This window comes from Diadema antillarum, unplaced genomic scaffold, assembly GCF_040938485.1.
Source record: "Diadema antillarum isolate AM-2024a unplaced genomic scaffold, OU_Dant_1.0 seq00001354_RagTag, whole genome shotgun sequence".
NCBI classification, from domain to species: Eukaryota; Metazoa; Echinodermata; class Echinoidea; order Diadematoida; family Diadematidae; genus Diadema; species Diadema antillarum.
Genome location: NW_027272118.1, coordinates 459,049 through 531,137, shown reverse-complemented (window position 1 = coordinate 531,137; position 72,089 = coordinate 459,049). Strand labels below are relative to the sequence as shown.

Sequence of the window (72,089 nt, the reverse complement as noted above, 5' to 3'; positions counted from 1 at the left end):
AGCGATAATCTCCTTCTGCGGATATGAAGGAATATTACAACAAATTCCAGGGTTTGTGATTGTCAGTTGGGGCTTTTTATTTTCTTCGACATTGCCGAATATTCAACATATGCGCCGTCGACATACGTTATTGATGTCGCTACAAGGCTGCTGCTGCTGCTGCTGCACTCGCGGAGAAAATCAATGTTACATGTAGGCCCTATGTGGACTTTCGTTGAGGTCGTTGTGAAATAAACATGGCCCATTATTTGTGTGGTTAGCAAAAGCACTCTCGCGATAGATGCATCGCTACCAGACTGGTATTGTCTCACCGGAGGAATTATTTAATGCTACAGGAACACTATAATGAAGCCATACACACTCATGTATGTTTCTATATTTTTTATGAGCAAAATGAAAGACAAAGACCTAAACGTTATGTGCGATAGGAAGGAATAATATCACGAGTGCTTAACCGGGGGAGAGGAGGGGGGCTTTAGGTGAGTTTTTCATAATTTTTATTTTCAGTTCCTGTTCGCAGATATGGCACTTTACTCACGTATAGGCTATCAGATTTGTCAGTGAAAATATAAACGAGTGAATTCTGTTGTCCTTATAAAAAGGAATAGATTGATTGCCCATGTACTTCATGGCTTAATTGGCATCAAGTGAGCTCATTCAATTACATTGTACAAAGTTCATCTGTTATGTCAGTATATGAACCATCCAATAATACCAACAAAATATAAGAATTAACGCGGGAGAGAAAATGGTTTAGTATACTTTCCTCTTCAAAAGTGCCGGATAAGGCCCCTATATAAAAATCTTTATCCAATTTCAGTTACACTCGAAATATATCAATTCGCCTGAAATCTTGTTCTAGGGAGAAGAAAGTACATGTCCTTGTATATAACATTTTGTGAAGAAGTTGGTTCTGCGTTGATATACACCTTTGAGGCCATGCTGCAATATGCTTCTTTGTCCATAATAGACCATGCGAATGTTTCATTTCAAAGCAGTGTGTAAGTTGATATGGATACAGTGTATAGTATACTAGAGAGTAACTGTACAGTATATCAATGAATGAGAAGATACGTAACCTTGTCAAAAGATAAGAACAGGGCAACACAGTCGAAGTTCTAATTGATTATCCGAAATGGCACATTGTCCAGGCTCACATATATTATGCCAGTGTAAGTATAAAAGAGTATTTTCCTTATTAAATCCGAAAATTAAATAAGTTCGTAAATCGCACTGTTTGTTAGCTTACACGCATCTTCTTTTCATCTTCGAATCAACAAACCCTATTTCATTCTTACGTTAACGAAGGCCTTTATGGAACAATGAATATTTGGAATAACGAGAATCTTATATCTCATTTTCGGATTAGGCCTTTCGGAATATTGAACATCACTCCAAAGTACACACACCAAAATCTATATCACTTCAGTATTAATTATGTAAGAAGCGGTAAACAGCATAGCTTTTTATTAGGTCCTAGCAGAAGCACGCCCTATACGTTTCAATTCTTTACTACTAAACTGGTCTCTTTTGTAGTTAATAGGACTGGCCTCTGGTAGAGACTTACAGATACTGGCCTTCAAGTTTAGCAGGGCAAGCTCAATTGATGTCTACCACGCCCTGACACGAAATTTGTTTATACTCCCGGAAGGGGTTAAATGGGTGTTGAAACGGGGAAAAAAACCGAAAAACGTACAATCGTTTAGGGAGCCACTACACGAACGCGACACAATAACTGCATCGCAAAGCCATTTGATATTATTGCTCTACAATGGACTATCGCATTGGACATACTGCTGGATTCAAATAATGATATGGATGAGCGGATTCAGAGCGGGGTAAAGTAGAGGACATCTTTTGTCCATTCGAAAAAAATGATATTCACACACAAAAAAGAAGGAATGAGAAAAATACAACCCAGTCTAAAAACAACAACACAACATACAACACTGAAAAAAAGACTTTCTTTTTGTTCTATTCAAAATGAAGCAAAGTAAAAGACCAAAATAAACTCATAAACATGGTCGTAACCATTTTATTATCATCAAGCCTAACCAAACGGATCAACTCCGACTATGTCCACACTGTAGATACAGTTATATATCCAACTTACTGCAAGAAAAACAAACAAACAAACAAAGGAATGAAGAGGCAAGAACAACAAAAAGTGTAAGTTTTCAGTTACATTGATCTGAATCACCGTCAATATAAGTTGCATGTGTGACCAATCCAGTTTGTTTTCTTCAGTAATCATTCCGCTTTCCAGAAGGATGACAATGGCAGTATTCGTATTTCACGCAAGACCCTTATGGTGGCTCGTATTGACAATAAAGGCCTGCTTTTGTGGCGTGTGTGTAGAAGTATGTCGGTTCAAATTGAGTTACCTAAAAGTTTGAAAAAAAAAGAATACTCAAAAAAAAAAACTCAAGATGAAGCTCTAAAAAGAGCAACAGCTCCTTGGGAATCTGAAGAAAGACACACAACCCTCCACTGATCACCATGTGAGCGATCTAAAGTGACCTGTAACACCACATTTTCAAGCAAGTTAATTATTGGCACAAGTTTCATTGTATAAGTATATAGATAATGATAATGATAGCAGTGATGATAATGAAAATAATAATAATAATAATAATAATAATAATAATAACAAATTCTGGTGTTAATGATATCAATAAGTAACCACAATTATCAGTCACTATTACTATATTGATAATAATACGACGATTACATATAGCGGATATCACTGCATGACATTGCGTCTCTGTAAGCTTCAAGCAATGTTCAGAAAGAAAAAAAAATAGAAGGACCGAAATACGGTTCTAAATACAAATTATATCACATTAAAATGCTTTCTCAATTGATATGTCTTCCGGCTTTAAACTTTGGTGATGTGGTGAGTCGTTCAAATAAAATGAGATAACGTTTCACAGAGAAGAGGTTGCGTGAGCAAAATATTGCTCTTCGTATAACATAAGACTTTGTCTGAACAACACATACAGTGGCGGGGACGAGGGGAGGGGGAGGGGGAGGAGGGTAACGGACCATCGGTGGATCAAGCTTCTCATGGCTGTTGTGGTAGGCATAAAATTGATGTATTATCTATCTCAGCTACATTTAAGTTGCATTCATGTGCGGAATCGAGATAAAAGATGTAAAATCTCGGTTATTGTGATCATTTGAAATGAGACCGTTCAGGATTGACCATCCGCTGCTTGATCTCCTTTACAGAGTGTTCAACTTGGGAGATTGTCTCATATAGGTTACATTGTCTACGGAAACATCCAAGGACAATTACTATTGTGTATCGTCAGCATGACACATCCCTTTATTACATTCCATTCAATTCAATAGTTCGTTTCAATCCTACAAAAGGTAAGATATACTATACAAAGTATACATTCGACAAATTATAATTGAATAAAAACTTGAAAGATGTACAAATCATAGATTTCGACACATAATAATTACGTACAAATGAATGTATAATGAGAGAAACAATAAAAAGAGCGATCGAGGCCTACTGAAAAAGGACCTTGTGAGACGTGGACCACGTAAACTGCATAAACAATGTGTAAATAACATATTTAGTCAAAAATCTTTTATGTACAACTGCAGCTAGAACATTGATTTGTGAGCTGATACATTATAATATACAACCATATTGTAAACAGTAGGCCTTGCTTGTTTTAAAGTTCAGAGGAAACAAAGGTGTAAAAAGAAATTACTGATCGTTTCAATGTTACGGCACAGACACAATTCATGGTGTGTTTTATACCAGGAAAATAATTTTATGGTGACAATAAGGACAATATGTCATAATACATGCAGTAAGTTTGTCACGCAAAAAAGCCCCAAACCAACAACAAAAGCATTACACATATACCTCACCATATCACCTATGGGAGATAGTATTATGGTAAACAATCGGGCCGACCACCGAACCTTGGGCGACACAAATGTTTATTTGTTACATGAACTGACGATCCTGACCCAGCTATGATTACTTTCTGCTTCTAATCGAAATATATTAGCAACCTACAAAATATTGTGAAGCATAGATGCATGATATTTACTCAATAATGTTGAAAGTGTTGAAAATGGAGGAAAAGCTAACAAGCAGAGCTTATAATAGGCCCTATGCATTCCCACTAAACCCAGAAGATCCAGAAAATGTTACCGTGTACAGGCAGAGAAACGTATACATTAGGTGACAACAACACATCGGATATAGATGACAGAACTAAAACAAACAAACAAACAAACAAACTACCAAGCCCTTTACAAGGTCGCCCGCCTTCTTGTAGCAAGGAATGGGGGGGGGGGGTGAGACGGTGTCACGAGTTGAGTTTTAATCGGATCATTTTGGATTGGAAAAGAACATTGCAGATGAAAAGTAACGAATTCTCGCACAACACTCAAAACTTGGAAGAAGATCACCGTGAAACCATGAGGTATGGGGACGAGGAAAGCTGGGCCGACTAGCCAATAATATTCCAGTTCATGGTAAGCATTATAGGGTATGGAAGTACAGCTGTATGCTGTTCCAAGTTATGGGGGGGGGGGGATTCAAATACCCTTGACAGGCGAATGTCCACACGAAATGCATCAAAGTTTACGTTGTGATGTTTCCTGAACTTGATTTCGGTTCTCTGCGGCTCATGAATCCATTTTCTCTTAGAGTTTAACATGCTTCTCATAACAGTGACGACGACTGTATGGGCTTACATACATCTGTACGATATAACATCGCCTTACAATAATCTAAGAAGTTTTTAAAAACAGTAATTTAGACGCCAAAAAAATGTTACATGGTTGATTGCCTAATAATTACAACCTCCTTTGTCTCAAGAAACTCACTTTGTTAACAATTAATGTTTATGTATAATGTACGGCACCAAATTATAACACATGTGTATATATATCTGGATGAGGAATCATATAATGCAGGAACCAAAAAAATCAAATCAAATCAAATCAAATCAAATCAAATCAAATCGAATCGAATCAAATCAAATCAAATCAAAAGACATCAGCATTATGCTGTTGCAACTGATTAATAGAATTGATCAACTTAAGTTGAACAATAACGGCATTCTAATACAAACCAGGCGCGATAATGTACATGGCGCCATTTCATCTCAACATACTTATTGGTCAAGTGATTATTTCCTATGTCTCTCTCTCCGTCTCTCTCTTTCTCTCTTGTCTGGCTCTTTGTACTTGCTTTTCCATTATAAGAATATGTAATCTTCAAATTGTAGGAATACACCTTCTTGTTTAGTATGCAAATGAATGCAAAATTTAGTACAGTATAGGATCGGAGCAATCAACGTCAACATCACGTGACCATCACAAAGATCCTCAGCCAGAGTTTTGAGTGAGATCACAATCATTCAACGGCGTGTTGCAAATAAATTATCATTATTTGTATTTAATTTTCCACCAATCTGACATTTGGGTTTAAGGAGTTTTAAGTGCATTCATTCACCAAAACTAAGTTTTGCACCGTGGAAACACTAAAATATGTGGTGATTCCAGTATTTTTGTTTAATTGGATAGATCTATCCTTAAGACGAATGGAACTTATAGAATGAGCTGTCTGTCATTGATGAAAAGTTACATAGATTTTAAATGATTAGGCTTTTAGTTATTCCTGGTATGAGCATGTGCAGGTTCACTCTTAATTTAGCACTTTTTATTTTTGATACAAAAACGTCATCTTCTAGGAAAGGGGGGACATGAGCTGAATACATTTGAGTTTGTGTTCATGTCATTCTCGGACACGATTTTTTAAAGAGATCTTATCATTTTTGTATCATTTTTGCTAGAGATAAGTCGGAGGTTGTAGTCTTAGAATTATGGCCCGCTTTTTTACTTTTCCGCTTGTCTATCACGTGCATGATAGTGTAGACGTACGGATTTACAGCTGAATTAAGTGGCAGCAAAAACACCACGATCGTGGCGTAGAGTATTCGAGGCATGCTCCAGGCAATGATGAGCACCACCAAAAACATCACGAGGACGGGAAACCAAGCTAAAAAGTCGGTGCCGACAATGACAGCCATTTTAGCCGCCAGTTGGACCTCCCCCGATCGATCCTGCGAGCGTTGAGATCGATTGGCCGACCGTTTGATCGAGATGAATATTGTGACGTAGCAGCCGAAGATTACACAGAGGCACACGAAGTTGAGACCCAAGTAGATGGTTGTTCCCAGGATCCAGACAGGACCCTCGATCTCCAGTTCGGTCCCGGGAGGGGAATATATATAGAGGGCGATGGGGAGACCGACGCACACATCAGAATTGCCGTAGAATCCTCGGAAGGTCGTCGGAGACATGAATGGGATACAGCAGATCAACGTGGCTGCACACCAGAGGGCAAGGATTGCGATAATAGCTGATCGAATGCCTAGGTGACGGTTGCGATCGAAAGGAAACTTGATGGCCAGCAGGCGATCGATGCTGATTAACGTCAGCATCAATACCGATATCTCACCCGATAGAGTAGCGATGAATCCTACTATCGAACACAAAGTACTTCCTAACCATGAGTCGACAAATTGATAGTATTGACCTCGGAATCGCAGATCTGCTCCAGCGATGAAAAGAAGAAAGATGCCATTCAATATGTCAGCGGCAGCCAGGCTAAGAATGATGATAGTATCCACGCGAGCGATACGAGTGTTGAGAGACCGATACTGTCGGCACCGGAAGATGATCACAAATGCATTTCCGACGAACGAGAACACGCCGACCAGCCACACGAGAATCTCGAGGGCTTGGCTGCTGAGCAGACGTTCGCACGACGAAAAGGCGGTCAGCGTTGTGACGTCACACGTGAGGTTTGATCCTTCGCTGCAACATTGCTGCCACTCTGAAAGACTGACAAAGACAACAGCAAAATATTTCGTAAGAGACGGAAGCAAATCTACACATTTTGTATTGAAATGATTTAAAGCAGATTAGGAGCTCATTAAACATTGCATCATCACGGGACAATAGTCATTCGTTCACGTGACCGTGACTTCCTTTCTCTTGACGCCTTTCTCTTGTCACACATTATGATTCTTTTCGAATTTGTACAGAGGAAATCCTCTGTGAATCTCGTGAAACCATTTTTTGTGATTGTAGACATTGACATAGTGATAACCCAAACGTGATTCATTAGTAATGTTCTGAACCTTACCAGTCACTCAGATCATGATATGAACTATCCACGTTTAATTTCAATTTCACTATATTTCGGCCTACATGTAGATGAAAGTGGACAATGACAAGCAGTATCCAGCAAGATCCTCGTCAGTATCGAACAAGAAAGTAAAATCAAGAAAGCTACGGAAATCATGCGAAACTATAGCACTCTTTACTTCTTTGTCCGATTTTTATGACACTTTCACCACTCTATTTGTGTGACCTCTGTTTTTCTTTTTTTTTTTTACCAATGCCAACCTGTCTACCGAGTTGATTCCCCCATAGTGTTACACACTCTAAGAAAAAAAAAAAGATTCAACTCTGCACCTACGTGTGACATATTGTGCATCTTTTACGGGTGCAATCAGCGGTGGGCCTATGCACCTAGAATCCCCACATTCTTTATATAATATCATGTAATATTAATGAAATGATAATAACAATATCTTTGCACCTTTCAGATCAGTGAGCACATTTCAAGGTGCAAAGTTGCACCATTCTGGTCGGAAAGGTGCAAAATTGCACCCTTAAAGTTGGACCCCGTGTGTCACTCGTAAGTGTGCAAAGTTGAAACTATGTTACTTATCACATGGTAAGATATTTCCATGAGATTGAGCCAGACTGACAACAACTCTCAACCCATGGCGTGTTGCATAATCCCCGGTATATTTTGATGTTTCATCCGACTACCTTTTTGATCATGTCTATGTAATAGTCAGACGAGGATGTTTGCAGATTCACCATTCAGAGAGAGAGAGAGAGGGGGGGGGAGGGGGGGAGGGGAGAAAGAGAGAAAGAGAGAAGGAGGGGATGGAGCCATGAACGTGAGGGGCCAGTTTTGGGTGACGCTTGAGCCTGTCATCGCACGAACAGCAATTTCCGTCGCTGGACATCGCGTTGATTACAATCCGCTCTCTTACTTGAATCAGTGTAACATGACATATTCCCCAAAGGCAGGATTTCATTAAAGGATGCGGACAACAATTTTAGTAAAGATGCCAAATACTGCATGCCTGCCCTCGACGATACATTATCGTGATTCCGAGGTCTGCATTATAATAAAATGCTCACCCAACAGCTATTAATGATTACAGAACCATTCTAACACATATGCCGGATATCGCAGAGATATGGTTATGAGCACGATTCTATAAATCTCATTTTCTCTTAATCCTCTTCTCTTTGCTCCAATTCCCATGTCAAATACGTGTTCAGTTCATGCGCTTTGATCATCAACTCTACCTAAGCCTTTTAGACATACTTTTTTTGTCCTTTTTTTTTTCTACATGTTGGTGCTCCTCAGCATTTCTGACCTGCACTGAACGGAACAAGACAATTAGATGCGGCTAGTAATGCTGTAACTTAAATGTGCTTGTTCAATCAATCGGAACCCGACTCTTCTGAATGAGATCAAATAATTAACATGGAATTTTGATAAACAACACACACACATACACACACACACTCACACACACGCACACACACACACACACACACACACACACACACACATAGACACATTCGCACATTGTTTCCCTCTGTGTTTTTCTCTAATTTCTGTTATTCATCTCGTCTGTTGGCGGGGGCGAGAGGTATTATATTACTTTCTTGCCGCGCAGTGATGATGTTGAATTGAGGCGCCAAACTGCACAGTTCAATGAAATCTCCAATTTATGTTTACATACATGCATGGTCTATTTTATCATTGTAATTTCGCTCTTATGTTGCTTTGGCATATGAACAGACAAATATACATGAACCAATTTGAACTGTGTGTGTGTGTGTGTGTGTGTATGTGTGTGTGTGTGTGTGTGTGTATGTGTATGCATTATATATACATATATGTATAATATGAATACATTATTATACATATATATATAAATTATATACATATATATATATATATATACATATATATATATACATTTATATATATATATATATATATATATATATATATATATATATATATATATATACCGTATGTCCAAAAAAAATTACAACGGGACCCTCCGCAATGATAACTTTAAAAATAGTGAGTCAATCCAAATACAATTTCAGGGTACGAAACTATAACTCATTGCCCACATCTTACAGAAAACCCCATTCAATTTGCTTCAGTGGTCAAAGGGAAATGAAGAATTTTGTAGAACATGTCAGGAATCTCTTCCCTCCAAGTTCTGTATGTTGTGTTCACACACAAGATCATCCAAGGGCTAAACTGTGAAGAATCAGACTCATGACATGATCTACAACAATCCACATTATATCTGTGACCGCTTAACCAAATTGAACGGGGTTTTCTGCATTATAGAGCTAAGATGTTTTATTTTAAGACCCTGCAGTAGCATTTAGACATTTTAATAATATTTGGTGTTAACAATGCGAAAAACTGATTGTAATTTTTTGGGACATACTGTATATAATATGCATATGCATAGTCGTATGACACATCATGTACTTATACATCATGTGGAAACGCCATCGAAATGAGAATGATTATCAGTGGTATATTAAGGCGCCCTTCATCTCCTTGCATTCAATGTCGTTTATACTAACAGTACCAAGTACTGTTCAAACACCTTGAGTATTTCATACAACTCCTGCTTCATACAATGGCAGGCTCTCCTTGAAGCTCTGAACAGACTCGCTTGGGCTTAATCCTGTTTATCTGGAGGTGATCTCAATCACAGGAAATCGAACATCATAGACTTCTTCACATTAATTCCCTTTTACGCATTGTCTCTCAAAAATTATTTGTCAGATATAGTCAAATCAAAGTATAAACATGATTTTATTTCATGGGATTCAGGCGACACCGATATGGTGACAAATGTTGAGTGATGTCATTGATCAAAACTTTAATAAATAGTTAATGTTATGCTGACATACATAATTATGTTACATGTATGTATGTAGGAACCTATTTACGTATGCAGTATTCTCTGCAGAGTCATACAATATACTACATAATATTCTTCCTGATAGAGAAACAAAAATTGTGTACCCTGCTTCATTCCACACTCGCACTCTCATATCGGAATTCGTTGGTAGTAATCGTTCAATGCACGCAAGTTTTTCAAGGATAAACTAATAGTAGGTACAGACGAATGAAACACGGCGATGATTTTTTTTTTTAATGTGGAAATTTGATTGCACAACCCCTAAATATATATGTATTTATGTATATATATGTATATATGTACTTATGTATTTCTCAACCAAATTTCATCTAAATCACCAGATATATCTAAAACAGACAAACAAACAAATACTCTGGAACATAAGCACTCTCACCCGACCCACGACCCCTACTCCGAGACCCCGTGACCTGCATCCTTCTACAAAACAACCCCCATGAACAACATCAAATTTACAAAACAATGTACCTCTTGCTGGCCCCAAATGTACATAAAACTAAGTTTTAAATATTTCCATGGGTAATTGCAGGGATACGGGAAAAATGATGAAATAGTTGATGAACGTAATTCACAAAATAAGTATCAATACAGACATTAGAAGGAGCAGAGATAAAGAGGGAGAGAGAGGGAAAGGGGATGTGTATAAATACAGCATATACAAATTTATACATACACAACCATAATGTACATTGGACACTGTCTTATACTGTCCTAGGCCCTATATGTGTTCGTATCATACAACTATACTTTCTATAACCCCTCACCCACCCCGTTCTATTTCATCATACGACAGAAGAAGACTTTCTTACCTTGGCGCTGTTGGCTCCTCAGGTGATTTTGTCGTAGCATTCGACGACATTGCGGCCCTCCTAATCCGATGAAGACCAGTTTCAAAGAACCACAAATGAGACGATTTATTAAACAGGACGTCCACTCGAAAGTATAAGTGTAGATGCACCTGGGTGCAATATGTTTCTGCGATGGTTGAGTGATGATAGTCAGAGGCAAAGTGGCCTCCAGTTAAAATTCAGACCAAGGGTACCACAACGGAGAAAAACAACAACAACAACAACTCAACAGTCACGCCCTTTGCACTGCAATATTTTTGTCGCAGGATTTGTTTTTCTGGATGACGAACTGGTTCTCGGTGCGGATTGGGCGTTCACTATACTGTACTATAGACACTCAGCGTGCCTCGCTGCCCTGTCAGCTCTCAGTGGGTCGTACAATCAGTCAAACATACACCCTCTCCCTTCCCGACCCCCCCCCCCCCCCTCTCTCTCTCTCTCTCTTTCTCTCTCCTAACGTACAGTGAACACACACACACCGTAAATGTATCAAACAACAATATAAAACGGTAAGCTTACCAAATCATCCAAAACGCAATGTCTAAGAGCGCATCCCCCATAAAGCCCCCCTTTTAACGTCTGAATAGGAACAATGACATAATGCCACTTTGAAATCTCCGATAAAACCTGTTCACCTCGGCACTTTTAGGTTTGTCTCTATAAACCTGTTTTTTTTTTTTTCACACCAAATCATATTAAATAGAGTTTCAATTCATCATATCCTGAATAACATGGTCCAATCAAAGCATGCATAGCAGCACGAAGCAAAGTTAATTAAATTTGTATTGCACCCATACCGTAGACATGTTCATACTATTGTACACACACACACACACACACAAATCCATACAGAAAAAAGTTTCTTTCTGTTTCAACAGCTGGTCTCGGAGAGTAGTTCCATTATATCATTGCGTTGGCAAATTTCCATGAATGAAACAAAAATGAATAAATCTAATTGAAGGCTGCCATTGCGATTCTTGTTATCGTTTCTTCATGTCTCTTGATTTTTGTTCCGTGTTTACATTCAACAGTTTCGATAATATTTATGCGGCATGGTAGATGATGTTCGCATAATACAGTTTGAATGAAAAGAAAGTGGTCGTATCGGTAGTTTTAAGCCCCAGTAAAGAACAAAGTTGCTGCATTGACGATCGCCAACGGGCCAGTGACGTCCATGGCAGAGCAGAGAGAGAAAGAACAAAATAAATTCCAGTAGAGATAGTGGGTGAGAGAATAAGCCATTTTGTAATTAGCTCATGTTCACATTTCGGAAAATGATCTTTCTTTTTTTTCTTAGTTCGTTAGGCGCCTAACTCAAGAAGGCGTCACACGAGAGCGTAGGGAGCCAACTAACGCCCAATCAATTCGAAAATTTGAAGATAAAGTACGTTCGCATCCTTTGCTAATACTAATTTTGACTAATTAATGTTAATGACGTTATTTTTATTTATTAGTTATTCGCAGGGCTACAGTAACTCTGGAGCCGATTCTTTTTTATTATTGTTTTGAACATGTCAGAAAAAACGGCTCCAACGTATCCTTGTGAATCCATATGAATAGTAATAGCATAATTTACCTTTTGCAGATGAAACAAAAACCCAGTATTAGTGTTTTAAAATAGTTCTAGAATGTGAATTAGGGATAGAAACAAATACTGTAAAAATTTGAATCCGTATAATCGGTGTTAAGTATTGTTAAATATACAAAATGTGAACAATAGTTATAAAAAAAATGTTTCCAGACTAAACCGTCTCCAGTTACAGTTTAATGAGAAAAATACTGATATCTCCTTATATCTTAGGCTTTATTGCAAAGATTTTATATGGTTGGATGTTTTGTGATACAACAGACCTACACATATGCATCAAATGGGATATCTTGAACATTTTTTAAATCACAGCTCCCAAAGGTAAACAGGACCTTTAATGAATAAAGGACGTCAAACACGTATCTGCAAAATAATTTACGAATTCGTTGGGCATTCGTTTGCTAGATGCGTTCTGTATGACGCGTCCTTCGCATAAGGTTGCCCAACTTAACAATTTATGGAATTCCTGATGAAACGAAGAATGACTTTGCATAGACTAACAGCTGAACAGAGAAGCCTCGAATTCAACGATGAGATCGGGGAAGTGTCCATTTCATATTCACTGTATGCAGTATCAAACTATTTCTATTACTATTGCCAGATACCAGGCCTCAGTGTTCAGTTTGTCGATGTTAGGTGGGTGTTGTGGGTCCGGCCGTTTCATAAAACTTGTTATCAGTGACAAATGTCACATTTCTGTGACAAATTTGCTCTTAGCCAATCAAATGCAAGGATTTCAATAGCTCATAACAACTATGGCACCTAGTCACTGATAACAAGTTTATGAAACGGGGCCCAAGCACTATTTGCACTATTACATGAATAATCATTACATCACATAATACTGCAAATGCAATTTTAAGGAAACCAGAACCCAAAGAGCAATGTGGATTGAGGAAAGCAGCAACATTAGTACGACACATCAGTGAAAGTTTGAGGAAAATCGCACAATCGATGCAAAAGTTATGAATTCTTAAAGTTTTGGTGGTGTATCCACTGCATAAGGAGACTACTAGAGTTCATGACGTCATGTGTGGACAACAACATAAAGAAATATAAAGAAAATTCAATATGTTTTCACTGTTCTAGCGTAATGAAAGAGCACTTTCAGAAAGCAGGGGAAATGATATTACCCTTAAGGCCTTAACATGTCAGTAACAAGTTGATATAGAACGTGCAATTTTCATGAAAAATGAGTTTTTGTGGAATTCTCTATAGTATATTATTTTCTTGTCGTCCACACATGACGTCATGAACTCTAGTAGTCTCCTTATCGACTGATTGCAATACCAAAATTTTAAAAATTTAAAAACTTTTGCATCGATTGTCCGATTTTCCTCAAACTTTCACTGATGCGTTTTTATTAATGCTGCTGCTTTCACTCAATCCGAATTGCCCTTTGGGTTTTGGTTTCCTTTAAGTGAATTTGAATTAACATGCCTGTTATGGCAAATGACCTTTCTTTCTGCTCATGCGCAAAGTCAAACTACGAAATACTTTATTTATTGTTTGGTTGCAACATTGAAATTTGTTTTTTTTTCCATCTGAACAACGAAAAGAAACAAATGGTATGCACTTCATTTAGATCTACAGTGTTGTATCTCTATGCTTTATTCAATCACGTTATACTTTCAATATCGGGCGCCACTCTTCGAAAGGAACCTACTTTTGTACAGGGAAAGAGAAAAATAAAAACCTCCAAAATGGTGTTTAAGAATAATCAATTGCATGCAAACACTTCAAAGAATTAATATTTCACCGTGTATCGCAGAATTTTGGCTTCACTTATCATTCTTATAGTTGGAGTTATGGATCAGTTGATGGAGAATAGGTGTTATCAGTCGTGGAAATAGTGTTAAAAGGCACAAGTAGTGGTAGGGTTATAGTAATGGGAGATGTAGTCGTAGACTTGGTGATAGTAAAAGTCATGGTAGTATAGTGACAGCAGTATATATAGTAACGTTAGAGGGTGTATACAGAGAATAATTGCTAAAATCGAGGTAATGTCGGACGAGGAGCAATTGGTAATTCTTTTCTTCCTGTAGGTCCAATAGCAACACGTGATGGTTGCAAATTACATGGCACTTTACCTATAACTCACGTCGCATTACGACGGCAAACTACTAGCAGCTTGTCGGCACATGCACTGTCCTCTTACTGAAATGTGATTATTGTTTCAACTATGATTGCTGTTTGCGATTAAGTATCAGTAAGGTTTGCTGAAAGTAACATCAGTCAGTGTCAGTGACCCCTCGGAAACCAGGCAACCATGTAAGCAGGTAGCGCTTCGTTCGTTCGTTGCAGACATTATTACACTGTCTCCAAATAGTACAACAATAAATTTATAAACTGCGTTTTCTCACGCGTCACGTGATGTACTGACACTCGAAAGGAAAGTTCGCTTCATCTTCATCTATAGTATACCAAGGACGTCATTTCATAACATTACAGTCATATCATCACAGTTTACGTCTTCTGTTCCACACTTATGCCTGTTAGCGAGGTCGACGGCAGGCTTGACCTTCTCCCCTTGCGCTTATCAGCGATGATCTGAGTGAAGGTGTAGATGTATGGATTCAGCGCCGAATTCAACGGCAAGAGAAAGACGACGATGAAAGCGTAGACTGTCTGGGGCATGCTCCAGACATTGCAGAGCACCAGCAAAAACATGACGACGATGGGGAACCACGCCATGAAGTCGGTGCAGACGATCACGGCCATCCTCCCGGCCAAGTGGATCTCCCTGAGCTGATCAGCGGACCGCTTGGATTTCTTGGCAGACCGCCGAACGGACACAAAGATACCAGCGTAGCAAACGAAGATGATGAATAGGCACACGAGATTCACTCCGACGTAGAGAGCGATGCCTAGATTCCAAGAGGGACCTTCCACTTCGAGCTCCCCTCCAGGTCTCGAGTAGATGTGGAGACCGACCGGTAGACCGACACACACGTCGGTGGTGCCGTAGAACTCAGGAAACGTCATTTCGAAGATGAACGGGATGGAGCAGACGAAGATGGCCACGGCCCAAGTCATCCCGATGGCAATCGCCGCAGACTTGATGCCCATTCGACGTCCCCGATTAAAGGGGAACACTACAGCTAAATAGCGATCAAGACTAATAAGAGTGAGCATCAGTACGGACATCTCACTGGAGAGTGTTGCTAGGAAACCGGCGGTGAGACAGGCCGGACTGCCAAACCAAGAGTCAGCGTGGGCGTAGAATTGATCACCGAATCGCAAATCGGCACCGCCGATGATGATGAGGTAGGAGCCGTTCAGGATGTCGGCGGTGGCGAGGCTTAATATCATCATGGCGTTCACACGTGCGAGGTCGGTTTTGAGGCACCGATATCGCCGAGATCGCACGGCGAGTACCACAGCGTTGCCGATGAATGACGAGACGCCGACGACCCAGGTCAGGACTTTGAGGACGATGTTGTCCAGGAGATATTTACAGGACGAAAAAGACGTCGTGGTCAGTTCGTCACAAGTAACCATGAAATTAGCGCTGCCATTGCAACACATTTGCCATTCCTCGAGGCTGAAACAGTAATTAGTAAAAACATGGAGTATTATACCTTTCTATTATTTGGTGGAACATCAACATTTTCACAGCGCACCGAAAATTTACTTCCTGCAGCTTCTTGGGATATTTGTAAGATTGGTAAAATCCGAAAATTGCCGGATCAGTCTTCCACTGAAGGTCTAGTTCATACATTTGTGTCTTTTTATCTTGATTGCTGCAATTCACTTTTCGATAACCTCAATATATTGCACACAAAAAAAAACTATACAAAGATTTCAAAATACAGCTGCTAGTCTTGTCCCCCTCATAAAAAGATCTAACCACATTGCCTCAATAGATTCTGATCCCTCCGTTGGCTCCAAATACACCAAAGTACTAGTATAACATCACCTTAACAGTCCTTTTTTTGTGGATTATAGAATATGTAATATCGTTACCCACTCTATCTCAAAACTTGATTTCTCTCCTTTCCTCTACAAACTTCAACCAGACATCTCCCTTTTCCTCTAGTCTACAATTATCATAATGGTCCTTACACTTGAATATAGTCAACATATTGATTGGCCATTGTTCTGAGTGCTCTATCTCGACGAAACATACTCCTCCTTATATTCCAAACGGTAAAGAGTGTTGACAATTTCAAAACAATGCCCAAACTCGGTTATTTAATCAATCTTATTTTGCCATTGCTAGATACAGTACGTATCGGAATGTACACTTGTAATTATGGTCATATTCTGTATACGTTAATTCAACTTTTCAGTTCTGTATTCATGAGCTTATAGATCATTAAACCTCCAATTTAAGGGTTATATTGATATTATCATTTATATTGTCATAAAATTCGCATTAAAAGAATGCGGACACAAACACAGCAGAATGAAACAACATAAATTTATAGCTTACTACCACCACATCTTTCCTTCGGTTTTCAAAGTTTTCGCTTTGCATGGTTGAACTAACACCGCGTTTACGGATTCGCTACAACGGGTTTACTGAGACGCTACAACGTAAATCAGAGTCGTAAATAGAAAAGGGGCGCTTCCTGGATGTAATGCAAGTCCATTGGCAATGCAAGTACTACAGTTCGTGATGTTCATCTTTCTCAGTGCGCAATTTTGTCACTGTCAGACTTGCAAGGAATATAATATGATATCCCTCATTAATATCATAGTTTATTTCAAGGAATATTATGTATTAGTACTATGATTATTATACCAATAATGTCTGTGGTTTCATTCCAAACACGGAATTTCAAAGTGAATACGTATATAAATATGAAAGGCAAATGTATAGAATAAGCACTTTTAGCTATAAAGGATGCTAGTTACTATAGTCAGGACCACGGTAGCAGAAGCACTGGCTACCAACAACAACAACAACAACAGCAACAACAACAATAATGATAATAATTATAATAATAATAACAATAATGACAAACAAATCGCCCCCCCCAAAAAACAAAAAACCACACACAAACAAACAAACAAACAAAAACCAATGCAATGCAGTAGTAGCTGCACGTGGTAAGAATTCGTTCAGAATATTACAAAAAGAAAGAAAGAGAGAAAAAGATTAAAATTCTGTATAATTTTTCAATAAAACATAAATAAATAAAAAAAAGTTAAAATATTATTATGCATAGCAACGAATCTCTCGCTAGCAAATCGGAATCGGTAGATATTAACTTGTTCTCCTATAATGAAGGCACACTTTTCAAACTAGTGGCTACACAAAAAGAACAACACCATTGTATCAGATATCGTCGTGCCATACGCCTGGGTGCATCACGATCAAGTGACCTACTTATGCCCTTTTGCTTTTGCTTTGTGTGTGGAACGGTTTTCTTTTCTTTGAAGGCGTCGAAGTTTAGGGTCACTTGCATTGACATGTGATATACTGAACTATACTAAACCAGAGTGGATCGTGGCGGACTGCACTGATTCAGGAGCCATATCGGCAACGTAGTGGAAGATGGCGGCCCAGCTGGTGTTCAGAGCTCTTGGGTGCAATTTTTGAAATTAGGTGGACATTTTTTGAAACCATGTGCCCTAAAATACCCCTGTCTTATACCAATGTCATATACTCTCCGCCGGATGTGAGCATCTCGACCATTTAATTTTCTACATAAAAATATCTGCCCTACTAAGTGATTTGATTCCATAATTATAATCATAAGTACAGCATTTGTAATCGAATACATCGATCTAGTGGCCTATTCTGAGGCGGGTCAGAAGATCAGAGTATTTCTGGAGCTTTAAACTGAGGGTAAAACAAGTTCGACATGATTTCGTAAGGACGCATAGGCCATATACCAGGGTCTTTTTTTTTTCCCCAGAAAATTGAAGTACAAGTATCGAAAACGGACCAACAACAAAATGGGAGGTGGACCACCTCCCTGCAATAATATACCTCGGTACAAGAGGTTCTTCTCCGCTCTCACAAACGGGGATATCAGGCAAGGTCGACGCCATGGTCGCGGTTTCTGTTCGAGCTTCGTTGACCGGTCGGCACTCGAGATCTCCGCGATGTATCAAGGAGGGATCAAGCGCTGTCACTGCTTTGCTTGGCGTGAGACGGTTAACCAAAGATGTAATGCGCCCTGGCTTGAATTCAGCATCCCGACCTGTATAGCGGTTGCGAAGAGTGCGGACCAGCTACAGTACGCGGAGCGGCGCAGGCGGCTGTGGCTATACTCTGAGAAAGGTGTGACGTCAGCGAGTCGTCAGCCAGTCAAGACGATGCTGCGTTTGGACAATATTCTTGCATGAGCCCAAAAAGCTTTTATGAGTGAGCCTGATGGCGCATGGTTACCATAGTAGGACAATACATCGTTGTTGTATTCACGTTGTCAAGCACAAGTTTCGCCTCGTGACAGCATGCAGTATTTAGGCTCAAATTGACAAATTAATTATCACGCATCAATTCTGTTTGACTTCCCTTTCTTCTCCTTAAAAAACGGAGAAAGTGGACTTTAGGCGACTCCCTATACTACAATTGTCATTTGTTTTCCCCTCCCACTTTACTGTCCAGTCATAATCAATTCTCCAGGGCGGAAGAAGGCTGTGTTGAGGCTGGTCCCGAGGAATTGTTAATACATCGCCCAAACAAACGCAACGCGTTGCTACCTGACACTTAAAAAAGTCATAGTGCAGTGGAAAATGGCTTTCCCGACACTCCACTGGAACCACAATTACAATGTATGTGGTCCATATATATGAAGCAACGTGGCAAACATAACAATATACTGATTGCTACTGCTGTGACACAATGGTAAACGAAAAAAAAAATCATCAAATGTAACGTTTCAAGGTGTTCATGTGTTATCTAATACAACTTAATTGGATTTTTATATGGGGGGGGGGGCATAACCACGCAATCGTTACGTCTATAACTATATTTTTATAGTTCGCTGAGATGTAAAGTTGAAGGTATACTATACATGGCCGGTGCCGCGTTTTCAAAAGGAGAGGGGCACTTTTGGGTTCTTCAGCTAGCAAGCAAAAGAAAAGAAAAAAAAAGAAAAAAGAAAGAAAAAGAAAGTGTGTGTGTGTGTGCAAAGCGGTGACACCCTATGTATTCCTATCAAGAAAAATGCCCTCCCCCCCCCCCCCCCCCGTTCCGCCGGCCCTGCTACAAAACGATATAAAGAGAACTATGGAATGTATTCTGAGTAAATAGAGTTCCACAAAAATTCATTATTTTAATGAATTATGAGAAGTACAGTCCCTCGACTTATTACTGTGTTAAGGGTATAACCTCTGCTTTCTTAGAGGTAATTAAGTCATGTGCTTTTTCACTATGCTAGAAAAGTGAAAAAAAATATATATGTTGAATTTCCTGCGTATTTTCTCCATTTCCTTGTCAATAAAATTTATAAACTGTTGCAGTCTTCTCATCCATCGATGGCTGGACCGAAACTTTAAAAATTCATAACTTTTCAACGGATTCTCCGGTTTTCCTCAAACTAAGTTGATTTGCTCTATCAATATTGATGCATTTCCCCAATTCACGTGTATTTGTAGTTTTCATTCTCCTTGAAGCACTTTTCTTCGTTTCTCTTTTCCGAGACAAGTCTGTCAAGCTCTAAGTCTTAGGATGTGAATGTTTCCTCAGCAAGGAAAGTGATCCGAGACGATCTCATTGCAATGGTTACGGTGCACTGTTGTGCGTCGTTGTCTTGACAACAAGCCTTTATCCACGGAACCAGGGAGGAGGAACCCCCCTGCTTAAACACACACACAAAAACATTAACGCGGATGTTCATTGAAAATTAAGACAATGCTTTCGTTGGTTATAGAGATGATATAAAAGGCAGCGAAGGGTATATGCAACAGCAACAACACCTCCTATTGTTGTTGGCACGAACAATGTCTCCGTTGTACCTTGGACAATTACCGGGCCATTCCACGTACGGTATCCATACTGTCCAGTGTGCGGGTAGATTTTTTTTCTCTCGCTATAATGTGTCCATCACCACAACGTTATTGTGTATTACTGAAAAACGTGATGATGTGGTCCGCCCCAAGTACCCACAACTACAATGTAGATCACATGGAAGACTTTAATTTAACACAGTGCAGCTGAAAATGGGCTAGCCAGCCATCTTGTCAGATAGAAAATAAAAAGAAACAAACAGTGCGATGTTCTTATATCCATTAAGTTTGTACATTATTTTGGGTAATGTAAATAGGGCATTCATTTATTTCTACGATATTACTTTAACTAGAGGACACTGCTGCATGTCTTGTACTCTTGCGTGAACACATGCCCCTTTGGTCAACATGAGAAGTATAGATTTATATTCGTCAATGATTGAGAGATTAATGTGGGTAAACACAGCAAAGTATGAAGAGAGTTCTAGATAGGCTACGCACATTACGAAGATTTTCAGAGGTGTACAGGTTTGATAACTTTTATTGCATGCAATGATAACTTCATTACATTAGGACACAGGGTCAAAACCATCATCATTTGAAAAAAAAATACGTTGAAAGTATTTAATTTGCTGACATATATAACGTATAGATGAGTACATAATGTATTTGACAAGTAAACCCAGTCCCTTACATTATCTGACAGAAATTCAGAACAGAATTCTATCAAAAGTTGGCATTTCTCTCTTTTTTGCTTTTGTTTCCTTTTCATCTGTTTTTGTTTCTTTGTGATAGCTTGCTTTGTGTTGTTACTGAATTTTTGAACTAGAAAGCACACGAACACACACACACACACACACACACACACACAGACAAATCAACTACAAATATCACAAAATAGTCCTGAATGTGTGGAGTTTGTCCCAAATATTCCTGTGGTTTCCCCTTGTTCTACCACTTTGAATGTCTACTTTTATAGTTTGCTTTGGAACAACACTGATCACTAAAATGTATAGATGAAAACGATATTAGTTTGTAAAATGTGTCATAACATCTATAGCTGAGTATGTCATCATTAACTTATGTTCACCTGTAAGTATAGCTGCTACGGCGAGCAATGACAAACTATGAAAAGAGATTAGTGACGAGTGGTTGAAAATTATAACGGCAGTTACATTTATTGTTATTTCTGCTATATACGCTAAGTATCCACACATTTGTTGTTATAGTCATTTGTCATTACACTTGTATTATCATTATTAGAAATGGTATAATTTCCACTTAGTTCACTATATACAATTATTTTATATAATATAATAATCAGATAGAAAGGGACACCCTCTCCCCCCCCCCCCCCCTCACCCATCCCGGCAGAGAGTCGCTGTATGTTCTTATTGATCACCGACCCTGCCTCATCCGAAAAGCATTGCTCTTATTCTTGAGGCATGGGCCATGTTGATATCCTCTAACCCTTAATTACAACGTCGTGTGCCCATTATATTTCCAACTCCGGTTCAAATGGACATCGAGTATAGGCCTATACAATGAGATGATGGATTATAGCATTATGGGCCGAAATCGAACACAAGAACTCTCGAATAAGCATGTAATGTCTGTACACTGTAAAAAATGCGACATGCGACATGTTTATGAACTAAACACAGTGTTGAAAAAATAAACACTTTGTTTAACATCTAAACACCCGGTGTGTATAGCACGTTTAAAGTATTGAGAGTTAAAGTGTTTAGCTTGGAGTGTTTAGTTGGAGTGTTTATGCTGGTCACGATATGTTAATCTCAATATGTCCATATACATATGTAAAAGTGTTGGAAATGGTGTGTAAATTGCAATTTCTAGTTTCCTTTTATCACTAGAAAGTGGAAACTGTTACGACATCAAGATGCACTATGAAATAATTCATGTTTTAGGCCTTTCATGGAAATGCCTAATCAATAAATAAAAGGATAACCTAAAAATACGTAATACAACTGTGATAAATTTATATTTTGGTTTCGCATGTACAGTCCTATATTTTAACTGCTAGAAAAAAAAAAAAAGGGAATTGCCTTTGTTAATGATTTCGTTCATGGTTTAGGGCATTACCCAAATTTTTGTTGGTTAGGCCTAAACACTTCTACTGTCAGGGTAAACAGACGCGTTTACATTTAGAACGCCTCGTAAACACGTTCTCAACACCGCTATGTAATACTCGTACTCTACAAGTCAGCAGCGCATATGACATGACGGCCGCGGCCACAACGCACGCAGTGGTGCCCTGTGCGTGCGCTTCTAGCGCACACTCGTGCTATGCATATTATGACCATAATCAATGCACAATTGGCGGGAAGCAGATGTGCGCGTACGTACCTGTACGGATGGATCTATCTGATTGGCTGGCTGGTGCTGCCCTAGCAGCGTGATGTGCGTAGACTTACAGTACGTGCGCATTTGTTCTAGGCTTGGTACACTACACTGCGACTTACGACTCGATCGACTGCTGCACTGACTGCTGTTGTACTGCATATAAAGCTAACGGCCAAGGAGCGGATCTAGCTAAGATGGCGTCGAAGCGATAAAGTTCTAGCCTGGCCGGCCTGCATGAAAGCGGTAAGTCTGCTAAGCCTGCTAAGTCGGTGAATAACAAGATTTATTGCAAAATTGCCCTCGTTTAATGTAAAACTGTAGTAGGCGTAGAAATAGGCTACGCCCTTAAAGATTTTGCTCGTTTGTTTTAGTTTTCTATTTCTAAATCTGACGGTTAACGTTTATAGAACGGGGAACGCTCTAACTGTAACGTGTTAGTGTTGTTAACGTTACAATAGGCCTACACTCTACAGATTACCGGTACCGTAGTTATGGGTAAACTCGGCCTAGCGGGTAAACTCAATGTATCTTTTACGAAGTTATGAAGTATCTTTCATGTGAATGACGATGGGTTAGCGACTATATTTTGAGTGAAATTCAGTTTTATTCCCTGTAAATTCTTCATAACTCAACAGGTGGTGAAAATTGAATGTAAAGCCCATTAGGATGTCTTGGAAAGGGATGCCGATGGCACCAAAGTGGGTGACGATGATGTCCTGACGACTGTATAAATTCTGCAAGACATTACCTCTGCTGGCAGAGAACGAGGCATGCTGCAGTCAGCAGAGAAATCAACTGGGGATAGTACATCACTGTATACTACCCATGTGGAAAGTGGAAATCAAGTAAGTACTCAAAATTGCAGAGCCAAATCAATGAATATTATGTACTTAAAGGGCATGTACTTATAAATGATTTTCTATAAAATGCAGATTTTAGATGCTTTAAGTTCTTCTGTTTGTTTGTCTGTTTGTTTGTTTGTTTTTTTGTTTTTTGTTTTTGTTTGTTTGTTTGTTTGTTTGTTTTTTTTTTTTTGGGGGGGGACCTACTCCCGACTCCCGAATCCATTCCATTACCTAAAATAAATATGGAAAATTGATTTAGATTCTATTGCAAATATTGTTGAAAGTGTAAATTACAGATGTGAAAATCTTCACCCAAGAGACAAAGGATACAGTAATGGTCGTAACTCTGCTTGATAATGAGGATGAATAAGAAAGAAGCAACAACAACAAAAAAGACTTGAACTATGTCCAGAAAATTCAGCAAAGTAAGTAAAAACTGACGCAAGACACTAAGTGTTAATGTGACGAAGGGATTCTGTCATTCCTTTTAATTTGAACTTGCTTATGGATTCAGTCAACTTCTTTGCTACCCATTCATTTTCAGAATCTATGGGAGCAGTTAAGTCCATTGTATTGCAAAGCCAACTGATTTGTTTTCCTTGTGTAATCATTTGTTTTTACCAGCACCAGTACGTCATGGAAGAATTGATCAGGGATCACGCCAAACCTGTCTGGATTAGAATGAAAGATGCATGCGCTTACTTCTATACAACCCGTCTAAAAGTGCAAACATCTGAGGATTACAAGGACATCGCAAGATATACTGATATATATTATATCTATAGGCCTACATGCCATATGAAGGAAATGAACCATGGATAAAAATTTTTAATATTAATAATATTTTCCCGCTGGCCATGTGATGTCTCACATCGTCATGATGCACTACAGACCTATTAGGAGGCATCCCACCTGTTAGAGCAACCTTTCTATTGTTTTTTTTTCTTCACTGACAGTGTGCATGTAAACCTGTATACTAGAATAAAGTAAATCATATGGGGGGTGATAGGGTTTTGTATGCGATAGGGCTTCAGTTCTCTGTGTGTGTGTGTATGCGTGTATTACATAATGACGAACCTCTAAAGAAATATGAAGGTAGGGGGCCTATTGAATTCCAAGAGGAATTCAATGTTTATTTAATGAAAATTGGTTTTGAAATGGCAGGGATATCCAAAACAAAGCGATTCTATTGTCCTCTGTGCTTACGATAATGGTCACCTTCATTCTCATTGCTCATAGATACACGTGTATGTGTAATTGTCTTTTTTTTAACAGCTGGTACGTAAAATTGTAATTTTATCTAATATGTAAAGACACTTGCTCGAAATCGTTTTGCACTATTAAGAAAAACAATTTTATTCACTTCATTTTATTCATCAACCAATGTCCTTGTAATTCACTGTTGAGATATTACTCAAGAACTTTGTTCGATTGGCTTTCTGTTATATTCTTATGCAAAAAGGAATATAGAAATCAAAACAAATCAAATCAAAATATCTGCCATTTCATTTTTTTCCCCTCAGGTGCTTCCTATACAATCAGCAGATATTGGACGCAAATAAGAGGCCAGTAGTTGTATTTGTTCGGAATTCTTTGCAATTTTCTTGTAGACCTGATAGGAAATGCAGTATTCGGTAGTTAATATTTTCTTTCTGAGATATTCTTGAAATCGGTCACATGGAGAGAGGTATTAGAAATGTAGTACATGTACAACATGTATGGAGAATAGGGAGGAGTCTTGCAACTGACTGACAAATTGACAAGGGAGGAGTCTTGCTGATCACATTGCGTGTTCATGACAGCCTTGCATACCCTCCCGCCTCCAGTTGCAATGCATTATTTTTTCTTTGTTCATATCCTCTTGTCTTTACCAAAAATTCTGCTGTGTCGAGATTGAAAGTAGCCCTCCATACCATGATTATGTGGAGTATGATGAGACTGATTAGACTCTAATAGACTATTCATGTTTACCCATTGAGTTTGACTTTTTTCTCCAAGGTTCTAGCAAGGTACAGTTGTAGAAGTTTTTTCTCACTCACCCCTTGAAATCCACTAACATTTTAATATTTCTCTCAAAACAGCAAAAGTGAAAAATCCATACAGTACTGTTAGCCTATATGTACTTTCAGTGATCGTCGCAGTGAATAGAACAATATTATGTATGTATTTAAGTTCCATTATTGGTAGGCCTACTGATCAGGGAGTGCAGATGTTCACCACAGGCTAAATACAGTGAAAACATTTTTTTTTTTTTTTTTGGTCTCTTTATGATGGAGTGCATCATCTATACTCCCTGATCAGTACCAATACGACCGTAGTGTTGTGCATGGTATAATTTGCCGTGAGCCTAATCTGTTTCGGGTACCCCAAGCACTTTGCCAATAATTGATGCAATCTTGGATTTGTTCACAGACTGCAGTTATGTTCCTGGAGGTGTGACATATATGTCAAGCTTTCGAAGCGTTGAGTTGCAATTCACAATCAACAAGTTTATTAGTTTGTTTTACAATACTAAGAATTAGTTCTGAATACAATAGAAAGACGGCAATTCTTGAAAGTACGCCAAGAATTACATGTGACTGAAAAAAAATTGTTAAATGCAATATTTTTTTTTCTCCAAAATGAGTTGTGTGCCATTTCCTGCATATACAAACTTTACTGTCTGTATAGGAGAGAATTTCATTTACGTCTTCCTGTACAGGCCAGTGACTCCCAGGTATCTTGCATTTAACTCAGTATGGTGTCGTATAGCAAAACATGGCAATATCTAAAGGGGAAATCCAGTGCAAATACAAGTTAGTCTGATAAGAAAGAGTAAAATATTAAGAGTTCATTGGTAAAATTTTGATCGAAATCGGATGTAAAATAAGGAAGTTATGACATTTTGAAGTTTCGCTAATTTTTGAGGAAACAGTTCTTGAATGGTTATGGAAACGTGGGCATGTCATTCCCCACTTAATTTAAAGTTTTTCATCCAAACGCAATTATTCCCGAGGCTCAAGTCCTGATATATCTAACTGATCACTTACTGAAGTTATCCAACCAACAATACCATAATGTTTCACATTTCATTAACATAAACATTGAATTTCATCATTTCTTTTTGTACACGATCAATGGAAAATTGTGAGGTTATGACATGGTCAACTCACTCATTTGCATATTCATATCCACTTTTAACTGCTTTGCAGAAATTAGCAAAACTTCAAAAAAATTTAACTTCCTTATTTTCCATCCGATTTCATTCAAATTGTTACTGTTAAACTTGTAAGATTTTACTCTTTTTTATCAGACTATCTTATTTATTGGACTCGATTTCCCCTTTAAAGGATTTTAACTTTTTATTCATCAGATATTGCCCAAGCTTTGACTGATGTTTTGATAACTTACATTCAGAGAAGTGCCTTTGACTCTTGTAGCCAAAATTATAATTTGTGAAAGCTAACCCAGGTCTTCCCTGGTATTATGCGTTGTAAGTGTGCTGATGATTTGGTACATCACTGGGTAAATTCGATATAATGTTATGCGTTTATCTTATTCCTTGCAAAAGTGGAAACAATCCACTTTACATTAATAATTACATGGGAATTAACATGCATGATGAGTAATGTCTCATTTAAACACGTAAAAATTAGCATGTATGAATGTATGATGTGTAAACATGTCTCATATAAACACGTGGAAATTACCATGTATGATGTGTAAACATGTCTCATATAAACACTGAGAAATTGCGATGTTTAATATGTAAACATGTCACATGTTTAGTGTATGCAATTTTGTGATCGATCTAAAAGTCAGACATGTGTTCTGAGAATAAATTTGATACGACATTTTTATAGTGCTCCTCATAATGGTGTCCTTTGCTGTTGTGTGGATACAGATGAAGAGCTATTTGAGTTAGTGGAGTCATAATGTACTTGAGAGTCATAATTATGCGCCATTTTTCCTTTCGTTGGAAAACCCATATTCTGATAGAACTGATCCGTCGCAATAAGACTTTAGCGTCCGTTTGAACAAGAATTAGAAGTAATCCGTGTGGACGGATGATGTATCGTGTTGTCATGGAAACAATATCAAGATAAACGCGTATAAACTTTTAAAATGCAATGTGATATAAAGTATAGCAGAGTTCGGGTTATTAATTTTACATATACATTGACCATGCAATGACCACCACTATGGCCGCAAGAGCTCGGATAAAGAGCATTGGCAGCATGAGCGGTCTTCATGCATGGATGTGTATTTTTGTGTGCAGTACAAGCTTATTTATTGTGTGGGGGCGATTCGGGGTTCACTATTTTCAATATTTAGTGAAAGGCGAATTAGTACTTAATCAGGATAGGACATATATAGCTGTTTTATAATGCATAATGGCATCATCCCCTTTTTGCCCCCTCCCCCTTTGTGCCTCAAATAATTTGCTTACAAGGTAGATTTCCATTCCTATCCTAAGGAGAAAAAAAAATCACAGAGTAAACACTCCGGAGGTACAACGCATGACCACTCCCCCCATTTTACCAATTAAACGCACTTATTCTGCTGTAATTATTTTCTCGCTTATAATCGCGGAGATAAGAGCGTGTTTGGGATTGAATTATACCAGGAAGGTATTAAGACCACTGATGGACTTGACGCTGTTAATATTGACTGATCTCAGGCGAAGTTAATGTGATCCAGTGGTGGATCCAGGGGGGGGGGGGGGGGGGGCGCACCGAGCGCGCGCCCTCTGTTCATTTTTTTTTTTGTTAAAAAAAAGGAAAAAAAAACTGCGCTGAAAGCTGATGATAGTTGTCAAATCTATTTCCGATTGATATTGTGGCCATAAATGCGCTGATAGATAGATAAGTGTAGATTGATACACAGATTGATACAGACCATGAAGTCTCATGCTAAAAGTTCTAGCCCCTATGCTGTTATACATGATGCTTGTCTTTCATTTACAATGTCTGAATGTGCGGTAAGTGGAAAACTACCGGCTATATGAAGAAACCACTCTAGATGAAGCATTGTTTTGCCTATAAATCAATGAAGTATTGTTTTTCTTCCATGGTAAATAAATTATAATCATTGACCTCCCCATCTCTTTTAAAGCCTAAGCACTGTGCGATACATGTATGATTTACACATTCACCATGCTCGCCAAGCGGTCTTGGCATGGCGTGTGTGACAATGCTTGCGAGGATGCCGCTGCACTATAGCCCAATTGAGTCATCGGCCGGGTAAACTTCCGTTTCATTCTATATCAAAACCAACAAACATGAGAGGTCCCTTTGCCAATACATGTAATTTAGCGAATAGGGCATCAAAAAGTAGCCCCATCATGACTCGATTGGGCGGAAAAAAATGCATGTATACTGTATGCATGCACTTGAAGCGGGTCTCCTTTTCTACCTTTCATCAAATACGATCATAATTATTTGAATATTTCACTCAAAGTGTGCACCAGATAGTTGAATTTCAATTCAAATTATGCAAAATCTCTCGTGCTTGGCAAAGGGTATCCCCCTCCCAAACCCTCCCCCTCTGTGCCTCTTTCCCTAGCCTTAGTACACTTTTTAGATTTACAAAAAATTATGAATAATTCTGAGTGCACAAGACTTATCACTTATATTCCGAAAACTCAAAGTTCCCTCATGTACAAGGGGAACTTCCCCTTTTAATCGGCCCTTTCCTCCCTCAGTCCCCCTCCCCACATTAATTTTTTTTTTTAATGATTTCCCAAATATATGCCATCAAAATAATGCGTATAGGAGATATCTCAATTTCAACCTTAAAAAGGCAAAAGCTCCATCGTACGGGAAGGGTGGAGGTAACACTCGCCCACGCCTTCTTCCTGCTCGCCCGCCCCTCCCTCCCCCCCCCCCCCCCCCCATGCACAGAAGTAGACTGTGGCTACGCTTTGAACATAAACAGTTTTCCAAATATGACACAAAATGTGTGTACCAAAACGTTTAACTGCAATCAGAAAATTATACAGAATCTCCTTCCACAGGCTTGCTACACTTCTCTTCTGATTGAAAAATTTCCAGATATTCCAACAAATAAAGTGTGCGCCAGATTGTTGAATTTCAGTTCAAAAAGCTTCAGCAAAACTGAAAAAAGGCTCCCTTGAATATGGGAGAGGTATCTTGCCACCCTTCCATTGCTTGTTACCCACTTTAGACTTAATACATTTTTGGGAATGACAATTTCCGAATTTTCCACAAAAAGTGTGCTCCAGATCGCTTTATTTCAATTCTTAAAACGCAAAAGCTCCGCCGAGCGGGAGGGGGAATCCCCCTTCCCCTAAGCTCTTCCTCACTAGACTTTGTACATGCGCACAGATGATGCACATTCGGAATAAGAGCTAAATTCCATGATTTTAACACTTCGATGAAAAAGTATTGCACCAAAAATTTGCACGAAATCGCTGAATTTAAGGTCTGAAAATGCAAAATCACCTTCGTGTGGGAGGGGAAATGCCCCTATCTACACCCTCGTGTGCATGCTTTTTCTGTTTGATTGCTGAGCAGAAAGCGTTCATGATATTCATTGTAAGAATTAATACAAGACGTTTATTTAACTAATACAATTTTAGTAGCCACAATGTTCAATAATAATCGACATGAAAACATTGTATTGCTACCTCAAACAAGTGGGACTGTTTCAAGTCAATAAAACACGCAAAAACAAGCAAAAACATGCATCAAATTGCACCATTTGCAACATCAAAATGCAAAAAGTTGTCACCGTGGGAGGGGGGACACCCCCCTACAACACCCTCCCCGTCCCCCTCGCTCGCTCCGCTCGCTCGGGCTCAGTCGCGTTGATGATATTCAGAGTAAGAATTAATACAAAAAGTTTATTTAAGTGATACCATTTTATAATTATATATCATAGGCAAATTGTGCAATAATAATCTACACTATAAATATACTGCAACCTTAAACAAGTGGGACTGTTTCAACTCGTTAAAACACGCAAAAACATGCATCAAATTGCACCATTTGCAACATCAAAATGCAAAAAGATCTCACCGTGGGAGGGGGGACACCCCCCCCCCTTCCATACCCTCCCCCCCCCCCCCCCCCCCTCGCTCGCTCTGCTCGCTCGGGCTCGATGGGAGACCGGGGATGGGAGACGTGTCTGACGACCCCCTCACCTTCTTATCTAATTCGCCAATATTATTTGCATATCTCTGTTTTCGTGAAGACTGCGAGATACATTGCAACATATTATGCAAACTCTCATTCTTTGTTTGATTTGGATGGAAAGTTTATCTATTACTACAGTTAGCCTATACTGTACATGTATTTATGCTTTCCTTACTTATCTCTTACTTAAAGTATACTCTTCAAACAGTCGATCTGACAATATAATGTGGAGTTTTTCAGGAGTTGCGAAGCAAGAATTCCGCACATTTGGTTTTTACCTTTCCTCTTCAACATATTCAAGGTGTGTATACATGTGTGGATGATAACGATGAATTACAAAACTGACGACCGCACATATTTCTACGAGCTAATGATGGGAACATCTACTTATGACAACCGTTTTTCGTCATTTTTTTTTTTAAATCTAGTGACAGTACTTGAGAAGATAACTTATGAATTTGTCTTTCGATCTTATATTCGTTTGTTGATACATATACTGTACAACTGTATATTGCTAGTTGCACCCATACTATACTAGTAGTTGCGCATATGGCTGTACATACACACATCCTGACTCTAGGACCAAAGACATACATTTCTTACACGACTTTGTTCATTCGACATCAGGAAAAATTCATAAGGAATATGGAAACATTTTATTTGTCTCAAAGTGTACATTTTTATTCATAATGAATGTTTCGTATCTTCTTTTTACATATTTGTATAATATGCCAATTTAAAACACCATTACATTGTATTTTGTATTACAGTACAGTGTCATTTGAACACGAGAAGCTTTACATAATTATCTCCTCTTTGATATTTTGAGTATGTGCTACTTCCCTCCTATCACACACACACACATACACACACACACACACACACACACACACACACACACACACACACGTACACACAGAATACCGACAGCAGCTTGTCATGAAGCTAGCCAAGGATGGATGCGACATGACAGTATAGGTGACAATGTTGGAGTAGAGTAAACAACAGTGAAAAAAGTTGTACATGCACAGTAAAAAGGTGAATTTGCACGTAAAATCCAGGGCTGGATACATGCAGATACACACATACACACGCACAACACACACCCACACTTAATGATAATGATAATTAAATACAATTACGTACCGTACCAGTTCTCTGAGTTTCTGCAGTTGTTGGGGAAACTTTAACATGCTCACAAAAATGAACGTACAATGTATACAAACCAACAATTCAATTTTCATGTCACTGGATACTTTTTAATACTGTATGCATATCCTTTTAAAGTCATTCTTAATTAACAAATAACAGTGGCTGTTAGTACAGTACAAAGGTCCACCATTTGGTTCTCATGGTGCTTGCATTCTCATCCATGGTATCTACATGTAAATTGTAATATGTAATATGTAAATTCCTCTGCTACATAGATCTATAAACCTTGGTCCCATTTCATAAAAACTTGATATAATTATGATAGTAACTATTTCTGGAATGGCAATTGTCATAGTAACGACAAGAATCCAGCTTCCTGATTGGTTGTTGCCACTGGAAGTTGCCATTCCAGCAAGAGTTGCCTTCCTAACATCTTTTATGAAATGGGGCACAGGTCACAAAGTTTAATAGCCATCTTGGTTCACAAAGAAACAATATCAACAAAAAGTCCACTGGGATTACATCACAATTCCTTGACATCTATACTGTAAGTTTTTTGGACACTGTTGCAAGCATAGCACAGTCTGACCTATGATACCTGAAGCCTGGTAAACATGGTATACACTGTATAATGGTATGACAAAAGAATTGTGATAAAGTGAACACAAGCTAATCTTATCTCTCCATTATCACAAAATCCCCAAAGAAATCAATCAGTCTTTTACATGTACTGTATTTCTTCCCAAAAAGAAATTTCTGTTTTGGGTGTGTGTGTGTGTGTGTGTGTGTGTATGTGTGTGTGTGTGTGTGAGTGTGTGCTGCTTTTTTTTTTTTTTTTTACATTAACTTGCTGAGACAAAATGTTATGTCAAATGACACAGGTGTACTCTACATACAATAGCCGACAGTTATTTTTGCAGATGAAGCAAATCTTAAAAATATAAACTTGCAGCACTGCCATTCCTACATGTGTATAATGCACATAAAGACAAATACAGTGTACATGTATGCCATCTTATTTCAAAATTTCACACGCAGGCACTTTCCACTTTTTTTCTGCCTAATGTATGTTAAAATGCTGTAAAATCAATTAATTCAATTTAAACAAAAATGTTTGTGCGTGTGTGGTTTTGTAAGTGTAGAAAACTTGAAACTCCATTGTGCATAGCCACATTCTCATTGAACAATGTTCCCTAACTTTGATGATCTTTCAACTATTTGTAAACTTCATTCCAGCAATCATTCGAAATCGAAATGCATTTGCTCTCTGGGGATGTTTTTCCCCTGAAAGTGTGCAGTCACTCTACATTCTGGGGGTGGGTTGACCCTTTTTTGCAATAAAAAGAGAATCTATGCTATCATGTACGTCAATTAAGGAACGTGATGTATATGACATGCATTATGTACTGTACAACAAAAGATATACGTGTAGACTGCTCCAGATGCAATTTATCAAAAGTATCTAGTTTGAGCGTACAGTTGTACTAAAGTTGGTAGCCCTATGGATACGTTGATACGACAAATTCAGACATTGCACTCTGCACAGTAACTAGACTCCACAATTAAGAATCAATCCTCTTTTTCTCTCATCAAATTTCACAACACCCACTGTATATATCTATAGAGGCTCTACATAGATAATGAGAAAATGGTATGGCTTTCACTTAGTGCCTTCAGATTTTCCACATCTTTGGGGGAAAGATAGCATATTAAGTGCCAAATTTCAGCTAATATTTCTTCATTACAAATAGTGTAATTTAGCTGTGGTGTCTTTAATAAATTTTGTTTTTATGTTGAGTGATTGATTCAGGAATCTTCTCTATCCATTAAGGCTGCAATATTTTTACTACAGCTCTATAGTTACGTTTAGTTCAGAAGAGTTACAAATTGTGTTCATTCATTTTAAATGATATTGTCAACATCATCTTGCAAGTGGGAGCATGCAGTATTCATTATTGATATTGGCATTATTGGCAAACACTGGCAGCACGCAGCAGGTACGTGTAGGACCATGTACTACGCTAGCTTCAATTTGTTTGTACTGGGAACATCTCTAAACAGTGCCTTTAAAATCTGATCCATGCAGCCAGCCACAGGTAGAATTCCATGGAAACAAGACGGACTGGGAAGAGGAGCATTACCATAACAGTGTGTCCTGATCACAATGTACACCTCAGAAGGTGTATTAATGGTGGAACATACAGTCTGTACACATTCTTGATGGCTTCCTTTCATAGAACTGTAAGGTTTGACACAACATGGGGTCATGTATCCTGAAACCCCAGATTCGCCATGGAAATTCCTGCAAGCTCAATGACAGATGCATACACAACGCCCGTTATCGATCTGCTGTAGATCCCACCATCTGTGAGTCATCATGACTGGAGCTGTGTCCGCAGCGATTCAATCTGGTCCCGCACAGACTGACCCAGATCCTGCAGGTCGCTGCACTGCTGAGCGAGCTTATCCTGAGAGTCCCTCAGGTAGGAGTTCATCTCCAAAAAGTCCAACACCTTCAGGTAGCAGTCCTGAATGTCACCGTTTCGCGAGTGTCCGCCAGCTTGCCTGCTGCTCTCACGACTACTCTGTACAGGGGCTCCTGTCACGTGTATATCTTGCCTCGGTCTCTTAGCAGCTGACTCAAATGATTTTGAAGTGTCCCTTGATTCACCTGAAAGATTAAAAAATGACATGCAATTGAACACTTGTAGTATAAGAATTTATGAACATTTATGTACAAAAGTTTCACTGCATTATAATGCAATTTATGCATCACTGCAATGAAGGCTCTAAATTCATCATCTTTATATATATATATATACATTCTTCTTTTTTTGGGCGGGGGGGGGGGGGGGGGGGGGGTCACAGTGTACCTGTACCTGTACCTGGGAAATAATAAAAGACACAAACTTCTGAAACCCACTGTTGTAGTTTACAACTTTTAATGGGTTATTGTGATGACAACTGAAATGCTGCTTGGTGGATGTAGTTAAAATGTATCATCAAATGTACGAACTAAACAGTTACCACAAATCTTGCCCCTTTGCACCTTGATGAGATAATCCCTGAAGCAGCTCTTTTCGAACTATACTGGGATAACCATAATATCAATACAATAACCATGTGATCCAAGTGAGACTGTGAAAGTACATGTAGCTTCCTTGAACAAGTTGAAGCTAATATTATTTCTTATATACAGGTACAGGTACAGTCTTGCAAAAGAATAAATGAATTACTGTGAAACATGTAACACATGATTTCTCCGAGTCATATTTTCAAAGGCATGACGGCCGATGGTATGTGATGAATAAAGCTTTGACAGAAAGAAATGGAAAAGAAATAACAAACAACAATGCTGACACAGTTTGATGAAGATGATTCGCAACAAAGCCTACGCTAGCTAGCTTCATCATTTCTTTCCTCTTGAAATTAATGATAGAGCAATGCATTGTGGGTTCCTTGGAAAGACCGAAAGACAATCAAGAAACAAACATAACTGAGTTTTCAGCAATATTAATTCAGAGTGATCAATTTAAGTGATTTTCTTACTCGTTGCCCCGAGGTCGGACGTACTACTGGTATCGGGCTTATTCCCCCTCATTACGGCTGTCCCACCAGCTGGCGACTCGCCTGCACCTCCTCCACTCGGGCTGCTGCTGGCGCTGCGCAAGAAGGTGAATGCCACATCGTCAACTGGTGCCGACTGCACATCCTTCAAAATTTCCTCCAGACTTGGTAGTTCGGGTCGCGTCAGGATTTGCCTTGTCCTAGACATCACAAACCAATTTTAGTTCCTAAAATGTACGTATTCTTGTTCATTCAACAATTTCTAACGGATAGATCTAACAGTAATAGGCCTCCTGACATATCATCTTCTCGATCAGATATATCAGAGTCGAGCACCTATGAAGCATGCACGCAGCTAGCATTCACGTTTCATGCACGTCTACGTCGTCGTACGTACACACGTAAAATCCTAAAATTCCCAAGTGTACGGAAAGCTACAAGGGATAAAATTGTGTTACCGAGCCAGAGGAATGCAAAAAAAAAAAGAAAGAAAAAGAAAAAGAGAAAAAACCCGCGATGTTCTTGAAAGAGCAAAATAACAACAACAAAAATATTGAAGCTCAAGCGCATAGTACAGAAATGATGAAAAATAATGAAAAGGTTATGTACTTGACGTTGCTGTTACAAGTCCTTGTTTTGTGAATCAAAATCAATGCTAGACTTCCCTGTCGTGCAGTGCGGACGCCTGTCCGTTCACCCTCGTTAGCACATTGATTTATGATAACTGTGCCCTATGGACAGTGCCTTCAGGGACGTCGATCCTGTGCATGGGGGGGGGGGGGGGGGGGGACACATCATTTTGCTCCCCCAATAATTCTCGAGATGTGGAAAATTTTCTTACTTTTTTAATGGAAATCTGTCCAAATATTTGGCCAAAGTGTGCACCAGACTGTTAATTTCAATTCTGAAAAAGCAAAATATCCCCTACCCTCCCTTGTTCTGTCCTTTCCAATACAGACTTATCTAAGCCTAAACATTTAGATTGGTAGATTTCCGAATATTTCTTCAAAAGTGTGTCCTAGTCTGTCACTTCAGTTCCAAAAAAATGCAAATTTCCCTCGTGTGGGAGGGGGTATAAGGGGATATACACACTCCCACACCCCAACAGTTCCCCCGCTTGGTTACCCTCCACAGACTTAACCTAGTGCACTCGTTTGGGGATTGACATATTTTCCCAAATTCCATTAAAATACACATTGTTTATGTTAACGACATATTTTCACTTGAATTAAAAAAAAAAATGCAAAAGCTACCGGGCGTATGCGGGGGCGTCGATCCTGGTGAACAAGGGGGGGGGGGGAGGGGGGAGGGGGGAGGGGAACATATCATTTCGGCCCCAAATGATTCTCAATATATAGATGCCAAAAATTTATTTCTATTTTGATTAAAACCTATCCAAATATTAATATCATATTCACCAACAGTACACTATAGTGCACCACATCTTTGCATTTCCATTCTGAAAAATAAAAAATGCAGAATCTCCCTCGCGTGGGATGGAGATACCCCATCCTACACCCTCCCCTACTCTCTAAAAAAATCGAGTGAATTTAGAGTGAAATTGGAGTGAATTTTGAGTGAAAATGTTTATTTTCACTCTTTTTAGAGCGACGTCAGGGATCACTCCAAAATCTTCGACGCATGCAGTCCATTTTTTTTTTTGCTTTTGTTTTTGTTTTTTTGTTTTGTTTTTTTTTACTTTAACTTGTTTTACGTGGCCGCTGTAGGGAATAAGGAAAACCATATTGTTTTGCCTTTTCATCTTCTCTTATCGAAAGCTCTTCCGACATGTCCGATGAGAAAAATAAATAAAAGCAAAACATCTCAGGGCTAGTGTCGTGGCACTTCATACTTCAAAGTTCGCAGCTTTGGATCGGTCGATCGATATCCAGCCACCGCAGTTTTTACGCACATCATCATTGCAAAGGTCGATGTTACGAGAGGTCACTTGCGTTGGAAGACACGAATTATTGAAGATGGCGGAACCCTCCGAAGCTTCGGGAACAACGACAACGGATCTCATCAATGTCGTTGTAAAGACTCCTAAGGACAAGGAAACTATCAAGATAAAGCCAAATGCTACAATAAAAGAGGTCAGTATAATTGGGTTTTTGATATATTACGGAAAATGCCGACTCACGATGATCGACACATGCACGGCGGAACCCCCCTGCCATATAATCACTGACACGATACTGTTTGTAGTGTAACAGTACATTACACAGATTCTCGATGCATGTCCATACATTTTTATAGTGTAGGCCCTATACAAAATGTTGATGTTGTAGGCTACTCATTGACCGCCTAATTCTTATTTACTTGATAAGAATATTTAACACTGAAATTCACGTAAAAACTTGACCTACGTGATTGAGAAAATCCAGCACTATCGAATTCAAATGCTGTTCCCTTTTCAAGGCGAAGTTTCAGCATGTTCAGTGCAAAGTCAGATATCGCCGTGTGGCCTCTCATTGCCTCTTCAATCAGCTCCCGGTCGCGGTGCTGCTTCCTTTTTTAGATCTGTTTTTGCATTGACAATGGCTAAATGCACACAAACTGAGTTGTATTGAGCACCATGTTGTACAAAGCTTTTTAAAAAAAATGCATTGACATTACATTACGTTACGATTCGGTTAAAATATTCATTCGAAATTTTGGGCGCTAGTGTACTTTCGCACCCGTTTGTCAAATGACCTCCAAATATGCACAAACTCACCTTAGTTATTTAGTAACCTAAATACTTGCATCTGTGCGAGATTCAAGTCCAGTAGAAATGGAATTTTCACCATTTTGTCATTTATCTACTTCTCGGAATAATCTCGATCGCAGCTACTTGCTCAGTGATAACTGCGTTGCACAGGAGCAGACAGCGCAGCACGATGTACAAAACACACCGCAGCACAGCAGCGAGCACCGTGATTGATCTGAATGTAGCTATCTCACAGTGACCACGGCAAGTTCTTCTATGGTGTCTTTAAAAAGAAAATACCATTTCCACCTTGGCCGATTACAAGGAAAAAACAAATTTTAGCTTTTCAACGACGCCATAGAAAAAGCCGCTGTGTCGCTACATTTAGACCAATTCGTAATTGTGCTTGTGCACCGAGCAGCAATTCCAGCGATAGCGATCAAGATTTTCCAACGATTTTGAGACACTTGAAAACGCTAAAAGTGGACTTGGAGACTCAGATGGAAGTATTTTAGGTTACTGAAAAACCAGGGTGAGTTTGTGGTTGTTTGGAGGTCGTTTGACAAACAGGTGCAAAAGTACACTAGCGCCAAATTTTGTTCTTGATAAAAACCATTAATGAACAGTGAATTTTCGCGTTTTCCCACACATCCTCATCAACGGTCAAAGCCAATACATTTTTAATATGTGCTCTGCGTGCAGTGCAGTGCGTACTAAGCGTTCTGTGCGCCAAAACTACGCGGTCGGTTTCAAAAAGGGTGGTCGATGTGTAGTACTACTAATAGAGCTACCATACTCCATATCAAATTAGGCGCGTTTCGCTTTGCATGTTGAGCCAGGCGTCACTGTGGGTTGATGTATTTTTTACGTACTGCGCATGCATGAGTGTCAACCCTCGGCTCATCACCAAATTTTTGAACGCGTTCACCCCGGTTATCACTGTCCATCCAATTCACTTGCGCCGTGCCAGACCCGCCTTATCTATGACGTCACACTCCTCTCTCTCCTCTGTTTTGGATATCTCAGCCATTTCAAAACCAATTCTCATCAAATAAAGGTTGAATTCCTCATGGAATTACATGCTCTTTCATATTTCATAAGAGGTTTCTCATTATCTTACCAAAAAATGTTAGAAACCTGAAATTAGGTCTCAACCAAAACTATACGATCCCTTTAGACGTAAATATCTCGAAATCGCTTCAAACGAGATTTGTACAGTAGTTTTGCCAGATCACGGCCGTGTTGTCAGTAGATATATTGTATATCAATTATCATTGTAATTTTGTATGTGAACACAAAATGAAGCCTGAAACTTTTAGTTTGTAAAGTGAAAAGATGCAGTTATGGTTCAATGACAAACATAACAAATAACAATTCAATTAGAAATTGAAAAAAAAAATAATACATGATTATGGCTGTACAAGTGCTCGATCATCATTCATCTTCACTCAACCACTGAGGCCAGTTTGCATACATGTGAAGTTTGTTATCTTGAATCTGGGGTAGCAAGGTCTGTGATTTTTCTATGAATTAAATTATTTTTACATCAAAGTGGAACAAAACTTAATGCTGCTCCAATATAAAAGATTGTCTCCTCCTGTACAATATGTAAGTATTATCCGTACAATAGTCTCACAATGTGTCTGTTTCTTCCTGGACTTATGAGATCAGCCTTTTGCACATACAATGTACATGTACATTGTAATTGTCTTCATTGACACTTATCAAAATTGCACAAGATATTGACAGCTGAAACTTCTGTATAATTGATATTCTGTATACTTAGCATGTGATATGTTGACCTTGCTGATATTGACTTTATGTGTACCTTTTGTAAATATTGTAAATATGATGTTTATCTGTTGGTTTACATCCAAGAAAAGGTTTAAAAAAAATGCAATGTTCTATAAAGTAAATGTCCCTACCACTTCTATGCCAAGGCTGTAGATGGTGGAATCAAATTGGGAAGCTACGAACTATATAAGGTCTGGACAACATAATTGCAAGTAATTTGTATTATGATGCTGTCGTGCCTTTGCTGGAGAAAAGCCATACACTTTATGAAGCTGAGCCAGATATTTTCTGTTTTCAGTAGATGATAATTTCATTTTCTTCCATACTCAATTTCTTGTCTTGTTTATCTATCTTACACGTTTCCCTCCAGTTAAAAGATGAAATTACTAAGAAGTTTAACGCTACCGTTGACCAACTCTGTCTCATCTTTGCGGGGAAGATTCTGAAGGATAATGACACCTTGGAACAAAATAGTGAGTATCTCCTTGAAGTTTACTTCTCTTGTAAAACAAGTGGAATGAGCCTAGAACAGTGACAGTCATGGGTACCATACTTGGTATTAAATTTTTGATTTCATGTAGATGATAAGATCTACTTTTTTTTAAAATCTAGGCTTATGTGTGATTATGTCTTCAGCAAAGCAGACATAAAAATTGTAGTCAGCGTATCAATTATTTGTAGTGATTATCTTTGGCAGATTTTTCTTAAGTTTTGCTGTAAATGGTGTAATTGTAAACCTGTTCCTTATTTTCGTAGATGAAGGTCTCAGATGCATTTTTACACAAGTAATCAACTTGCCTGTTTGGAATTGTTTGGTTGCCACTCTGCATTGAAGGAGTAATAGTTACTAGCATTGGCTTGCTTTCCAGTTACTAGATACTTGTCCAAATTTGTAAATACTGCCCTCATGGGCAATTGACTTTGAAAGGCAGTCCCATTTCCAGCAGCTTCATTCTTGATTTATGCATCTCATCATGCATGAGGTGAGGTTTTAACAAGGTTTCACCTATTTTAATGCAACGATGATATCAGTGTCAACCACATACAAGTTCCATCAGCACACACACAAATAAATATAATTGGTGTACATATTTGCTGATATGAATCGTAAAATAAAAAAACTGCGTAGCATCAATTTTTAATTGTGTCACAATGGTGATGCAGTTGCTATAAAAGTAGAATTAAATCTGCAACTTCATGTGTGTAAAATGTTATCTAGATTTCCATGATTTTCCTGTTGTATGCCCAATTTTGATGAATATTCTGCCTTTGTTTGTCATATGAGTTTTGTCTAGTAATGTCAACTTGAATGTGGAGTAACATTGCCCCTCTGAGAATTTTGAGTTCATTTTTTCTTACTGTAAACCTGTTGTACATGTATACTAGTGACTGATGGCTAAAGAAGGTCTAAAAGCAAAACAGAATGTAACAAAAATACATGTGTGCACTTGATGCTGTCTTGTCAAAATCATTGTGGAGATGCACGGCCTTCTTGATTTTTTATTTTTTCCACAGACATCAAAGACAACATGGTTGTGCATTTGGTGATACGGTCAAAGAAGGTAAGTGCGTTTTGTTCTTTCCGTTGTTGTGCTGAAAGTACATGTATGCACTTGCTCTGATTGTCAAGTGTCAGAATTGAAATGAGTAAGATCAAAATGTTTTGCAGAAGCTGATGCCACATCATTAATTGTGAGAGTTTAGCGAAAAAAAAAAAAAGTTAATACTGACGTTATGCTAATACATTTTATTGCAAGACTTGAAGTTTGTGTGTAAAGTGAAAGAATATTATCTTATTAGGACTTGACAGGTTATAAAATCAGACTGCATTTATAATATTTCTCACAAATTCACCTTTGTGTCAAATGTGCAAAGAACCAATCCTGTGAGCTACGTGTACTTACATGTAGATATATAGGTACTTTGCTGAAATTGACTTTCACATTTTAAACTTCGATGCAGTACAATGGTACAGTGAAGTACGGTACATTGTTAGTGTGTAATCATGGATATGAGTTTGTGAGGGAATTTGTTCTCAGTTTTGTTTTGATTTCTTGTATACATTTGTGTGTATATTTGCTGTCAAAAAAGTGCCCCTGTAAAGCATGACACCCATTGTGACCCTTTATGAGAAAAGGGCAGAGCCATACATGTAATTGTTCAGTGTCAATTGAACATGTTGTCTTACAACTCTTTTTTTGTTATACATAGTAATAGATTGACAGTTGATACAATTTTGTAACTGCAAACCTCTAGTAAGTTTTGACCTACTTTAATAGCTTTAGCAACCAATAGGACAAAAAAGAACACATCAGTAGCAAAGGATACACATGCATTATTCAACTCTGCACTGTTTCTGAGTATAGCAGTATTGCTAATTTTCCTATTGCATGTCTTAACTTTAAGTCTTCCCACTCCAACATTTCAGGATCAACCTGGTTCGGGCTCTGCAGCTTCTCAGGGCAGTCCTTCCACAACGCCAAGCACTGCTGCAACAACCTCATCAACCACCGCGCCGTCGTCGACATCATCGACCACGTCCCCAGGAGGTGGTGGTGGTGGCGGCGGGAATCCTTTCTTGGCTGGACTAGGAGGTCTTAGTGGTCTGGGTGGCCTTGGTGGTCTCAGTGACCTCGGGCTGGACTCGGCCAACTTTGCTGAGATGCAGCAGCAGATGCAGAGACAGGTGAGTGTTTTTTTTTTTTGGGGGGGGGAGGGGGGGGGGGGGGAGGGGGGGGGGGGGAGGGGGGGGAGGGGGGGAGGGGGGGGGGAGGGGGGAGGGGAGCTATACCCTAAGGGAGACAGAGTGAGAGAGAGAGAGAGAGAATGATAGTATACAAATAGTGAGTGGTCACGAGTGCGATGGTACAAGATTTTGCAGGAGGTGAAAGATAGAGGCGCTGTATTCAAAAGAGGCGTGGCCAATGTGCCTCATTTTTCAACGAGTGCGAAATGGTGTGCCATCGCACAAGTAAAGACCATACATTATTTGTTTTATACAATACCTCGTACGTCAACAAATATGGTCCAGATTCGTGAATTTAGTACAGAAATGGCAACTATTTTTATGTGTAAGGCAAATAATTAGCACAGTCGCAGTCATATGTGAGATAAATAAGTGACTAAATGCATGATTGTATAAATGTAACTGTTGAGTATGTGCAGTAAAGGTTTGTTTATTATGACATCAGATACAAGTTGATAATGAGTTTGATACGGGAGTCAATGAAAATTGGGGAAAATTCTAAGAAATGCCTGAACCCCTTATCTTTCTCCACGCACAGCTGATGAGCAACCCAGACATGATGAGACAGGTGCTTGATAACCCCATGGTCCAGAACATGATGCAGAACCCAGAGCTTCTCCGGAATCTGGTGCTAAGCAACCCACAGATGCAGAACATAATGGAGGTAAGCTAGGAAGGTGCTGGTGGAAGATGGTATCAGATCAGTTTGTAACAGAAAGGAGAAGATGTGATGTGATGCAGCTTGCTGTAGTGTGTTCTCTTTCTGAGCTATTTTGCTCTGGCTCAATACCTAGTTACAGTGATTTTGTGGCAGTTTTTTTGTTTGTTTGTTTGTTTGTTTGTTTGTTTGTTTGTTTGTTGTTGTTTTTTTTTTGGGGGGGGGGTCTGCAGCAGATAAATATTTTGGAAGTACCTTTGGAGCACTGTGATGTAGTAGATGAAGCTATTGGCTCAAAGGAACTCTAATAAGCTCTAATGAGCTCTAGTCTTACAGAATTTCCAACCCTCTGTGGTTCTGCAGGAGACTTGTTAAAAACTTGAATATCTCCTACCATCTTGACAAGAAAATATGAAAGCTTCTCTGACTTTAGGAATGGTTTTCACCCATGGAAATGCGTGCAACATATGAGTACCTCCCTAATTTCCTGTCGGAACCTCACTGATTTTAATTTGTATATGTTGGCAGCTCTGATACAGTATAGTCCGATATGTATCCTTTTTATCCATTCCGCCAAATTCTCGGTGGCCGAGGCGTATAATTAGGCGTCTAGCAATGTGCCCAGTAGAATGGAATGGAAATGTGAATAAGAAATGCAAATGGGAATGAAAATGTAAAGAAAGAGGCAGGACCCTCTGGGAGGTCAGTGATTGCAGTGCAGAAAGTATTCTTTGCTATTAAAGTAGACAACGTTGAAATCATTACTCTTATTAATCTTCTCAATTTGCTGGAAAAGCTGCATCTCGAATCATCTCATATATGATACCTAAACTCCTATGTCCCCACACTCTCTCTATGGTTCACCTGACAGAGAAATCCAGAGGTGGCACACATGTTGAACAACCCAGAAGTCTTGCGTCAGACCCTGGAGCTAGCCCGCAATCCCGCCATGATGCAAGAAATGATGAGAACGCAGGACAGAGCGCTCAGCAACTTAGAGGTAACCGTCACCAACGTGGAGCTTACTGAGGAAAATGCACTGGGTTCACTTTCGGTGTTCATCCAGTAGCTTTTAGTTTTGATTTTTAGTATTGTCTATAGATTTTTATATGCTTATTTGTTCGCTTAAAAAAAAATGAGAAAAAAAAAATAAAAAATTGATAATGTGGAAGAAAACTGCCGGTCCCAAGGACTTTGATGTGAGTGGAGTTGCCTGTAATTTTGATATGGAAGATTTCAAAGGCTAGTTTTTTTCTTTTTTCTCTTTTTTTTTTTTTTTTTTGCTCTTTTTGTTTTAGATAGAATTCGTCTGATTTTTTATTTATTTTTTTATTTATTTTTTACTTTGCCAAATTATGACTTCTTGCACATTGTTTTGCAAGTTGTAGGGTATTTAATGAGTGAGGTTGGGTTTGTGTGAACCTGCATGACACAAGTCCATAATCATCTTGCTCTTCCGAAGCCATGATCCCCGTATAACTTGCTGACCTTTCTCACAAAACATGCTTAATTGTGAAATGGACATGAATGTTTGACTGGCATGGCAAAAGAATTTGATATTGCTGTCAGCATTGATGATGTTTGTTACGAGATCAGGACAAAAGTACTAACAGAAAAAGGACTGACAAACAGTTTGAGAAATTTAAAATGGCGTTTTTATCCATGAGGAGATTCCTGCTAGCACAGAAAACAAGACATGCTCATCAAATGGAAGAGTGCTTAATTTGTGGGCACATTGTTCTCATTGCAACTGACCCTTCTGTTAATGTGCTGTAGTTATTAACCTTTGTGTGTGCTTTGAGTGCTACTTGGCACAGAAAACCCTATTGTGTTGTACATACTGTCCAAAGTTCCTGGCACAGAAAGGGTTTAACACCCAATTTTATTTTAGTGAGTACCTATAATGACTGCATGGTTGAAATGATCTCCAGCTAGGGGCAGCAGGGAAGTGTAGGTACAGATTTAAGTTTAATCCCTTGTGTGCCTTGAGTGCTGATTGGCACAGAAAACCCCATAGCATTGTACACACTGTCCACAGGTCCTGACACAGACAGAATTAATCCACCCCCCCCCCCCCCAAAAAAAAAAAGAAGAAGAAAAAGAAAATGCTATCAAGTTGAATAGTTTAATTTCTCTGTTTTTGTTTGTTTTTCAGAGTATACCAGGTGGCTACAATGCCCTGAGAAGGATGTACACTGACATACAGGAACCCATGCTCAACGCTGCCCAAGAGCAACTTGGAGGAAATCCTTTTGCAGCGTTAGCAAACAGCGGTAAGAAACCCCATACATTGTGCTTTCCCTAAAGTCTGTGATACACACTTCATCAATGTCATTCTCACACTGGTAGGTACATTGTATGTACAAACTACAGATTATCATTATGATTACATTACCATTTGCAGATGAAACGAAAACACAGCACTAGTGCTTCATAATAGTTCTAAAATGTGAGTTAGGGATAGAAACAACCACTGTAAACATTTGGATCCGTATAATTGATGTTAAGTATTATTGAATACACAAAATGTGAACAGTAGTTATAATAAAAATGTTTTCAGACTAAACCGTCTACAGTTATGGTTTAATGAGAAAAATACTGATATTTCCTTATATTTAAGGCTTTGTTGTGAAAATTTTAAGTGGCAGGATGTTTTGTTCAACAACAGACCTACACATATGCATCTAATGTGATATCTTGAACATTTTTGAAATCACTGTTCCCAAAGGTACGCAGGACCAGGACCTTTAATTATATATAACAAAACAGCAAAAGCAATATGAGATATAAAAATATTGAACATTCTACATGCAGGCAATACATCCAGCCAACAAGGTGTGGAGAACACAGACCCACTCCCCAACCCATGGGCCCCTCCCTCACAGAGACCCTCATCGGCCACCACTTCAAGCACCAGCTCCACGACCAGCTCATCCAGTACCACCTCGGCTGGAAATCCCCTTTCAGGGCTCCAGGCGGGTACGTAGACCTCAGAAAGAGTTCACAAGTGTAGAAGTTTGCTCTCTCTATGTGGAGATAGACAAACAGTTTAAGATATATGTCATCATCAGTATTGATGTCTTTGTGAATATATGTGTATAGTATGTTTCAGTGGTGTAGTGTTCTGTAGACGCTGTTATTTTCGTGAATAAGGAGGTCACAGACATTTTCACAAGGTGTTGTTTTCGCGAATTGACACAGACTTAATAGCACTTGGTGACATTTTCTTGTTTTTTTAAATTCGCGGTCCAAGTGTGATTCGCCAAATTCACAAAAATTAACCCTCACGAAAATAACAGCTTATACAGTATTAACTCTCCGTATGTTTTAGTGTTTTGGGAATATGTGGATGCGTAATTTCTGTATGTGGAGAAAGATATATATATATATGTATGTATATATATATATATATATATATATATATATATATATATATATATATATATATTGTCTCTTTCTCCACATACAGAGATTACTATGCTATATGACTCTCTCTCTATGTATAGAGTCATATAGCACTGTCTCTCTTCTCTCTCTCTCTTCTCTCTCCCTCTCTCATCTCTTTTCATTCTTTCTCTTTCTGATCACTTTTAATTGCCATCTGGGGGGCATTTCATGAAGCATTTTGTCTGACAAGTTGTCGGATAAATTTGCTCTCTGCCAATCAGATGCAAGGATTTCTGTAGTTTGTAACAGTTTGTCAGAAAAATATCTGACCAAACTGCTTCATGAAATGCCCCCCTGGTAACTCAATAATTCTTACTTATTGGAAGCATATAGCAGTGTTTTTCAACCCTGATTTTTAAAATCATCATACAGTCTGACCTCTCCTATCCAGACATGTTGGGACCGGTGCTCATCGGGATAAGGGATTTAGCTGGATATGGGAGACTCAATGTCTAATACACGCAGCTGCCGAAGAACCATTGCCTGTACCATGCCCTGATTTAATTAAAAATTTTCTGTCCATGTTCTTGCTGTGATTTTGGGGTAGTGAATGTCTGAATGCATGTTAATTAGGTGAAAATTAAATGTTAATGCATGTTAATTATGTTGGGAATGATATGTAATTCATGTGAGTTTGTGTTGGAATTTTGTTTGAGTTTGACATTACCCTTTTCCCTGTAATTATTAGATTTAAAAAACAAACAAACAAAAACAAAAACAAAACCCACGCTGAGATTGCATACGGTTGATAGAGAGATCCGGATAAAGGGAGGCCAGATAGGAGAGGTCAGACTGTAATTATACAATTTCAGAGACTCTGGTTGTTTACAGGTGTACATTTTCCAAACTATAAGGAGTGTTCAAGACATTGCACGTAAAGTTGTTAGTGAGCCTTGCAGTGAAGACTTGGTTTATTGCCTTTCTGGACAGGTTCCAATATCTACAATAGCCCTGGCCTACAGAGTCTGATGCAGCAGATCCAGAGCAACCCCAGTCTGATGCAGAACATGCTGCAGGCACCCTACATGCAGTCCATGATGAGATCCATGGCTGACAACCCAGACATGGCGGCCCAGGTGAGGCGCAAGCTCATATCATTACAGTAGAACTTCGATTATCCGGCCATCGATTATCCGGATTCTCTGTTATCTGGACATCAACTGGCTGACATTTTTTTTTTCTTTCAATGTGCTTTTATGTATTTTCAGTGCCAAATCTCACTCAAAACAAACACACGTTCAGCCATTATCGTAACACGATGGGTCATGAAAGAAAGATATTATTCAGAGGGATGAAGGTTCAGGTGCGAGTTTCTTCACTTTGTCTCCCTCTAGAAATTAAATTTGTTAAGATCGCAGCTGCTGATCTGTAAATTAACAAACATGTCGGAAAAAAGGAACCAGTGGGACTCGAACCTGTCATCTACTGCTTTCCGGGCAGCGACACTACCACCAGGCTGTCCTAGGTTGCCAGCAGTGACACGATGAACATGGAACAAATACCTAAGCTCCGAAAATCTGACCAAGGCGGACATAACAAATTTAATTTGTAGAGGGAGACAAAGTGAAGAAACTCGCACCTGAACGATGGGTCATATTCCAATCATTGTAGTGGATTGTAAATTTTATGTCAGTATGTGAGACGATGTCAATGACTGCTGTCTTGCTTGTCACTGGCTGACACTGAGTGCATAGTTACAGTACCATGCATCGGCAGTATTGGATTAGTCACAATATTGATCTCATTGTCAGTCAGTATCAACCAAACAAACAATGCTTGAAGGGGATATTTTACTTGTATTTCATTTTATTCCCATGTCAATTTCTGAAGTATAAAACATGGCAATGCCATGCAAATAATCATAATATTTAATAGTGAATTAGAAATAACATGTGTATACCCCTAGCATGATATGCTAGAAAGTGCTGTATTTGAGCATATCTCTCTTATCCGGCCCAATTGATTATCCGGGTGCCCGCCATTCCTGATGTGGCCAGATAATCAAGGTCCTACTGTGCTTCGTTATCAATATTGCCATTTTTGTTTTGTGACTACAGAATAGGATGATATTGCTGATGAGGTGTGTGGTAATGATAATGGTAATGGTTTATTGAAAATTTGTTTGCAGCCAATTGGCTGAATTGCAGAATTTTACATTTCTAGTGGGTGATAACATACATACTCTTACAATTATACTTCAATGAAAATATAAAGTTACACAATCAGTATACTAAAACAAAATGACAAATGAACAAAATTTCCAATTATCATTGTGAGGAGTGTCAGTAGGCTGACAGGATAATGTTGTGGAGTGGAAATGACTCTTTGTCTCCCTCTAGTGGCAAGAGTTGGAGAGGCACAATAAACATGGCTGATCACTTCTACTCTTCCTGTGCTTAGCTCTCTTCCCCTTCCATTTCCTCTATCCCAGGTGATGAGGAACCACCCTCTGTTTTCCAGCAACCCTCAGCTTCAGGAGCAGATGACTCGCATGATGCCCGCCTTCCTGCAACAGGTGAGACAGAGAGAGACCATAGCTATAAGCATCTCTTATTAAAGGAAACCAAAACCCAAAGAGCAATGCGGATTGAGTGAAAGCAGCAACATTAGTAGAACGCATCAGTGAAAGTTGAGGAAAATTGGACAAAATATAAAGAAAATTTGACATGCTGTCACTTTTCTTGCGTAATGAAACAGCATTTGACTAACCGCTTTCAGAAAGCAGGGGGAATGATTACTATCCTTAATATATGTCAATATCAAGTTGATGGAATGTGTAATTTTCATGAAGAATTAGTTTTTGTGGAATTCTCTTTATATTTTCTTTATATTGTTGTCCACACATGACGTCATGGACTCTAGTAGTCTCCTTATCCTGTGATTACAACACCAAAACTTTAAAGATTAATAACTTTTGCATCGATGTGCTCTTCTAATGTTGCTGCTTTCACTCAATCCATATTGTTCTTCGGGTTTTTGGTTTCCTTTAAATGGAGTATACGATACTATGTTCACATGCAGTGCACATCATGTCCCTTTCAGCGAGGGTCACGGGCCTTCTTAAGGGCCCGGGAAGCTCTGGGGTGACAGATGCTCCCTGGTGTTATTTATAAGGCTTATTTTGAAGCATACGTGTATATAACAGAACTAAAGTTGGGCAGGAGAGAGCTAATTTTGAGCAGGTGAAAATACATTTTACGCAGAAGACACACAGCAAGAGCAGGAGAAATTCAAACTGCAGCGGGAAAGGGGGAGATTTTTGTGAAAATGGCCTCAAAGTAGGAGATTTCTTGCTTAACCCTACCTAGGCCGGGCTATCTAATAGGTAGATGATAGAGCCGGGGGGGGGGGGGGGGGGGGGGGGGGGGGCTCCCAGGCCCCCAGGCCCCCAGATCTTGGCTGTCGATCGCGCAATCGTGATGAAAATTGGCACACACATTGCCTATGATGTAATGTAAAGTACCATGAAGTTAATTTTTCCAAAAATTATAATTTATGCTAAATTATGCTGATTTATGCATAATGATGCATGAAATCAGACAATTTGGTATAAATCACTAAATAAACCTCAAAACAGGCACATTTTTTGTATAAATATTCTTTTTAGTGTCTTAAAAAATGTAAGAGGAAAAAAATTGTGCCTCCAGAAAAATTTGCTAAGTATTTAATTGTTTTTAAAATTTTAATATGTATTTCTTTATTTTTTCGATTTTATGTTTTTCATTTTTTCCATGAAATTTGTCGGCGACATTGTTCTGAACAAGAAAATATGTTATAAATTGATTTTAATCAATAAAACCCCAAAATAATCATGCTTTTATGAAATTTGCCTGTAAGCACAGTTTGCATTGAAATTGTACACAAATTCATGTTTTTGAGCAATTTTTGGTCTGACATGCATGCACATTATTTATGCGCAACTTCAGAACCGCGCGCCCGGGCATCGCAAATTTGGTGTCAAAAGATGCCGGAGACTCGAAAGAAAAAAGTCACGAAACATTGCAGCGATAGCTTTTCGCGATAGCAATACATCGCGCGGAACGTCAAGGGGGGGGGGGGGCCTCAGAGGCCCCCATCCCAGCCTAGTTAGGGTTAAAGCTGATAAGTTGATATCTTTGGTCAGAGCCTATACACACTGGAAAAATAATCAACCAAGGTCTCAGGGAGGATTGCCGTGTAGTCGTACCCTATCAGTGTGCTTATTGCTTGAGATATCAAATCAGTAATGATTATTTTCCTTCTGTTTGGTTCTGATGTGAATACAAATGAGATGCAATGTAACTTGCCATCAGATGTTACGGGAAAGAAATAAAAAGCATTTAACTCCCAACATTAGTGTTGAATTTGATTTGATATTATCAAAAAATTCTCTGTCTGGACTTTCATGACATTAGTTGCTGTGTAGCCTGGATGAGCTAAACATGTACTGTGCTTGTGAAAAGCTTTAGCAATTTATTGAGAACTGGCTTGGCCCATTCCCACCTCACCCATGCAGATGCAAAACCCAGATGTCCAGCAGGCACTGACCAACCCTCGGGCCCTGCAGGCCATCATGCAGATCCAGCAGGGGATGCAGCAGCTGGCCTCGGAGGCACCAGGACTACTCCCAGGGTGAGTCTTGTCGCCCCTCTCCTCACTGTCTTCACTTGCATTTAAAGGGATGGTATAGTATTGGTTGAGGTGAGGATTGGGTTTTTAACTTTTTGTGAGATACCAGGAAACTACTCATGAAATAGCACAGAGCATACCATTCTACGTGGAATTTGAAGTTTATTTGATGAAAATCGGTTTTGGAATTGCTGAGACATCCAAAAACAGAAGTAAAACAAAGCCATCCTAATAAAAGGTGGGTCCCACCTTTTATTCGGATCGCTTTGTGTTGGGTATCTCGGCTATTTCAGAACCAATTTTCATTAAATGAACTTTGAATTACTCTTGGAATTACAGGCTCTTTCATATTTCATGAGAGGTTTCTCACTATCTCACCAGAAAATGTTAGAAACCTGAAGTTTGGTCTCAACCAAAACTATACGTTCCCTTTAACCCCTCTCTATACACATGCTTCTCTCTCTGTATTCTCTGTCTTCGCCTCAGCTTTTTTTTCATTGTTGCTTCATCTTTTTGTTCCTTCCAATTCTTACCCAGTCTGTAGTGACACCTCGTATTGTTTTCTACTCGTTTGTTTGTTGCTCTATACCGATTGCATACAACTTATTAACCAGGCAGGAATAACCGATACCTTCATCTGTGATTGGAGATGATGAAGAGTGCTTGCAGCTGTTATCTCTATGTAGTGTCTGTCGAACACAAGTCCACCTAGAATGATCCACTTTGATGATTCATCAGCGTACAGAATGAGGAAATTGAAGATTCTGAACATAATTACCTCCAGTAATTTAGAGTGAGGAACATGATTGAATTCTCTGTCAGATTTCATTCCATTTTTAAAAATCATTCCCCATGTTTCCCAAAAAACTTTGACTTGGCAACATTGCCACAGAATGACGGGAGGATCACCGGCTGGCAGTACAGCCACCACCACTACCACCTCCACTGCCAGCTCCACCAGCTCAACAACCTCCTCGTCCACAGCCCCTTCCTCCACCACCAGCTCCAGCGCCACCCCAACAAGTGGGGGAACTACAACCAGCAGCAGCGGCACCACCAGTGGTGCCCCTCCCCTCAGTGGTCTGCCTCCGGTAGGGGAGCCCCAGTGGAACCAGCTCATGGCCCAGATGCTGCAGTCGCTTGGCACCATGAACCAGCAACCGTCACAGGTACCCACCTCCTCTTCTGGGCACCATTACTTGACAGGTCACACTACACAGTGACAATGAATGCAGTAACCTTTCAGGGCTTGTAGTAATTATCTCTGATTGTGAAACAGTGATGATCCAGTAGCTTTTTATCTCTGTGATAAAATGCCTATGAAGGCACTCCTGTTCAGTATATCGGTAGACAAATGATTTTAACTCATTATTGTATACAGCATATATTTTGCTAGTCGGTTGCTATTTGCGAATTTTAAAACATCAAAGAATATTAACTGTGATTCCGACATGGATGTGACTTGCATGCTTATATTTCTGTGTTCATGTAGTGTATTTCGCAAAATTGTGTTGGAATTACGTGCTCTTTCATATTTCATAAGAGGTTTCTAATTAGCAAACAAAAAAAGTTTGAAACCTGAGGCCAGGTCTTAACCATAACTACACCATCCCTTCAACTGCTTACTCATTTTAAATGAAACTATACAATGTATAATGCTATATTTTAATGTATGATGTCAGATTGATCATGATTTACATGTGTGTGTGTTTGTGCATTTGTATATGTATGTGTCCATTCCTTACCGCATCTGACCGCGCCCTTTTTTATCTCATCTCTGATGTAGCCCCCGGAGGTTCGCTTCCAGTCTCAGCTGGAGCAGCTGGCAGCGATGGGTTTCGTGGACCGAGACGCCAACATCCGGGCGCTGACGGCAACCGGTGGAGATGTGACGGCCGCCATTGACCGGCTTCTTGCAAGATGACGGCCTTGACCATCTGTACCTACATCTCGTCTTGACCCCTCTACCCCCTCGCTAACTCGGTTGACGAGGTGAATTCAAAATCATCAATGAGAAGTCTTTGATTCTGCTATGAAGGAAGTTGCTTGTTATGTGTGGCTAATGGAAGAATGTTGGCATGAGATTTAAGAAGGTCTAAGCAGGCCTATCGGATATTTCACTCCGCTAATGGCTCCCAGTTAGCCCTATATTCACAATTTTCACAGTAGGAGCCAGCTCTTAACAAAGGAAAATGGTTGGAGATAATTGCGTCAGAAATGAAATTCTCTATTATGTAAGAAATAGTATTTATTCATTGAAAGAGCTGTGAGTAATCATTGCGGTGAATGCATATTGTGATGCGTAAACATCTTGGCCATACCTTGATTAACACAAGGAAATTCTTTGCTTTTGAATCATTGCACACCCTTTTAAGAGTTGTGTCACGTCCGCGTGTCAGATAGGAAGGACATTATGGAATATTTCACAATTTTCTCCATCTCTTATATCTCTCACTCTCTCTTTGTATGTCTTTACCACTCACCTCACCATGAATGAATAAGTAATGTCAGATCTGGTGATGAAATGATCAGTAGGTACTCCCTTCTCATATGATTTTTTCCCCCTTTTTGCAACTAGAGCTATAAGATGTGATGTCGTGCCACCTCAATTCTTTAGGAGTCACTGCAAAATCTAAGTGTAGATTCATATATGTATCATACCCTATCTCTCTTGCATCATAAGCACTAACTTCACCATTGTATAGCAGTGTGATTTCCAGTGTATATGTGTAAGAATCTCACTGATGAAGTGTACATTCGCGTTAATCACGGTTGCCCCAATGCTCCACTGTTTTATGCTTACCTTTTATTTCCCAAGTTTGATTACCAGGCAATATTTTGTGCAGGACAGGTTACTGCATAGTCATTTTTGTGTGGTAGAAATCAACGTTTACAGACCTTTGTTCCTGCCAGCCACACAGCATTTAACTGTCCAATGGGAAAATTTGTTGGTATGAGCTGAAAGCTGTGAGAGTATGTAATTGCTGCCTTTAGTTTCTTTGGCTTGCATTCTGTTGACTCTCAGTGTCAGCAATGCAAATCAGCACAGAGAAGTGAGAAAAATTCCAGCTTGGTCCAGCCTTGCAGATGCTGGGATCATCACTTGCTACATGTATCTTGCTTTCACATAACAAGTCTACATTTATCGCAAAGAAATAAAGTACTTGAATGCAAAAGGAGTTAACTCCATTTATATGAATTTGAGATATGCTATAATACAGAGATGAAATAGGAATATTGGATATTATTTATCATAACTTCAAGAATATTCCTTGTTATGCAACGAGTGAGTTATCACAGGTTAGATTTTATTTTGGTCTGATAAAGGACTTTCTTTAAATTGTTTAAAAATGGCACTTAAACCCATGTTGCTATCAAACTCTCCAAATGCACAAGGCAGTATTCCACTCTGATGAGGAATTGTAGCAGCAGAAACATAGTATGATTAGCTTAACTAAGATGAGCACACCATAAGTAACCCTGAATCACAAAACCAACAAAAAATCGCAAGACATGAATTTTTCACTTAGGACAGATGCTGAAAGGGCAGATGCTGAAAGGGCAGACTTTAAGTTTTAAAATGATGTATGACTCAATGGACATGGACTTTCGTAACCTAAGTGCACCCTCTGGAAAAGTGTTTACTGAGAACCCAAAGCAGTATTACCATCCTTTCAAAAGTTATTAGAGTTAAAAGTGAAGAGCGTGTAAAGGGTTTTTATGAAGAAAAAGGGACCTCAAGGACATGCTTATGCTATAACCACACTATTCTGAATGATTCGAAGACTGAGTTTTTTGTGGCAGCTTCAGCCCACAATCTGCGCGGTCTTTCGAACATTCAGCTCAATGTTGGTTGCACACTAATTAGCCCCTCAGAAACAATAAGAAATCTTGGTGTTATTTTTGATTGTCGAATGTCAATGTCTCAACATATTTCTCAAATTTGTAGTACTGTTACGTTTTATTTAAGAAATATTGCTAGGATTAGGAGATTTATTGATCAATCTGCATGTCATAACGCAGTGCGTTCTTTAGTTCTATCCCGTATAGATTATTGTAACGGGCTTCTCTCTTCCATTCCTTCAACTCAACTGGATCGTGTGCAGCGACTTCAAAATTGGGCAGCCCGATTAGTGTTTCAGGTTTCTAGGGACTACCCATCTCAGCCACTTCTGAAGTCGTTGCACTGGCTTCCTTTGAAGCAACGGATAATTTTCAAATTAGTTTTGTTTGTTTATAAAATCCTTAACGATCAAGCTCCGAAATATTTAGACGCCTGTTTGACTTTATATACACCTACTAGAAATTTGAGGTCATCTAGTGATCCGCTTCGTCTCACATACTCTGTTACTCGCACCTTAGCCGGTGATAGGACATTTACTGTGTCTGCTTCAAAGCACTGGAACAATTTACCACTTACCGTTAGACAGTCTCCATCAGTCAGTGTGTTCAAAAAAGCCTTGAAAACACATCTTTTCAGTAGCAACTAGTTCGTAGCTGTATATATAACATTTATCCAATTATACATACTGTCGTACATGTTTTGAATTGATTGTAAGCGCTTTGGGCCTTGTGGGAAAAGCGCACTATAAATAATAGTAATAATAATAATAATAATAATATTCTAAAAAAGAAAAAAAAAGTGTTCTAGAATAGCTGCAAAAACCACAGCTCCCCATTCTTTACATGATCCCAAACTTAGGAATAATGTAGAAGAATTGCTCATTTTGAAATTATCAGAACTAAAATTGAACAGTTTTGACCCATTTCACCTTATTCCGAGTCTTCACTTAAAATCATGATATGCAACATTTTGTTGGTTTTGTGATGCATGGTCACATATTATTTTACTGTGTCATAGTCTACAGTTCAAGTTTTATCAAAAAGGTTAAAGACAGAGAAAAAGAAGAAATCCCATGCTGGTCTTTGATATTAATTTCTGACATTGTGTGTATTGGGATAATAGTTAATGGCTGGATGTCACATGTCCTTTGCAAAATAAGTGACCCATTGGATAGTTAATAGAATTTGTCTGGATATTTTGTTTTATTTTTTACTCTTGGCAAGAAGCTGCAATGCTTGTTTCATGTCTGTACATAGAATTATTGATGGTGTTGGAATGTTTCGTATGGTGTTTGATTCATTCAAGCTGCAGTATATTGACACTTGATTGTACCAAGCGATTATAATGTATGTCAAGATTTCCATCGAGTACTAGATGTGTATGAGGTTATTCCGTATTTTCTGTATTTTCCTTTTCATTCATTTACTGGTTTATTCATTTTAGCCTCAGGATTGTAAAAAAATGTGAGGCATACATCACAACAAGCAACACCATGTTCCGCATTCATACTTCAGACTAAAATGTAGTGAATGTACTATGAATATAATTGTGTTTACAAACTATACTTTAAATCATATGTACCTGTTTTGAGACCCATGCTATGAAGCCTTCAGAGCAAATATACTTTGCATGTTATGATGTGTATACAAGCCTCATACATGCACCTTATCATATGCACACATTGACCATAGGCATTTCACCATATTTCCACTTTTTGTAGGCTGCCTTTTAATAGCACTGCTAGGAAACCACAAAAAATGGCTGCTATGTGTAATGATAAGATTGAGTTTGCTTACATTAAGCAGCTCTCTGCTATCCAGATATACACAGAGTGAAGGATTGGATGGAACTCTAAACAGGTGGCAAAGCATAGAAATTTGTCTAAAGAAGGAAACTATCCACAGTTACCTTATTTAGTGAAGGTAGGAGAAAATACCATAGGTGTCGACCAGTTGATATTTCTAACATTTGTATGCTGAGAGTGAACTCAGTATGTCTACTGTAGACAGAGTAGCAGCTACTGCTATGTTTTTGTGTCCCATTTGTATGATAAGCCATGAAAGCTCTAATTAGGAAGCAGTTTTCGCTGTCATTGACTTGAGAGACAGAAATGACTATTCTGTGTAATCCATGTTGTTTTTACTTATTTTGGGTGGCATGGTCATGAGCAGAGGGTTCAAAGAAGTAAGTTTTTTTTTTTTTCTGTACCATCCCTAAAGTTTTCTTTTATCTACAGGGCATGGTACATGCATGCATACAAATTGTACATGCACAAATGCACCGTGAATGCACACACACCTGCCAGTGCTAGTGTATACAGAAAATGCTCTCACACAAAAGAATGTTAGTAGTTGCACCGTTGTATGATTGATTCACACCAGAAAGAAATACACTGTGTTGTTGATGTAACCCTGAGAAGTGTAAGGGCAAATTCAATGTTTCCACACGGAATATTGTCACCCAACATAATGATGTCTGTTGCCATTGCAGATAGCATTGCAGTACAACAAAAGCAAAGATGAGAATTGGGGGCCGTCTTTTGCTGGTTCTTTTGCTGTTCCATGTCTGTATTTTGCTATATTTGCACCATGCGATGTCAAAAGGACACAAGAGGCAAGCAATAAATCCCTCTAAACACAGATGTAGTGCTCTTGCGTTAAAAAGAGTCAACACTGCCAGTTTATGTAATAAGCAGCAGCTTGCAGTCTACCAATTTGTACACTGCATTGATGAAGGCGACATTATTGATGTGGCAGTACCTGGCACTATGATTATGATTTGGGATGATTGTATGTTTTGGAGAGATGAAGACTGTGTGCTTTGCACATTGTTATATTCAGGGCCTCTGACCAGTTTTAAGTCCTGGAAAGAAATTTTACAGGACGTGAAGCCCTGTAGGCCCAAACTTTACTGATAAAATTAATCCTCGCAATTCTGACAGTGCATTTTGATGTTGGTATTTAACACGATATCTTCTACATGATGTGATATGATGTGTATTTGGGGAGAGCGTTGAATAGAAACCATTTCTTGTTACAAGGTGCCCAGCTGTCATGTTTTTGTTTTCATTACTATACTTTCTAAGTGTGGCTGGAGATCGGGCAGGGTAATTTTGAACTTTACTTATCTGAATGGCCGAGTACTTTTCACTGGAGCTCTGACAGGTTCTAACACTCATTTGCACAATTGACACTAGTGTACATTTTCATTGCTTGTAGATGAATAACCCAATTTAGCACGCATTAATCGTTGATGATGACAATGTTGTGCTAGGCTTTGTATACTTGTGAGAAATACCATTTGTTTCAAAACTAGTGTGATGCATGCAACTAGCAACTAATAAAAGACATAAATATTACAAGAATTAAAACCTAGAATGTGTGTATCCTTCACACCAATTTCTATAGATGTTTTCTAGCATACGTCAGACTGTAATTTGTATGAAATTCTGTAATGTTTTAACTCCATGCATCATGTCACATACTTATCTCACTGTGTTGTACATTCTTTCTCTGTCCATCCAATTAAGAGCTACACATGAATATAAACAATATCATCTGTAAGTCCATGTAAGTGTATTTCTCAGTGTTATTCCCTCAAATCAGACATTGTATAAATAATGTAAGATTGTCATTAAAAGAGTCATTAAACAAAAGAGTGTGAATGCATTTTCTTTGTATTTGGTATCATTCTGCAGATTTTACTCTCTGTGTGTACACAGTGGAATGCGAGCTCAGATTTTATCTGTGCAAATTGTCAGTGTGCACATTTTACAAGATACAGTATAAAAAAGCTTTCAGGATAATGAAACCCAAATATACATGTGGATTGAGTGAATGGAACATTAATTAGTAGAACACATCAGATAAATTTGGGGAAGATTGAACAATGGGTTCTAAAGTTATGAAATGTTAAAGTTTTGGTGCCCCCGTCGCTTGATGAGAAGACTACTACAGTTCAAGATGTCACGCATCGAAAACAAAATAATTAAGATAGCATGAGCGTTCGCAAAAGTTCATTTTTTATGAAAAAACACATTCCCCTGACTTGTAAATGACACGCGTTGAGGGTATTGCTTTCTGAAAAGGGCAAGTCAAGTGTTCTTTCATTATGCTGCAAAAGTAAATAAAATTTTGAATAATCTGTGTATTTTATTTACATTGTTTTCCATATCAAAATGATTTCACAAAGTGTTGTAGCCCTCTCATCCAGCAAAGGCTGCATTAACACTTTAAAAATTCAAAGTTTTAATCAGACTGTCCAATTTACCCCAAAGTTCACTGATGTGTTTCACTAATATTGCTGCATTCACTCATTTCACATATATTTTGAGTTTTAATTTATCCTCCTGTGGATATTTGTGATTTTATACTTTTGTTAATCATGTACCACTTTCCATGTTCGTTCTGTTCTTTCAAAAATAGAGTTGTAGTAACAATGTTTTCGCAGGCCCTTCCATTTCTTTCCAATCTTTCCTGCAAAGGATAGTTTACGACTGGATTTCAAGTTTGTGTTGGAATTCATGGAAATCTACAGATCTTCCTTCATCTATAGAACAGAAATACAGCAATTTTACTGGAGCCAGGACATGGCAATTAGTAATGGCCAAATTTATAAACTGTAAAAGTATAAATTTTTTGGTGAGACTACTGGTATATTTCCCATGACACAAAATGCATGCAAACATGAAAGCCTGAAAATTGGCTGCTTGTTATATGTAATATAATATATAGTTTATATTTTGATTTTGCAGAATTAAAAACATGCAAAATTCATCTTACCCAATCAAGCATGAAAAATTACTGTACTTGCGCAAGCATTTCCACACTTACAGTACACTGTAGTACTAACTATTGCTTAAATCAGTAATACAGCTGCACTGATGAATGTCTTTGTTAAATGTCTTTTACTCATTCTGTATAGATTTCTACTTATTAGCCCCTTTGCAATGTAACAAAATTAACAACTTTCTGCTTTACATGCCCAAACAACAAAAAAACATAAATATGGGTTCATCAAACTCTTGGAGTCATAATAAAAACATAATAACAACACTAGAGACTACAATCTCGAGCCTAGATCAATGTTAACCTTTGTTAAAGTTCTGTGTCCAAGCAAGTCTGTGGATTATATCAGCATCAAATACAGAATATCACATTTCATGTCTATTGGTTCCAAATGATCATATAACAAACCACGTCTCCTTAAAGAGCAACTCCATTCCATGCATAGGATAAATTTTACAAGTAGAATAAAAGGCAAACAGGACAGTGAGTGTTTCATGAAAAATCTGTCAAAAACTGAGAGTATAAATACAGTGGACTCCCACTATATCAAAGCCCTTCGGACCGGCAGTTATCAAAGTTTCGTTATAATCGAACAATTAAACAATAAAAACACATAGCACGGACGATGTTCGGCCTGAATTTGTACTTCGTTGTTACCGGAATTTCGCTATAACCGTGTTTGTGTTAACAGGAGTACACTGTATATGAATGCAATTTCCAAAATTAACCCGTTGAGGACGAGTCCTGAGTATAGTCGGGCAGGTGTCTATGGGAAATGCGTGTTGTAACAAAATCAGTCCGTCCTCAACGGGTTAAGGGTTTCCCAAACTAGTGATACCAGTTCTGATTACATTATACAAATAAGATGGATTGATGGTGCCATTGCTCCACAATTTTCCCAAGGGCATTCCAACAAGATTTTCCTAAATCAAGATTAAGAATGAATTATAAAGAACTCACATTCATACATTTCTGATAAAATTATTGCCTTAATGAGTACCGGTACATTCAGATGTTTGGACAATGATGATTGCATTATAATACATTATCACTGACAAAAGAGCTATTTCCCTCATTTTGGTCTGATTTTGCTGAGATGCCTTTTCAGACTCGACTGCCTTAAAAGGATAAACACAAATGATGGAAACATGGAAATATGGCACGTTTTTCTGTCACAAAATTGGTCACTAATGAAGTGGACACTTGTGGGCATGTAACTTTGCTTAATGGTAAGACATACAGACCTACAGTTACTGTCCATGTTCACTCTGAAACAACATTTGTGTGAAAAATTGGGGGAAAATACATTTCAAATCACAAACAATCCGCCAAAATATCTACTTTCTCTTGCAAAGTATGTGTATTTCTCAAATGGAATTACTTCAGCAGTGATTTCTTGCTGTGTTTTTACATTTCTCAAAGTGCCGTCCTGTTTCTATCCAGCCTGGCCGTTGGTGGTGATGATATAGGATCAAAGCACAAAAGCATATTTACATATCTTTTGGGGGGATACTTTTGAATGAAACACATGCATAATTTACTTAACGAGCAATAAATGTCCATGTGTACTAGGTCCATGATTATAGGATGGATTTTCGAGGCAGGGATGACCTATAAAAAGAATATATGCAAATATGCAAAAGATTTGTCAAAAAAAGAAAGAAATGGTCAATTAACAACTCCTCATGAACACAGACTTTGATAAAGCAGATCCATGGGGATGATATTAGGCCAGTATTGGCTAAGAGATAGGAGTGAGTACATAAGATCATTGTGCTATGCATTTTTAAAATGTACTATCATTATTACAAGGCTAAATTCTGGGACACTACTAAGCTATTAATGGGGACACTGGTAGAGACGTTTCATAAAATCAATGGTGAAGTTTTAACTAACGAGCACTGTATTAAACTGAATGTAAACACTACTACCAATAATGTTTTGAAAATGCCAGTAAGAGGCTTTGACGTTTCAAGCATTAAGGTCAAGGGGTCAAAGTGAAATACACGTAAGATACCGAGTATGGAGTACAGCACACTCAACTCTGAATGAGTCAGATTCATGGGAGTTAAACTTCTGCCAAAAAAAATCTATTAAAATAAATCCACAGATAAAACTATGAAAAATGTGTGCTCAGATGTATTGCAAGTCAAATTTTGCCCAAAACTTTGCTTATTCTCCAAGTCCTAAAGGATTCAACTCATGCAGAGTTGACCAGATTGGTGAACAACTAAAGCGGACCACATAGACATAAAGTGACATTAACTGGATGATTTAAATGGGTAACTACGGTAGTCCTATAACTGATGGAAAACCTGTTGGTCTTGTGCAAAGTCTTTGGGGATTTCAGAAACGATTCATATGAACTTGGCAAAAGCATATCCCATAAATTCATTTGATTTTTGCAAGAGGACACAAAACTCACAACGATGTTGTATGCTTATCAGCACTTATCAGTTAAACAACATTTGTATGGTGAAAGAGTTTACCATTACCTCTCTCCAGTGTATGCGCCAAAATCTTTGGCAAACCCAAGCTTGAATGTAGATAAATCTTTACGTAATAGCACGTACCGGCAGTGCAAAATCTATTCTCAACTTCAGTTGTATCGCATACCTTGATGACTTTTAAAATAATACTATTTACACATCCTGTCTTCATCTAAATTTAAGATGAAAGTTTATACCAAGGCTACAAGGCACAAGTTCCTTATGCTAATGGACCCTCAAGTTCACTAATAAATTACCATTCCTGACCTGCATGAATTTGGTCCCCTCAATATTAAAGGGACAGTACCTCTCTCTAATGATCTCTACCATAGTTATGACCATGATGAAAGAAGTCCCACTTTTTTGATGCATTGCGATGACCCAATATGACAGTTAAAGTAATGTTAGAAATCTCCCATTCCATCAAAGTGGAAGACAACAAACTGTGTCACAAATTAACACTCACTGCTCACCATGACTCTTATCACTCTATGCTTGAGTTTTGAACTTGGGTTAACATGCAATCTGCTGCTTCGCCCAAAAGTTTTCTGTGTAAAAATGTTGATGACCATCTATTGACTTGGTCTCGGTACCATTCATCTAAACACTAGTCACAGACATGAGTGATAAGACTAAGTAGATATTGTAGTTGCTCTGTTTTTAAGGCAGGCAATAGTTTCACGAGTTGTCCATTTCACAAATATCTGTCGACTCGCAGTATCCAAACACATTAAAATATACCACACATATAGCAGTTAGATTGGAGTGACTGCTGCTATCTAGTTACAACCACCAGTTTTGATACTTGACCACATTAACAAAAAGTTCGAATGCACACAAGATAAGTGGATTCCAGTTTTGAGATGAAGTTTTCACGTGGCCAATGAACAAACACGTATACATGCAAAGAAGTCCACTCAGGATTATCATGATGTGAGTGCAAGTTGGTCTCCCGAGCCTTCCAATGTTGGCATCTGAGAAGGAGAACTACACTTAATCTGAAGATTGACATATTTGACCTTCCATTTATTGTCCGCAAGGGGATCCCTGACCAGGCCGGTGCTCTGCTCAAAGACTCCAACACAGTTGCTGGCCTGATGGAGAGTCCCACACACCATGGTCACGACAAGACCATGTGACTCGCTACGTCCCCTCGTCCCGTCCGGCAACAAGTTGGGGTTGAATATTAGCTCCTCGTCACTGACCAGGCACTTAAGTCTGTTTGCCACAAGGTCCGAGCCTTCGTAGGTTTCCAAATCTTTCTGCGAACCACGAATAACGTAGAGTTTGAGACACGCGTCCGGTAGAAAGTGCTGTGGTCCCCAATCTGCACTTTGCTGTACATTCATTGGATGCATTAAATTCAGCTGGGAGAAGAACCAAGATGAGAATTGCTTTGCCAGCTCCTGGCTCCAGTGTGTGGTATCCGTTTCTTTGCTGCCTTTATGTAGACTACTAGTACTTGTGTTTTCTCTATGCTGAGAGGTGACTGGTCTTTCAGCCCTGGATACCTCCTCTCTCTTCAACTCACACTGTGGGAGAAAAAAGGGCAAAAATGTAATTTCTGTCAATCTGAAAGTCACTTTTAAACCAGTAAAGGTGTTTCTTAAGCCCCCAAATGAAATTTGACAATGAAAGGGAAGCACAAAGATATTCAATTACCAGACAGATGCTTCACAGCAGTTGTCAAAGAACTGTTATGAGTCGGTTGAGATGTATACTTTAGAATCGGTGTACATCCAACACAGTTTGGCTGTCCCTATGCAACTTTTTGAGTATTCCAAGTCAGGACATTGCTTTGCCTTTTTCATTGTGATAACTCATAAACATACATTTTGAATGATATGCTTGAGACATAAAATATATTCTGAAATCTCTATGGAGGGTTTGTACTTCAAATGGGTGGTATTGTAAAGTTGCATAATTATACAAGATTGTACTCAATGTTTTAATATTTCTTGGAATTAATCTTATGTCAAGATAAACTTTTTTTTCTTTAAAAAAGATATTTCCCTAGTACACATTAACAAAAAATTATGTTACCATGACATAACACTTTAAAGTTCAATGCTGCACCATGTTCACACTGACTATCATAAATGTAGAGCAAAATCTGACAAACTGGTTCATAATGTTTCATCAAAAATCAGAAGAAAAAGACAGTAATATTTAGCATTTTATAGTTTCCCACATTTTCCAAATGCATGGTGATATTGCTCGCAAACTACATATGAAGGGAGGAAATTTAGATTTTATAGGGTGATTTAGCATTGACTCTATGTGTCTTCCATATCTGAAGTTTCAATAAATGTACACAATATCTATTTGATTGTACAGTAACATGGTCAATGATGCGAGACCATGACACCAGCATCTACATTGTAACTTGCAGATGTGGATGTTTCTAAGTATTGTGTCCTGAAAAATGTCAATCCATAATTTCTTTTTAGTCTCAAGTCAAATGCTTTAGGAACGTCAACCCTTCTCTTGATTTCACTCCATTTATGTTTTGAACATGTTGTGAAATTGCACGGTACGGTTTGAATGAGGAAAGCACAAAGTACTACGTACATGTGTGTCTTTTGCCAACCTCACAGACTGCTCAGCCACTGGAGGCGATTGCCAGTATTCCATCACCCTTCTGATCAGCGCAGATTTATCAGACTGTGGCGAAATTGCCACATTGCACTCGGCAAGGTAGGTGAAGAGCAGGTCACGTTTGACGCGCTTACGTCGCAGAAACTCCTCGGCATTGTCAGTGTACATAATGATGGCTTTGATGGCTTCTGTAAAAACACAGCAGTATGAAATACATTTTAATAAACAAATTACTACATAATGGCATGAATGAATACATTGTACTTCTGAAAATAAATTACTAAAAAAAATAATGATAAATCAATAAATTTGGTACATCGATTGAAAAAAACAACAACGATGCATACTTTAAAGTGCACTCCACAGATCATAAAGTGAATAAAAAAAGAATGGTTGCATACAATTTTTTGGGGGTTTTGGGGGGGTTAGTGTGTGTGTATGAAGTGTGGATGGCTCATGCATTTATCATAAAAATAAGGTTCATTCCATATTTATGCATCCTGCAATTTTAAAACAGTATCAAATCAGTATGCCATTAGAAATTAGTGGTGAACTGTCCTGTTGTCCAAAAATCATCGTATGATAAATGTGAAGCCTATAGTGTATTCCTTTTGGTTGCAAGGAATTTACTTGAGGAAGAATTCTAAAGATTATCAAATCTAGGGGCTTAGGCCTAGGTATGGTTCTGATTCTGTTGTAAGAGTAGCTGAAACAGCTTCTTTTACGTAAGTGATCACTATCAACTTGCTGATATACATCAGCTTCACTTTCTTTGCTTTGTAGAGAGGTCAGCTAATTCACATATTGGTTCACAGAAAATAGTCCCTTTCTGAATTCACGAGTCTGAATAATATTAATCTATTGAGCCAAAGTATAAAGCAGGAGGCAAATTCAGTATTCAGTGTTGTAAACACACATGGCTACAAATGCTGAATCCGTTCCTACTGCACAGCTTTATACCAAAAATTGCAGGTTAGGCTACATACAGGGATTACAGGCAAAGATAATCTCGGAAAGAGTTCCTTATGTCCCCCCCCCCCCCCCCCCCCCCCCCCACTAAAATACTTTTTTTTTTTTACTAATAATAAATTAAATAAAGGTTATGACATTTATGGGAAGACTTCCTTTTGAGACATAACCCTAGCATAACCTTTTTAATTACTTTATTATATTAGTTTTTAAAAAAATAGTAATTTATTTTGTGCAAATTAGTGCAGTGGGGGGGGGGGGGGACATAAGAAACTCTTTCCATAATCTCTTTGGTTCCAGTCATATAAAAATCTAGGGTGCATGAATTCACTTTGATATTTACACACAGTCTGCTAACATAATCAAATGCACAAGGCAAGGGGTCAATGAAACTAAAGTCTTAGGGGCATCTTTCACAACCTCATCACTCCGATCAGGAAACGCCTATCGCAGTGCATGGGACTACAGTAACAAAGCAGCGCAAAATCTGCCTTCGTCTCGAAGTAATTTTTTAGGCCTAGTCTATATATACTATATACAAAGAAACTTACCTCCTTTACTTTGTAAGGTAATAAGGCGATTCGTCACTGTACCTGCCAGCTGCTTCAGTTCTTCTTGTGGCATTTTATCAAGCAACATTAAAACACCCTGTTTTTCTCGTTTGGACAACATTTTGTTTACTGGCTGCAGCTCTGAAGCTGAGCTGAGACGTGAGAACAGCTCGGTTTACCGTTGTACGATACGGTACGGTCGGTCAAGTGTTAGAGGACCGGTGCACATTTAGTACGTTTTCAAGAGGGGAATCCCCAGCTGTTGTTCTTCCTCTTCCTCCTCCTCCTCCACCATCAGGGGGAATTAATAAAAACAAGAAATGAACAAAAAACGCTGACACAGAGACTGATGGACATTAAAGAATACGCATGATGGACATAATTATTGATGGACATACTAGTAATTACGTCACAGCTGCATGGAGAAAGGATCAGCGGAACTCTGTAGTCAAGAGATTTTTTTTTTTTTTTCCTCGGGTGGACCAAGGGAGGATTGTGTCGAACGTTCTGACAATTTTTCGTGATTTGAAACTGGTCATTGTAGTTTCAATATCCCCCAAATAAATGAAATGAAATGAAGGCATTTACTGATACGTGAAGAGCTGATTTTTTTTTTTTTTTTGGGGGGGGTAATTTATCTTTTATTTTTAAAAAAATTATACAAAATCACACTATTTACAATAATTTACATGAATGAAATAACACAAATCACGAGCTAGTGATTGTGTTATCTCTCCTCCAAGCATCCGAGCAGAAATTCTGCCTAAGCAGAAGCGAGCGCATTCAAACTCAACGCCCCCCTTTTTTAAACAAAATTATTACTCTGCAATGTTCAGCGCTGAACATTAACACTGCAGAGTATACTTTTGTACACACACACACACACAAAAAAAAAGGCATTGAGTTTGAATGCGCTCACTTCAGCAAATAGGCAGAATTTCTGCTCGGATGCTTGGAGTAGAGATAATGGAGAGGAAGTGGAAAGCCCCATCTATCGCAGTATATACGGCACACTGAATACTAGTATATCGGGACCAAGAAGACTGGAAGGCGACATGTGACATGTCAGTTACACTTTCATCTTCTCGGACCCAATAATATTTTGGTCCACAGATGGGTTACATAGCACACATGCAAAAAAAAAAAAAAAAAAAAAAAAGGATTTTATTGATTGGAAAAAGACAAACTATCGTATTTTAACTATCGTACTTTAAATCAGTGTGCATAGGCTTTTCTTTTTTAACTGTTCATCATGTATCGCTCGATCCTCCTCCACAGTCCCCCCTTTCACCTCGTACACTCTTTCTTCTCCGTACTCCGTATCCCTCCTCCTCTTCATCAACACCACGATTCCCAACTTCAGTGAAGAAAATATAGTTCTCACAAATAGCTTATAGGATTAACAGCGCACCCTTTTGTTTATTTTCGGATAAAATGACCCAATTTATTTTCCAATAATTGGACCTTATTTCACTTTCAGATTAAGGAGCATTATTCGTATTTCATATTTTATTCTCTGATAAACGATTTTATACTCCATTTGATTTTCAATTGAACAAACCTCAATATCACGTCATTTTCTTCAATAATATATATATATATATATATATATATATATATATATAGAGAGAGAGAGAGAGAGAGAGAGAGAGAGAGAGATACTTTTGGATTAAAAAGAAATTTGTTATTTTAAGTTTGGCTTAACAGTCTATATTGCATTCTCCAAATGTTAAACCCTATTTCTTTTCTGTATTATGATAACTAGCGTATATAGTTTTATTTTCTGGTAAATGAACTTCATTCCTGTTTCGGAATAACGAACCCCCGGTCGGTAGTAATGAACCTCCCATAAATAACGCAACAGCTATCCGGATAAGATTTCATGTCTTGTCGTTAAACGAAGCCACCGATCAGCTGCAGATAGAATAAATTATTTTGCGTGTTAGGAAAAACGAACCTTCGGTAAAACGAGCATCGTACGTCCGTCCTATCCGAATCATGCTCTGCGTTTGGTCATGCGCAGTCAAGTTCTTTAGGAATGTTAAATCACATCGGGTTAATTTCGGCAAAGCATTAATTCTAAAAAATGCTGAGATCAGTCAGAGCATATTGGCAACAGCAAGCACTTTAAAACCTGAATGTGATTCCGCTAAATTCTGAGAGTCTTTTAACATTCAGTATTATTCAGTTCACAATTTTTCGGAAACTTTTTTCTTTTCAAGAATACAATATGCCGACAAAAATACAGCAATAATATATTTGTTAAAAATGAATGATCTTAAGAAATACAAAATGTATGAAATACAGTAAATTATTGCATTTACTCTTCCGTAAAAAAAAAATAAAAAAAAAAATATATATATATATATGAGATTAAAACCTAATATGAGATTAAAACCTAATATGGCATTAAAACGCTTTATCCTGGCGAGGAAAGCGCATGTTTTAGAAACAAGACACCAAACAGGTTAGTCATCGCATTCTTCATCAGCGACCAGGATGCGATGTGATGTTAGAATAAAATCCGTTTCTGAAGCAGAACATACACACAAGGGAATACGTCTGCTCCTGTATATATATATATATATATATATATATATATATATATATATATATTACTCCTAGATGGGTCATTTGGAAGACATTTCCATTTGTTTTATATGCAAATTTTAAAATACATGTTCAATGGCAATTTACGCAATGGAGACACGAAAATTGTCTCCTTAATGACCAGTTGTCTCCCTAATGAAGACACTTCCCCCCAATATGTCTCCCTAAGGTGCCAACTAGGGATATATATATATATATATATATATATATATATATATATATATATATATATGTATGTATATATGTATGTATGTTGTCTGTACAACATCACAAGACCGCACTCAGCAGTAAAGGCCGTGTCACACCAGCCTTGCGTGCGACTTGCAAAGAACAATTTTGACTACCCGGATCGGAGGTCCCCGTAGATGATCCGCACATGACAGTACCTAGCTAGCATGTATCTCAAAAGGAGTCGCCCGGAGGTGCGCACGCATATTTTTTTACCCGCAACCGTGTTTAGGCCCTGTCACACCTTTCCGGGCAAGCTACTCGGGCTTGTTACGTGTAGGGATTTTCTAGCATACCGGACATTCCTGAGGGCGGAATAGGATTTGTGCGAGTCAGCGCATGTGTCTTACTTGCTGGACGCGTTATGCTTGCGAGTATACTGTGTGACCTTTGTACCAGTCGCGTGGGGGCTGACAACTCAGTGAAGGAATTGGTCTTGGCTGCATACGGGACTGCGAAGTACCTGCGTGGGAACTGCCTGGGAAGTACTGCCGCTAAGGGTCTCCTACTGGCGTTCTGCATGGACCTCTACGGGCATTCCCGCGACTCACCCGGAAAAAGTTTTGGTCGTGCTCAAAACTTGGCTGCGGTTAAATCGGACTTGCGTGAGCACCTCCGGGCAACTACGCGCTAGATACTGTCAGGTGCGGACCAACTGCGGAGAGCTCCGGGGAGTAAATTTGTTTCCCCGCAAGTCAAGCCGCAGAAGTTCCTCCGTACGGTATGACAAGGCATGAATGAAAATTGCAAACATTCTTGTTCGCCCGCTGAAAATCTTCTACGTGCTGGAAACTACCTCCTCGCCACAAGCCCGCGTAGCTTGCCCGGAATGGTGTGACACGGCCTTAATACAATTCTGAAGAAGGGCAATTCGCCCGAAAGTTTAATTAAAGGGGTGCTACCCAACGTCACAGCCACGTCTCTGTGCAAGTTTTGCTGCCAATATATATATATATATATATATATATATATATATACTATATATATATATATATATATATATATATATATATATATAGAAGTATTGCAACAAGTTCACTCGGTTGACATCAGGTTCATCCGTATTTTATTGCTACTCGGAGTTTCATGCCACCTTCATTTAGGGGCAATCATCAGGCAATGATTAAATACATCCCAGAAATGCATTTGGATTGAATTAACGCATTTTTAGCGCGTGATACCAAAACAAAAACAAAACAAAACAAACTATACGCGCCTGGACCATAGGGACCAGTGCGCACTTAATCACATATCCATTATTACGTATATCGGGCAATGATTAAACCGTTGGACAATGCATCGACACCATAAGCTTGTGCGCTATGACCGTAGTTACCAGCGCATACTGAATCACATTCATTATTACGCAATAATGATAATTACAATTGTTCAATGCATCGGATAGACTTGACGCGCTTTATAGCGCGTGACACAATAATAACAAAGTAACATTAGAGGCCAGTGCGTACTGAATCACTTTCATTATTACGTATGAGTAATAGCATCTGGAAATTGGTTTTACGAGTGATGTTTCATTTTTGAATTGAGGTATTTTGGAAAAATAACCTTTTTTTTCCCCCGTATTTTCGAATACAATATTTTTCGAATAAAAATAATTTCGGAGTAAGGAACCTTTATTTCATTTTCGGATAAACGAACCTTCTGAATAACGAAATGTAACTACGTCAACAGCTGACACTGTTCTGTTCGCCTTAATGCAACTGGCTGGTGATGGATTATGTTTATTTGTTGGTGTGTGTGTGTGTGTTGTTTTTTTTTTTCAAACTACCCCATAATCTTCTGAGGACCTAAATGTATCGTTGTATGAATCAATCAATCGTACTACTAAAATTGAAACTGAAACTGAAATAGAACTGAAATACATCAACAAATATTGACATGGCCTTTTACCGAATGTCTTATTCTTGAGCAGTTGCCAAATGTTAGTTTGTTTGTTTGTTTGTTCGCTAAGCGGTCTGATAAGACCTTCTAATCTTCCTAGCCTTTTCTATCCTCAACCCTCTAAAAACGAAGGGGTTTGGCAGGTCTTTGTACCAGTAGATACTGAGAAAACTGATAATTATGACAGGGAGTTGTAATGATTTATAGTAGCTCATTCTCAAAAAGGTTCTCTTGTATACGATTGTGTCTTTTAACATTGTAGCTTACTTTTTATGTAACTTTTTATTTTGTTTCCTCATTAGTTAATATTTTCAGTTTGATGTTCAGTTTCTGATAGTACACAAAGGCACACACACACAGACACAAATTACGTATTTTATGTAAGAGGAAAATAACGTCAATTGCTAGAGTGATAGGCGGTTGAAGGGTACTAGGGGATTGAAGGGAAACTTCATTAATCATGATAGCTAAAAGAATTAACAATGACTACTAGATTTTCTAAATGGAAGCCCTTTCAACATTGATTTGATTGTTATGCTCACTTCACATTTCACAGTGCAATTGCACAATGTAGTAGATTTAGCTTGCCGGACTTCCATTCAAATCTTTACAACGACCTCGTCTATATCGATCAAAAAATATTTTCATG

General features: G+C 38.6%; 4 protein-coding genes across 4 annotated transcripts; 1 reads left to right on the top strand and 3 right to left on the bottom strand.

The window, feature by feature from the left end:
* Positions 1–15,017: 15,017 nt before the first annotated feature.
* On the bottom strand, positions 15,018–16,052 carry LOC139708609 (relaxin receptor 2-like). Its single transcript, XM_071620553.1, has one exon. The coding sequence runs from the start codon at positions 16,050–16,052 to the stop codon at positions 15,018–15,020; it is 1,035 nt and encodes a 344-aa protein (XP_071476654.1).
* Positions 16,053–34,016: 17,964 nt separating this feature from the next.
* On the bottom strand, positions 34,017–35,728 carry LOC139708598 (uncharacterized). Its single transcript, XM_071620538.1, has 2 exons — positions 35,503–35,728; positions 34,017–34,624 (listed from the first exon to the last, which is right to left on the bottom strand). Exons 1-2 carry the CDS (start codon positions 35,726–35,728, stop codon positions 34,329–34,331), a joined length of 522 nt encoding a protein of 173 aa, XP_071476639.1. The 3' UTR covers positions 34,017–34,328.
* A 1,727-nt stretch (positions 35,729–37,455) lies between these two features.
* Positions 37,456–55,220, top strand: LOC139708610 (ubiquilin-1-like). Its single transcript, XM_071620554.1, has 13 exons — positions 37,456–37,613; positions 40,374–40,476; positions 41,519–41,565; positions 42,432–42,689; positions 43,288–43,413; positions 44,279–44,407; positions 45,563–45,680; positions 46,222–46,386; positions 47,785–47,930; positions 49,286–49,369; positions 51,350–51,465; positions 52,355–52,631; positions 53,249–55,220. The coding sequence occupies exons 1-13, from the start codon at positions 37,497–37,499 to the stop codon at positions 53,384–53,386; spliced, it is 1,824 nt and encodes a 607-aa protein (XP_071476655.1). The 5' UTR covers positions 37,456–37,496; the 3' UTR covers positions 53,387–55,220.
* A 7,400-nt stretch (positions 55,221–62,620) lies between these two features.
* Positions 62,621–66,822, bottom strand: LOC139708608 (uncharacterized protein C3orf38 homolog). The gene is made up of 3 exons (XM_071620552.1): positions 66,701–66,822; positions 65,154–65,368; positions 62,621–64,114 (listed from the first exon to the last, which is right to left on the bottom strand). The coding sequence occupies exons 1-3, from the start codon at positions 66,819–66,821 to the stop codon at positions 63,509–63,511; spliced, it is 942 nt and encodes a 313-aa protein (XP_071476653.1). The 5' UTR covers position 66,822; the 3' UTR covers positions 62,621–63,508.
* Between the last annotated feature and the right edge of the window lie 5,267 nt (positions 66,823–72,089).

What these genes read in the sequence shown, in the direction of transcription:
- LOC139708609 (XM_071620553.1), bottom strand. Translation starts at nt 16,052, where the DNA reads ATGGTTACTTGTGACGAACTGACCACGACGTCTTTTTCGTCCTGTAAA.
- LOC139708598 (XM_071620538.1), bottom strand. Translation starts at nt 35,728, where the DNA reads ATGTCTAGGACAAGGCAAATCCTGACGCGACCCGAACTACCAAGTCTG. An exon ending in GTCCGACCTCGGGGCAACGA is followed by an intron (nt 34,625 to 35,502) that starts GTAAGAAAATCA and finishes TTAATCTTTCAG; the next exon opens with GTGAATCAAGGGACACTTCA.
- LOC139708610 (XM_071620554.1), top strand. Translation starts at nt 37,497, where the DNA reads ATGGCGGAACCCTCCGAAGCTTCGGGAACAACGACAACGGATCTCATC. An exon ending in GAGCGCTCAGCAACTTAGAG is followed by an intron (nt 44,408 to 45,562) that starts GTAACCGTCACC and finishes TTTGTTTTTCAG; the next exon opens with AGTATACCAGGTGGCTACAA. An exon ending in TGCCCGCCTTCCTGCAACAG is followed by an intron (nt 49,370 to 51,349) that starts GTGAGACAGAGA and finishes TCACCCATGCAG; the next exon opens with ATGCAAAACCCAGATGTCCA.
- LOC139708608 (XM_071620552.1), bottom strand. Translation starts at nt 66,821, where the DNA reads ATGTTGTCCAAACGAGAAAAACAGGGTGTTTTAATGTTGCTTGATAAA. An exon ending in TACCTTACAAAGTAAAGGAG is followed by an intron (nt 65,369 to 66,700) that starts GTAAGTTTCTTT and finishes GTGTTTTTACAG; the next exon opens with AAGCCATCAAAGCCATCATT. An exon ending in GGTTGGCAAAAGACACACAT is followed by an intron (nt 64,115 to 65,153) that starts GTACGTAGTACT and finishes TTTCTCCCACAG; the next exon opens with TGTGAGTTGAAGAGAGAGGA.